We start from the raw sequence: 72,089 nt of genomic DNA, 5'->3' as shown, positions 1-72,089 counted from the left end.
TAAGGTGTTTTATTTGTTTGGTTAGCTTCGGTCGAAATGATACAAGGGTAAAATGGTCAATTAGGGTTTTCAGGTGCAAAATGGTCATTTAGGTCCCGGGTCGAATCAGTAATCCTGGTAGCGCCCTGATAACTGTAAATGCATGTTTAAAACGTATATGATAATTATTAATATGAATTGTTATGAAAATACATTGCATGCTTGGTTTTAAGAAAATCTATATATATGCATGAATTTTATAAGTGGTGAACACGATGACATGTTTTGGAAAGAGATGAGATGGTTGTGACTAACATTAACACGAATATATAAGGTCAAGGCTCAGTGGATGAGCATAACTGTCTCTGATGTCCCAGCCGCCAGCTACCGCGGTTATACGTAGTTGGATCCTTCGACCTAGAGCTGATACGATTATTACAACTAATGATCTGAATTTAATAAAGGAAAATGAACATATAACACCCCGAAAATCTAGTACGTTCCACGCGAAGCACATGCATATGAGTTATTAAATTTCTTGTGTATTTCAATAAATTGTTTTAATTGCATTAATTAATTATGTTGTGCATATTGACATGTTTAAAATATATTTTTCTACATGGTTGCATTAAAATATATTTTTAAAGGTTACTCGAGTTGCGATCGAGGAATGGAGACCGATGGCTGAATAATAGAAAATGTTTTTAATTATTTAAAATATGGTTGATGGCTTTTCTTATTTTTGAAAATAAAGAGTTTTGAGGTAATTTTATACGCTGGGACGTAATTTTTATTGGTGTTGGTTTTTCAACAAAAATACGAACTTGTGGGCAACCCGACTAATAAATTAACAAACTTTTCTACTCAAAATTATTTTTAATATTTTAATTAAGTACTAATGGGCCTAATAACTTACTTAATGGGCCAAAGCCATATTAGTGGCTTAATTAAGTATTTAATATACAAAGTTTATTCATTAACCTACATAACACACGCCCACTTTTCCTTCACGTTCAAACTCTTCTCTCCAACCAAAGTTACATGGCACACACAAGTTAGAATTGAGAGGAAAATTCAAAAAGCTTCAAGGAAATTTCTAGCCAAGGATCTTCGTCGCCGTTCTTCAATCGTCAACAATTTTTCGTGCGTATTCAGCACGCCATATTATTTTCTTCAAATGTCCATCACACCATAGTATTTATTTAATTATGTTTCGAATGAAAAACAAGTTGCACTTTGTTATATTTTTGTTTTTGCATCAAACATGAAATTTAAAGCATGATATGTGAACCAAAAACATGATTTTTATGCACCTAAAGGGGCTGCCATGTTATAGGATTAAGAGGGACATGTTTTACACAAGATATAGGGTCCTAAGACACACGGGAAACACGCTGCACACTAGACAAACAAGCTGGAACCGTGGCTTGCATTTTGGGGGCAAGGTTCGGGTTTAAGGGGATAGGCTTTGTATGGCATGGCTTGGGACATGGATGGGTCATGGTAGGAGTCAGAGAAGAGTCCTAGCCACGCTAGGACTCGAGACCAAGGGTTGGGGAGGAGTCCTATCAAGCTAGGACTCCACCCGAGAGCCAAAGGGGAGTAGCGCGCATGGTGTGCAACAGCACAGGGAGAAGATGGCTCGGCCAGAGGCTTTGGGCTAGGCTAGGGCGAGTCACTATTGTCCTATAGGGTCTAAGGATGATGGGCAAGAGCTGGGCTAGGGGCTGGAGTGGCTGGGCTGGCCGCTAGCTTGAGAGAGCGTGGAGAACAAAGGGTAGCGCGTAACTTGCTGTCTGGGTTCAGGGGGCTCGTGCGCACGGTCAGGGGCTGGGCTAGGCTGCGGTCAGGACTGGACGTGGTCCAAGGAAGGTTAGGGTCATAAGGGGTCAAGTGGTTAAGGGCTTGTAGAGTCCTAGGCAACTAGGAAACCTAATACACCTAGGATACTAACACACGCACACAAGCATGCATTCGGGTCCAGGGTTCAGGGGCTGTAACTTGGTTCTAATGGCTGGTTAATTGGTTGGGCCTGGTCAGTAGGGTCCCTAGGTGGGTTGGCTTGGGTTTGGCTTGAGGTGGCTCGGGCGTGTCTCGAGTATTTTGGGAGATGGCTCGGTGTGTTCGATAAGGTTTCAATTTCGAATTTAATAAGATTAAAATTGAATCCATGAGTCCACGGGTGTGAATCATGACTTGGAAGGGTATAATAAATAATAAAAATGTTATGTTTAAAATTTGGGATCAAAATATGGAGTTTTAGATTTATCCGAGATTTAATCGCCGCACGAAACGTTAATTAAAGAATTAATTATAAAGCCTAGTTTAAGCTTTATATAATTATGGAAAATTATATTTAAGCTCAAATAATTATTAAAAGTCTAAGTTTGTAATTTGAGAATTTTATATTAAGGTTTGGTTTAATTCGGGATTTAAAATGCATTAATACGTTATATTTAAAGATTAATTTAAAAGTCATCGATTTAAGCTAAATAAAAAAATAGGAAAATTCACGTAAGCTTAAATAATTATTTGAGACATGTTAGAGTCAAATAAATTAAGAAAAAGTAAAAAAAGTGAAATTTTACGTCTAGGGGTAAAACAGTCATTTTTCACCTAGAAATTAGTAAACGTCATGGCAGTGCCCTGAATGATGTTTTAGGTGCTAATATGATTATTTTCAATGGTTATGAATGTTTATAGAATTTTATATGTTTAGGGATTTTTATGTCAAAATGTTTATTTTAAATATTTATGATTTAATATGTCAAAATATTATTTTAAATGTTTTGATGTTAAAATGTCATTTTAAATGTTTATGGATTTTTAAAATGTTCAAATATTTTATTTTAAATGATTATTGATTTTTTTTATAAAACGATAACGTTAAAAGATATGTTGCATGCTTGTTTTGAAAAGGAAAATGATATTAAATGCATGATTTTTATAAAGTGATAAAAATGTAAAACGCTGAAGGAAGTGAAGTAATTGTGAATATTGGGGATATGAGTATAAGAATGGGGATATCGTGAGGGAAAAGGCCCCAGAGGGAGCCCATTTATGGGAGAAGTCCCCAGAGAGAGCCGGAGGATCGTATTTCCATTCGATGAAAATAGGCCAAGGCCCAGTTGACCGGTGAGAGTGTTGCTGGTGTCCCGTCGTCCAGTACTGTGGTTTCATGTAGATGGATCCATCGACTTTTGAGGATGAAGAAAGTCACAATTAACGATCTGAATTCAATAAAAAGGAAAAATGTTTATACTCATGATGAAATGATATATGTTATGAAATGAGAAAAAGGAAAAGGTTGAGGTTTAAGTTTGACATGTTCATATGAATACGTTTATGAGGATATGAAAATGTTTATGAAATTTTTTATGGAAAGTTTATGAAAATGTTTTTGTTTAAAGTTTATGCATCATGAAAATGTTTACGAAAATGTTATGCTTAAAGTTTATGCATCTTCATGAAAACGATATTTTAAGTACAAGTATTTTTCACTGTTGTATGTGATCTGTATATGTATTACTTGTTATCAAGATTATGGTGTGTTGAGTCTTTAGACTCACTAGGTGTGATTGATTCATGTGATTATGATAATTATGATAATGGAGGTTTTGATGGTTGACTTTCCTGGACTGAAGGTGCACATAACCCGATGACCGACACTAGTTTTTCGCACTAGTTATGATTTATGATTTTAAATTATGTTAAAGATATTCTATGATTTTTATTTATGTTATGAGAGATTTTTGAGAGGTTATAGTATGATCTATACTTTTCAAATAATGTTTTTAAGTTTGGTAAAACATTTGATGATTTTACGATTTAAACTATTTTCCTTAGATTTTTAAATGGTAGTTGGTTGGTTTATTTTTAAAATGATGTCAAAAATATTTTATACAAATATGTATGGTTCGGCCGATGCTATGTAAGGTTTAAAAAAAATAAAAATTTCTAGCACTTTTTAAGAAACCGAATAGCAGACGTTTCAGAACACATATATGATTACATGATGAGATATGATTTGAATATGTTTATATTACGTTATGTTTAAGTTCACTCTTTTAAGGATCATGAAGTTTATTTTAATTACAATATTTTTTACTGTTGCATGTTATATATGTATTTGTTATAAGGATTCGGGTGTTGAGTCTTTACACTCACTAGGTCTGATTGATGTAGGTGAGAATGATGAGGTAGAGATTGGAGGCGCTGAATACTGAGTAGGCGGAGCTGGAAGTGCACACGATAAGCCGATGTCCTTGCATTCTTCCGTATATTATGTTATGAGTCAGGGGTGAAACAATGTTTAAAATGCTTTTGCATCTTTTTATGCTATGACGAAGTTGAGTTCCTTTTTAAACAGTAGACTAGGAGATTTGGTTTCATTTTAAGATTTGTTAACTGCAGTTATTTTATTGAGTGGAATGGTAATTATTATTACTCGTTTTCGTAATTTTATGGATGCATGTGAATCGGTGGTTTCGATCATAACTTCATTTTAAAAAATATTTCTAGTAGTATTTTGGTAGTAGACGTTTCAATTACCATCATCTATAACTTTTAGTAAAATGGTAAACGCATGGTCCTAAAAGTGGTACCTGAGATGTTTTATCTCTTTCTGAAACATCAACTGCTTATATCCATGGCATCATTTAGTAAGATTCCTATGTTCTAAAAAGAATATTTCAATGACAAAAAATCATAATGATATCTCATCTTGTAGCAAAAGATGATGATATGTGGTTTGTCATCACTAATAGTACCATTAAAATCATGAAAGACAATCCAGCCGTAGCTATAACAGAAGGTGCTCCACACATGCTGGAAAAACACATAAGCAAGTGGACTATCAAGATGATGTGAAGAAAATAACTAGAAAGGAAAATAAAATTTATGTAGTAATGCAGAAGTTGAAGAATGTTGAAATGAAGAGTGTAAAATCTCTAATTGATTTTTATGAAAGATTCAGCAGCATTACCAACGATCTAGTAGCTCTTGGAAAGGAGCATGGAAACAGAGAAATTTCTCTCAAGGTAATGAGAGCATTACCTAGAGAATGTGATATAAAAACTATGGCAATGAGAGAATCAAATGATTTGAGCAAAATGGAACTACATGACTTGTTTGTAGACTTTAAGACCTACCATAGCAGCTCTTACTGTTGTTTTTGTTCCAAATATATCAACTATCGCTACTGATGAGACAATATCTGACATGACTGCTGAAAAAATCAGCAACGATTCCATATCATTATTTGTTAAGAAATTCTCTAGATTTATGAAGAAGAGCCATAAAACCTATCAGGATGCCAATCGAAATTTCTAGAAGGAGTCACGACCTGGTAAAATGGCATGTTTCAACCATGGAATGATTAGTCATTTTATTGCAAATTGTCCTAAAACCAATAAAGATTACTACAAAAATAAATAACATAAACACAATGACAAGATGTCTCAAAAAGATCGCAAATCAATGATCCCCAAGGAAAGCGAAAATAGGTAGGCATATTCTAGTTCTTGTTCTTCTGACTCATTAATTCAATAACGTGACATTGTTGTTGAAGAATTTAGTGTCTCATGGCAGATTCTGATGCAACCTCGATGTTGATGAGATTTTTGATTTTAACTCTGAAGAATTTGCATGTAATTATCTAGTTCAAACACTACATGATATGGTTAAAGAGTACTTGAAGCTATCTCAATTATTCGAGGAAGTCGAAGCTGAAAACCCTCAAATTTTTGTGGGGATATGTTACTACATTTATTCACCACTCGGCATTAGCTACCATCTCTTTTGTTTACTTTTCGCTTAAGAGGCATGTTCCTACAAGGGATTCTTTTGAAATCTTATTTTTTCTTCAAAAATATTTTCTTATATAATTTTATAATTTATACAAAGTTAGTAATAGGACGCTCAATGATGACAGATTTTTATACGAGGGCTATGAAAATAAAACTATATTTGAAAATATTTCTCAACAAATTTTGAAAATATTTTGGTTGGGTTAGCAACACAGAAATATAATTCTTGTAAGTTGAGTATCAATTAACCAACAGTTTGTCATTACGCAGAAATAGGTTATCTGATAATTCTTGAACAAAAAAAATGGCTCAAGGTAAGAACAATTAGGCTATCAAATAATGAACAAGAAAAGGCTAACTAAAATGTAAATAACACGAGTTTATTTTTGTATGTTCGGAGACCTCATTACTCCTACTTCACTCCTTCTTCTTTGCCGAAGGATTTCACTAAAGGATTTTGAAAATTACAACAATTTTCAACTGCCTAATTTAGTAGGACATACACACTGCCTAACTGAAACTCTTAATATTAGGATCGGTTAACACAGATAAAGTGTTTAGAAGGGGGTTAAATAAAAACTTTGGCTTTTTGAATTATTTTACAAATGTGAGTCAGTTATTTGAAGAACTGATCTTGAAATCTTGTATGTCAATATCAATCAGTTAACTAAAATAGTGTGAAAATAAACTGAGAGATAGATTTGAATATTTTGGCTAGGATACTGTAAAAACTGAAGGTAAGGAAAAATAAACATAAAGATTTTTATAGATGTTCGGAGACTTCAAATGATCCTACGTAACCCCTTCTATCTCAAGGATAGGTTTTCACTAAAAGACTTTGATTAATACAACAAAATATAATAACCTACTTCAGTTTGGACTTAAACACTGCCAAATTGAAACACTTAGCTTTTCTTAAGCTTTTCAATTAATAACTAAATTTCTCAAATAGTAGCTTGATTGCTACAAATAAATCAGTGAAGTATGAGCTTAAATTTGCGATTTGCAAACTGGATGTGAGCTTTAAAATGAATTGCAACTGACTTGATAACTGATTGTTATTGAGTAGTTGTATAATTGATATTATGATGAAGTCGTCTCTTATCCACAACTGAATTCCTTAGCTATTATAGTCTTCGATTCCAACAGTAACATTGAATGCATTTAAGAATGGTGTCCGTTGAGTCATCTTTTTGCCCACCTAGTCATTCATCTTACAATAGTAAGAGACATCAGATTGTTTTTCGTCGACTGATTTGCTTAGGTATGGAATGTCAGTTTGTCTGCTTGAATTCAAACTGCAATTGATGACTTGGACAACTGATAAAGAGTCAAACTGGTCTATTGATCAGTTAAGCTAGTCTATATTGGAAATCAGTTCTAACTGATGTCCTTGCAATTTGAAGGCTCTGTTAGCTTCAGTTTGAGTGTAACAATCTGCTATATCAGTTCTGTGAATATCACATTCAATTTTGATCTTTAATTCTAGTTTGGAAATATCTGAATCTTTTCTATTCATTATTTTTGAGAATTTTTTATGGTCTTGAGAACTTTACTTTATTTACTTCAGTTCTACTTAATCTATTTCAGTCCGATAGGTATTCTTCAGTTCTATGATCAGTTTTGTGCGTTCAGTTTAGTCACTGTTCAGTTATGGTCTTTAGTTCAGTCACGGGTTGGTTTATCAAACTCCGAGACTTATAATTTCCCAACACTTAATATTCACATGCTTAAGTTCTTACTTTTAGTTACAATTATTTTTCAAGAAATTCTGTAAGGTTTAGGAAATTCGAACTGCGTAACCTGACTGCATGCAATCTAGGGTCTTACTAAAATATATGTTTAATTATTTTATTGCATGATTATTGCATGAATATGTGGTTTGGTTCATTGTTTATTTAAAATTTCATGCATTAGGGTTTTAAGTTGTATTTCGCGCTCGAACGATGAACGTAGATTATTGGGCTTGATGGGTTTATTTAATTGCTTAATGGGCTCAAAACCCTTTTAACCCATTTATTTTTAATTAAGGGCCCATTAGCACCTTATTTTATGACTTAATCCCTACATTATCAAACCCTAATCTCCCAACCCTAGCTTGGCCGCCCCCCTCCTCACTCTCCAGTAGCTTTTCGAAATATTTCCAGCAGCCACCTTCAAATTTCTCTTAGGTTTTCAAAAAAACTCCTTCCCCGTATTTTCGATGCAAGTTCTACGCATTGCTATCGATGTTTTCGAGCCTATATACTCAAAGGCACGCCCTAAAACGTCTTTTTCTCATCATTCACGCTACTGTATGCTGGTTTGTGTGTTTATGCATGAGAAAATTTTTGATTTATGTTGGGTATCGTTTTTGTATAATTTTGACATAATATATGCATTGTTTGTTATGTAATTAACTCACGTATTTCTTTGTTATTGTGTAAGGAGCTGCCAATTGGTGTTGCTAGGGGGATGATTATGTCAAGGTTTAAGGTGTCAATGTGTAGGAGTCATGAGGTAGTCGTGTTGTGGTGAGGGCCGATCGCTTTTCTTTTGGTGGTTGGATCGGTTATGGCAAGATAGGAAGAAATGAGGGAGCCGGCGGTGCAAAGGCTATTCCAAGCCTTGGATCAGACCTTGGTGGGTCTGAATAATGGCCTAGGATGGCTCGAACACCACTGGTCTTGGTCACAGAGCCGGATCAGAGAGCTAGGTTGAGGGGTGCCTCGGTTGGCCTCGTTTCGATGGCTCTCGAGTGTTCGCGCTTGACAGCGTGCGTGAGGCTGAGGGCTTCGGATAGATCAGTCCAGGAGGGTCCAGTGGTGGGCTAGGTATGGCTGGTGAAGGTCTGGTCCAAGCAGGTTGGGCCTAGGGTCGAGAATTTGAGGCTAGGGTTGTAACGTACCGTACTTTACACTACTTAGAATTTTGCGGAAAAATAAAAATTTTCTTAAATATGAAATAAAATTTTGATTGTGCATTAAAATGTCTCGTTCGTCTAAAAACATTTGCCATAAACCAAACACACTCAAGTTTGCCAACCATCTAAAAGTATTTGCAATAAAAGATCACCATAGAAATTTTGCTAACGAAGATACTTGTTTTAGAACATCGTAAACAAACATGAAATCAGAGTATTTGAAACTTTCATAAATTCTTAAAAACATGGCGGTCCTCGGGTTTAGCCTCCCGCTCAGTCCAAGCCAGCTCACTGGTTCTCACCCTTCGTCAAATGCATTCTCTCCTGCATCGATCAAATCTAGTGAGTCTAAAGACTCAACACGTATAAACTGAAAGTAGCAAGTAATATGTAATAAAATCACATGCAACTTTAAAATAGAACATACATACTTGAACTTTAACATGCGTGTGAAAGCTTGATCTTACATACATTACATAGACGTGCCATAACGTGAAACTTTTCTTAAACATGCTTGCATACTTGTACATACTTGAACATACATAACTTCATCATTTTGTGTAGAGGCATGTTTCAAAGCAAGTGACCCATACATAAATACGCCTGATCAGACTAAACCATAGTACTGGGCTGACAAGGAAGATCCACTGTCACATACATGAGATCCACGTTCATGCTTTAACGGGTGGATTGGTCCTTGATCATGCTTTACCGCTTTTCAATCTTGATATAAACCCGTTCATTCTTTAACGGGGTGGGTTGGTCCCTAGTCATGATTTACCACTTTCCAACCCCATACATAATTTGGTCACAAGACATTTAGCATACCTCAAAAACTTAAAAGTATTTTCTTGCACATCGAACATACTTAGTTGGCGTTGAGGGATTCATTGGATCTCGCTTGGGGCCACTGCTGCACATACTAACATGAGTTCGACCACTTATTTTGCATAACTTAGACGTAGGTAGCTCGCTCTCACCACCGAGTCAAATCAATAGCTTATGACATTCTAAATCACTCGGGACTTGACCTCGTTCAATCATCGTATTAACCCATGGCATAGAACCCAAAACAAATCTCAAAGAGAAGCCTAAACTATTCCCAAATAGGAGGTACACGGACCTAGTGCCCAGGTCCGGCTCCGGGTCCTTGTAGGTACTGTAAAATGCGTGTGGAGGAAAGGGAAGGCACGGAACCCGTGCCTTGGTCCCTGTAAGGGTCCGTGTAGGCTTTGGAAAATGACACCTCGAAGGAAACAAAGGCACGGACCCCGTGCCAGGGTCCATGTACGGGTTCGTGTACCTGCGGGAGGAGTAAACTCACGAAAATTTCTGTGCTTGTGACTTATTCTCCCTAACTCGATCATCCCGACCATGAATCGACACCTCGAGACCCATCCTAGGATACTATAACACTGACTCAAGCCTACAAAATTGTCCCAAAACAACCACGCATGACAAGTACACAACAAACCCGTGAACACGCCTTTTGACAACAAAATAATTTTTACGACTACTCATTCTCCCAAGTGCCTAACGACGCAAAACGAATCAACAATAATCATCCCAACAATAATCATTAACGATATACCTAAATGCAGCAACGATCACTCGTCGATCTTCAACGAAGCCTGCAACGATAAAACTTCAAGGACACATCAGTAGCATGGTTTTCAGAAAATGCAGTTTGAGCAGTCTCACAAAAATCACCATAACTCACTAAATTTTTATCCAAATATATGAATTTTATATCAAATCGAAGGTATCAAAAAAATTCTACATTTCATATGGTGAAAGTTTTCCTAAATTCTCGACCGAAAAATAGCATTTTTCAAAATACAATGAAAAACAAAAATTTAGATCTAAAAATTATTTCAAAACTGATTCAACCAATTTTCTGCTTAAACTATGAACATCATACATGAATTTTACATATTATAACATCAACATAAATACTATGACATGATCGACGCAGGAACAACTGCCTTTAAATCTTTAAAGTTACCGAAACGACGATACCGAAGCGGGAAGGAAGCGAGGGTTGATCCGGGACGCTTGTGGAACGGTTTTCTTACAATAAAATCAACAAAATTTTGCTGGAATATTCAGAGCAAGGGGGCGGCTGTTGAAGGTAGAAAACCCTAGGTTTTCTCTTCTCAAAATAATAAAAGTTTGAATGAAATATGTTTGTGTGAGGGTGAACGGTTTTTAGTGTGTGTGAAAGTATGTGTGTGCGTGAGTGGGGTTTAATTAGGGAATAAAAAATTGCTTAATTATAAATTAACCACTAATTAAATGGTAGTCAAGCACTAACTTTGCTAATATCCCTTAATTAAAATAAAATGTACATGTGCTAGATTTTAAAAGTTTTATATTCTTAAAATTACTAAATAAATCAATTAGACTTTACAAATGCTAAAAACTTATAAATCATAAAAAAAATTCCTCAATCCTAACTTAAAATAAATTACCACGTTTTAAATTTACCAAAAATCGTCCCCGGTCTCTTTTCTTCAATCCCGCATCGAATAATCGCCTGAAACATGAAACTCGAGAAAATATTTTAACGTGCATCACATAAACATACATAATTTAAAGTAATGCATTTAAATAAATCACGCATCACTAAAATTCATTTTAATTTTAAATAAATGATTTAACAATTAAAAAAATGCATGGGTTTTACGTGTACTGATTTTGGGCACTACAGTTCCTCCCCCATTCGTCCTCGAAATTAAATCTTACCAAACAGTTCTGGGTAGCGGTTCCTCATAACTGCTTCGGTCTCGCAAGTGGCCTCCTCCACTGATTGATTTAGCCACCTGACTTTGACCAACTTGGTCACCTTGTTCCGAAGTCTCCGCTTCTGTCTGTCTAGGATTTGGACAGGTCTTTCCCTATATGACAGGTCTGGAGCAAGCTGCAACGGTTCATAGCTCAAAACATGCGAAGGATTCGCTAAGTACTTCCTTAGCATCGAGACGTGGAATACATTGTGTACACCGGCCAGATTCTGCGCGAGGGCAACACGATAAGCTAGTGTCCCAACTCTGTCAAGAATTTCAAATGGTCCAATAAACCTCAGGCTAAGTTGGCATCTCTTCCCAAATCTCATAACACCCTTCATGGGTGCTATCTTTACAAAAACGTGGTCACCTATGGCAAATTCTAAATCCCTCCTCCTTCTGTCAGCATAATTCTTTTGACGACTCTGGGCGGTCTTCATCCTCTCTCGGATCTTGACCACCACGTCTGCAGTCTGCTGAACTCTCTCTGGACCAAGTGCTGCTCTTTCGTCGACTTCATCCCAATGAATCGGCGATCTGCACTTCCTTCCATACAATGCATCGTATGGAGCCATACCAATAGATGATTGGAAACTGTTGTTGTAGGTAAACTCCACTAGAGGTAGCTTCGATTCCCGAGTCCCATGGAAATCGATTATACAGGCTCGCAATAAATCCTCCAAAATCTGAATCAATTGTTCAGACTGGCCATCTGTCTGCGGGTGAAAAGCTGTACTGAGAAGCAACTTCGTCCCCATGGCTGCGTGCAAACTCTTCCAAAAGGACGATGTAAACCTCGGGTCCCTGTCAGACACAATAAAAACTGGAATTCCGTGCAATCCGACTATCTCCCTGATATAAAGCTCCGCATACTGCGTCCTGGAGAAAGTCGTCTTCACTGGCAAGAAATGTGCCGACTTGGTAAGTCGATCCACTATAACCCATATGGCATTGAATCCCCTGACTGACCTCGGCAATCCAACAACGAAGTCCATGGTGATGTTCTCCCATTTCCACTCGGGGATAGGGAGTGGCTTAAGCATCCCTGCTGGCCTCTGGTGCTCTGCCTTCACCTGCTGACAAGTTAGACATTCAGACAAAAACCAACAGATGTCTCTCTTCATACCTGGCCACCAATACAAAATCTACAGATCCTTGTACATGTTGGTACCACCTAGGTGAAAAGAATACGGAGATGCGTGTGCCTCTGTCAGGATATCCTCTCTGATCGAATCAACACTAGGCACCCACATTCTACCTCTGTATCTTACAATACCATCAGCCACTGTGTAGAATACACTGCCCTTGGCCTCATCCTTCAGTCTCCATTTCTGTAACTGTTCGTCCGAAGATTGACCTCTACGGATTCGATCAAACAACGAAGACTGGACTGTCAGATTAGACAGCTTAGGAGCCCTGCCCTTGGGATAAAACTCTAAGCCAAAACTCTGAATCTCTGACTGAATAGATCTCTGCACTGACAATTATGCTACGACTGCAACTTTTCTGCTCAAGGCGTCTGCCACAACGTTAGCCTTCCCTGGATGGTAGCTAATCTCACAATCGTAGTCTTTTACCAACTCCAACCACCGTCTTTATCTCATATTTAGCTCTTACTGCGTGAAGAAATACTTGAGACTCTTGTGATCGGTAAATATCTGGCATTTCTCGCCGTACAAGTAGTGTCTCCAAATCTTTAAGACAAAGACAACGACGGCTAACTCAAGATCATGAGTCGGGTAGTTCTTCTCATGCACCTTCAACTGCCTGGAAGCATAAGCTATAACCTGACCATACTGCATCAACACTGCGCCTAACCCGAGCTTAGATGCATCGGTGTATAACACAAAATCTCTCTGCCCTGCTGGCATGGCTAACACCGGCGCTGAAATAAGTGCTTGCTTCAAAGTATCGAAGCTCCTCTAACACTCGCCACTCCACACGAACTTAGAATTCTTTTTTGTCAATGAGGTGAGTGGCACTGCTATCGAAGAAAACCCTTGAATAAATTTCCTGTAGTAGCCTGCTAGGCCTAGGAAACTGAGAATCTCAGACGCATTCTTCGGCTCAACCCATTCCTGGACTGCTGCTACCTTAGCTGGATCCACGTCAATAACACTGCTAGATATTATATGGCCCAAAAACGCTACCTTCTCCAACCAAAATCACACATACTGAATTTCGCGAATAACTTGCGACTGTGCAAAATCTGCAAAACTTTACTCAAGTGCTGACTGTGCTCCTCATGGCTCTTAGAGTAGATAAGGATGGTGTCAATGAACACTATGACGGATTGATCAAGGGAAGGCTGAAATACTCGGTTCATGAGGTCCATGAATATTGCTGGAGCATTCGTCAGTCCAAACGGCATCACTAAGAACTCGTAATGCCCATACCTGGTTCTGAAGGCTGTCTTATGAACATCTGCCTCCTTCACTTTCATCTGATGATACCCTGATCGAAGATCTATCTTAGAGAATACCGTAGCTCCCTGCAACTGATCGAACAAGTATTCGATCCTTGGAAGTGGGTATTGTTCTTGATCGTTACCTTGTTCAGTTCTTGGTAATCGATACACAACCTTATGCTCCCATCCTTCTTCTTCACAAAGAGCACTGGTGCGCCCCATGGTGAGAAATTAGGGTGAATGAATTCCTTGTCTAGGAGCTCCTGAATCTGCTGTTTGAGCTCTAACATCTCAACTGGAGCTAACCTGTACGGTGCCTTAGAGATGGCACAGTGCCTGACACAAGGTCAATGGAAAACTCAACCTCTCTCTCTGGTGGAAGGCCTGTGACGTCATCTGGAAAGACGTCAGGAAAATCTCTGACCACTGGTACATTAGTTATAGACGGAGTGGGTACGTCAGGTGCAGAAACAATGCTGGCCAAGAAAGCCTGACAACCCTTGTGCATAAGTCTCCGCGCATGCATGCAAGAGATCATGCGAGGGAAACTCCACCATCTAGCTGGCTCGAAGAGAAACTGCTCCATGCCTAAAGGTCTTACTAACACTGACCTTTTCTGAAAATCAATCAGAACTCTGTTCTTCGTCAGCCAGTCCATTCCCAAAATGATGTCAAATTCTGGCATTGGCAACACGATTAGATCGGCATACACGAGGTGGCCTTGCAGCTCGAGATCAATGTCTCTGACCACGCTAGTAGCTGAAAATTCTTCCCCTGATGGGACTGTCACTGAATAGCTCACGTTGAGTCCAACAGACTTGACGTCCAGGTGACTAGCGAATGTCTCCGAAATAAAAGAGTGGGTGGCTCCTGAGTCTATCAGGGCCTTCATGGCAATTCTATTTATGAAAATATTTCTTGTGAGACGTCAGCACAACACAGAAACTTATATCCCAACAATTCTAATCTTAACCTGAAGCACAGTAGAAAACTCTACCCAAGATCCCAAAATACTACTAGCACACTAATAATCCCCATTAACATTTGAAACATGCATGGTAAAACAATACTGCGCTTATTTGAATAAGTTTACCGATCAGTAATGTCATGTCTGGGTTCGCCTCTTGAGCATGCATGGCGAACACTCTTCCCTGGGTCGGCTGCCTCCACTGTGGGCACTCCTTCAGCATGTGGTCACTGGCTCCACATTTAAAGCACTTGCATGACCCATATAAACATTGTCCCGGGTGCTGGAGGTTGCACTTCGGGCACACCGGGTGCTCACCCGGCCTCTGGGGCGCCTTCTGCTGAGGGACAGGATCCTTGCCCTTCGGTGGTCCCTGAAATGACTTCTTCCCTTGCTGTCCTTGGAAGGGCCTCTTAAACTGTGGTCGTTGCTGCTGCGGTGCCTGATAGGGCCTCTTGCCCTGCTTGTCAACCTCAATATCTCACTGATCCTGTTCTGCCGCCAAAGCTCTAGACACGGCAACTGCATAGGTAGTAAGACCAGCAACCCTCACATTACGGCGCAAGATCGGCCGCAAACCATTCATGAAATGCCTCAGCTTCCCATGGGCATCATTAGCTATCAGGGGCACAAAGTGACACCCCCTTTCAAACTTTCTGACAAAGTCTACCACGCTGCTATCTTCCTGTCGCAGCATCATGAACTCCCTAGTCAATGTGGATCGTACTTCTTCAGTGAAGTATTTGGAGTAGAATACCTCTTTAAACCCATTCCACGTCAGTGTTTGCAGGTTAACTGACACTAATTCACTATCCCACCACAGTCTGGCGTCTCCTGCCAGAAGGAATGTGGCACACCTGACTCTATCTGCATCTGTTAGTTCCATAAAGTCAATGATTACCTCGATGGACTTAATCCATCCCTCGGCTATCATCGGGTCAGTGGTCCCCGAAAAATCCTTAGGATTCATCCTCCTAAACCTTTCATACACCACCTCTGGTCTGGGCCTAGCCCCTGCATCCACTGTCGCATGGTTCCCCGCAAACTGTGCGAAGAACTATGTCATTCTTGCAAGCATCTGTGCCTGCATATCTGGCGGTGGAGGAGGAGGAGCGTCTCTCCCCTCCTCTCGGGCCTCTCTCTCCTCATCCCTTGCTTCTCGGTTAATTATGCATCTTGGAGGCATACTGTTCCAACAATTTACCCAACACGTAAACCCAATGCGCATGCATGAACATAATATCAATAGCATAAGATGCACGTAACTCGAACTTAAAACATGTACATGCTGAAATCAGGACTTAATGGTTACTACACGAAATAATTCATAACTTTAAAACTTACAGACCTGAGGTGTGGCTTCGTAAGCTTCTCGCAACTGGCAGTAGGCATAACCCTTTACAAGAACACCGCTCTGATACCAACTGTAATGTACCGTACTTTACACTACTTAGATTTTTGCGGAAAAATAAAAATTTTCTTAAATATGAAATAAACTTTCGAATTTGCATTAAAATATCTCGTTCGTCTAAAAACATTTGCCATAAACCAACCACACTCAAGTTTGCCAACCATCTAAAAGTATTTGCAATAAAATATCACCATAGAAATTTTGCTAACGAAATACCTGTTTTAGAACATCGTAAACAAACATGAAATCAGAGAATTTGAAACTTTCATAAATTCTTAAAAACATGGCGGTCCTCGGGTTTAGCCTCCCGCTCAGTCCAAGCCAGCTCACTGGTCCTCACCCCTCGTCTCCTCAAATGCATCCTCACCTGCATCGATCAAGTCTAGTGAGTCTAAAGACTCAACAAGTATAAACTGGAAGTAGCAAGTAATACGTAATAAAATCACATGAAACTTTAAAATAGAACATACATACTTGAACTTTAACATGCGTGTGAAAGCTTGATTTTACATACATTACATAGATGTGCAATATCGTGAAACTTTTCTTAAACATGCTTGCATACTTATACATACTTGAACATACATAACTTCATCATTTTGCATAGAGACATGTTTCAAATCAAGTGACACATACATAAATACGCCTGATCAGACTAAACCACAGTACTGGGCTGACAAGGAAGATCCACTGCCACATACATGAGATCCACGTTCATGCTTTAACGGGTGGATTGGTCCCTGATCATGCTTTACCGCTTTCCAATCCTGATCTAAACCCGTTCATTCTTTAACGGGGTGGGTTGGTCCCTAGTCATGATTTACCACTTTCCAACCCCATACATAATTTGGTCACAAGACATTTAGCATACCTCAAAAACTTAAAAGTATTTTCTTTGCACGTCGAACATACTTACTTGGCGTTGAGGGATTCATTGGATCTCGCTTGGGGCCACTGCTGCACATACTAACATGAGTTCGACAACTTATTTTGCATAACTTAGACGTAGGTAGCTCGCTCTCACCACCGAGTCAAATCAATAGCTTATGACATTCTAAATCACTCGGGACTTGACCTCGTTTAATCATCGTATTAACCCATAGCATAGAACCCAAAACAAATCTCAAAGAGAAGCCTAAACTATTCCCAAATAGGAGGTACACGGACGCCGTGCCCAGGTCCGGCTCCGGGTCCGTGTAGGTACTGTAAAATGCGTGTGGAGGAAAGGGAAGGCACGGACCCCATGCCTAGGTCCCTGTATGGGTCCGTGTAGGCTCTGGAAAATGACACCTCGAAGGAAACAAAGGCACGGACCCCGTGCCAGGGTCCGTGTACCTGCGGGAGGAGTAAACTCACGAAAATTTTTGTGCTTGTGACTTATTCTCCCTAACTCGATCATCCCAACCATTAATCGACACCTCGAGACCCATCCTAGGATACTATAACACTGACTCAAGCCTACACAATTGTCCCAAAACAACCACGCATGACAAGTACACAACAAACCCGTGAACACGCCTTTTGACAACAAAACGATTTTTACGACTACTCATTCTCCCAAGTGCCTAACGACGCGAAACAAATCAACAATAATCATCCCAATCTCATTAACGATATACCTAAATGCAGCAGCGATCACCCGTCGATTCCCAACCAAGCCTGCAACGATAAAGCTTCAAGGACACATCAATAGCATAATTTTCAGAAAACACAGTTTGAGCAGTCCCACAAAAATCACCATAACTCACTCAATTTTTATCCAAATATTTCGAAGTTTAGATCAAATTGAAGGTATCAAAAAATTCTACATTTCATATGTTGAAAGTTTTCCCAAATTCTCGACCGAGAAATCGCATTTTTCAAAATACATTGAAAACGAAAATTTAGATCTAAAAATTATTTCAAAACTGATCCAACCAATTTTCTGCTCAAGCTATGAACATCATACATGAATTTTACGCATAATAACATCAACATAAATACTATGACAAGATCGACGCAGGAACAACAGAATATACGTGCCTTTAAATCTTTAACGTTACCGAAATGACGATACCGAAGCGGGAAGGAAGCGAGGTTTGATCCGGGATGCTTGTGGAACGGTTTTCTTGCAATAAAATCAACAAAATTTTGCTGGAAGGTTCAGAGGAAGGGGGCGGTTGCTGAAGGTAGAAGAACCCTAGGTTTTCTCTTCTCAAAATACTAAAAGTTTGAATGAAATATGTGTGTGTGAGGGTGAACGGTTTTTAGTGTGTGTGTGCGCGTGAATGGGGTTTAATTAGGGAATAAAAAATTTCTTAATTATTAATTAACCACTAATTAAATGGTAGTCAAGCACTAATTTACTAATATCCCTTAATTAAAATAAAATGTATATGTGCTAGACTTTAAAAGTTTTAAAATCTTAAAATTACTAAATAAATCGATTAGACTTTACAAATGCTAAAAACTTATAAATCATAAAAAAATTCCCAAATCCTAACTTAAAATAAATTACCACGTTTTAAAGTTACAAAAAATCGTCCCCAATCTTTTTTCTTCGATCCCGCATCGAATAATCGTCTGAAACATGAAATTCGAGAAAACATTTTAACGTGCATCACATAAACATACATAATTTAAAGTAATGCATTTAAATAAATCATGCATCACTAAAATTCATTTTAATTTTAGATAAATGATTTAACAATTAAATAAATGCATGTGTTTTACGTGTACTGATTTTGGGCTCTACAAGGGTAATGCTGGGGTTTCAGCTCTCCTTGTGCAGAAATTGTCCTGCAGCCATTCTGTCGTGCTCAAGGGCCTTTGGTGATCTGATTTAGGTTGTTTAGGGGCTGATAGGGTATGTATAAGTGGTGGTTAAAACTTGGGAAAGTTTGGTTAAGTTTCGGAAGGATTCGGGATAAAACCGGGACCTCGATCCATGTTTTAAAACGAATCGTATAAGTTATGTAACGGGCTCGAGTGTACATCTAGGAATCGATGGTAATATGTTTTGAAGTGTTTTTAGGAGTTTGGATAGCTTCGGGTCGAAATTTTGAGGTCCTGGGGTAAAATGGTAAATTAGGTTTCTAGGGGCAAAATTGTGAGTTAGCAGTCCTGGCAGCGCCCTGATCACAAAATCACAAGTTTTTAATGCATATGCTATCATGAACATGTCCTTCTATGGAAATATGAAAATTACGTTGCATGATTGATTTTAAGAAAAAATTACGTTTATGCATGATTTTTATAAGTAATGAATATGATGACATATTATGAAGGAAGGGAGTTGGTTGTGACTAAATACGATGATAATATGATGACATGTAATGCCAAGGCTCAGTGGATGGATAATATTGTCGTTGATGTCCCTGTCACCGTGTACCGCAGTTATACGTAGATGAATCCATCGACTAATACGATGATACGAAAGACACAACTAATGAACGGAACTCAAATAAAGAAAATTGATAACATATATGTTGATATGATGTGATATGAACACGTTTATGTTTATGTTCACGCTTTTAAGATCATGAAGTTTATTTTAAGTATAATACTTTTCACTGTTGCATGTTATGTATATATACTTGTTATAACGATTTTGGTGTGTTTAGTCTTTAGACTCACTAGGTGTGAATGATGCAGGTGAGAATATTGATGAGGAGATTGGAGGCGCTGAAGACTGAGTAGGCGGGGCTGGATGTACGCATGCAAACCCAAGGCTATACTTTTCTGCACATTATGTTTATGGGATATGAGAGATCATGGACATTTTCTTACATTTTATTATTTATATGTTTATGGTTTGACAGGATTTGCATGTGGTTTATTTAAGTTCTTTTAAGTTGAATATTTTTACTCAGTAGTTGAATATCTGTTATTTTTCATTCAAGTGATGGAAGGTAGATATTTCATGCATTCCTATAGAAATATAGTTTTGAGATAAATATGTATTCCGAGGTTTAGCTTTTTTTAAAAAAAAATTCTAGAATTATGTTAAGTAGTTGACGTTTCAAATTCTATGCACAAAATTGATCCTCAATGATGAGAATGAATAATTTAGGGTGTGCTTGCTATGATTAGTTGGGCTCTTGAAAATTGCTTTCGACTTCGAAGTAATTTTCTCAGATCGATAAAAATAATCAAGTATGTAATCAAGAGTCCTTTAGTATACCCTGACTGATCTATTTATAGGCATCGTCTGCAACTGTAGTCTTTTTGAATCTATCAATATGTTACAAATATATATGTCATTGTGTCATGTAATAATCTTTTCTAATAGATAGTACACTTTGGATAGTAAGCATGAATTCTGACATTCAACAGACTAAAAACGCTGTTATATTTGATTTATCCAATCATCAGCTGGGTTTATTCTTCGGGAATGATCAGCAGATGTTCAGAGAATGTTTGATTTAGACTAACTGATCCTCTCTAGCAAACAATTCCATAAATTTTCCTCTGATAAGCTTGGCTTCTTTTTGACGAGCCTTTTGTATAAGCTTGCCTACTATGAGTGACCTTTTTGCCTTCAAATAGCTAAACTAACATTTTTTCTTATGCAGTAGGTATCACTCTGATTAACAGTTTAGCTTAAGAAACATATATGCATGAAAAATCAATTTTCTTATTGAATCCAGTTTCGCTAAACTCTATAATTATCTATTAGATCAACATTCTTGTTAAATCATTAAAACGTGAATTTTCTAACACGATAACATACTTTAATTTTAAAAATTTTGCATATGTTATTTTCAAAATTTACCATATAACATCTTACTTAAAATGTAATTAAAGTGCTGATATATTCAAATATAATATATTCAATTGGGATAACATTCATTTTGGTCTCTATTATTTGCCATATTTCTCAAAATGGTCTCTCTTCTTTTCGGGCCTCAAAATTGGTCGCAAATTTTTGTAATGTTTCCCAAACCCATCCCTCTCGTCATATTGACCAGAAAATCTAAAGGAAAAATCTCATCCCTCTAAAAGTTTCAGATACCCCTCATGTCCTTCTCATTTACCCCAAATCAAAAACCCTAGTTTGAAGAACAACAAGTGGAAGGAAGCATGGAGATCATGAATTACTTTCCATCGACCACCATCATCTGCCACGGATTGTCGAAAACATCGTAGCCACCACACACACTGCTGCCCAGTTCTCATCGATGAACGAACAAGAAGTTATTCACCAAAAAATTAATCCACGGTGAAATTCTATCTGTTTCATTCAAGAAAATTGCAAAAAATTATCTTCAACTTAATTCTCTAATGGTGGCTAAAAGAATAAATCCCATAAAAAAACCCAACGAGATATAACCAAACAAATACCACTGCATTCATTCTCAGATCAAACACCAAGATCATGATCATGATCAGAAACCAGATTCCTGGGCAACAACAAGGAGCTTCTTCACATGAAAGTACTTTCAAGCACAACAAGTAGAAAAAAAAAATAAATCAGAAGTTTAAACTTACCCATGGAGAAGAGAAAGTGATTCGAAGCAAGAAAAAATACATATCAACAAGAGAAGAAAGAGAAATCCCTCGAAGAAACTCACAAAAAACCAAGAAAATGTGATGCTCAGTTTCATTCTGCAGCAACACAAAAGTGACGCAATGGCATGTGAACTGAGAAGAAGAGGAGTAATGCTCTATTAATGGCCTCATCCTGTACCGAGAATGACTTTAATTCTTCAAATAGATCCATGAAAATCTGTAGTTTTTTCTACGGGAGATAGAAAAGCTCAGAATTTGTGAATTAAAAACATGTTATTAATTGTATTGCAAATTACACTGTTGATCTATACATTTATAGTAAAATACAACAAATGAAAGAATGACACATGGATTTGTTGTTGCAACTAACATGCCAGGAAATCATTCTGTTTGTTAGATTCTTGAGTGCGCATTCATCAGCATCTTCTTTGATGCAACTCGGGTGAAACGGACGAGTCGGGTCAGGAACTCTGCCGGGTAAACTATCAGGATATTGAAGGAAATAGGAGTTAGACGCCGGGCTTGGATCGTAACTTCTCGAGCTCCTCGGAGGATCTGTGAATAAGAAAATAACAACGTGAATAGGCGCCGGAGGGGAGTCCGGCGTGGCCACTCCGATGCTTAAGTCAGCAGGGTACTCAAGCAATAAAACTAATGTAGCCAAATGATGGCTGTGATGATTGGTGTGTAGTAAATGAGAGTATTAAATGTGAATCAATATCTCAGAGATAGTAAATGCAAGTAAAGAACCTAATATTTATAATAGAGGATACAATAATGACCTCGTTCTCCGTGTGAGAGCATTAATTATAATAGGGTGGCTGATTATACCCTATTGTTCTGACATGTCAAATCGCACACTTGTCACATCCAGGACACTTGATTTATTGACCACCTGTGATAATGTCAGGGATAGATCGGCTATAAACACTGTTGATCGGCGGCATTAAATACTTCACTCATATCGAAGTGATCAGGGGGAAGTATTCCTCGGGATTTCTTATAAGGACATAAATGTATAACTTATCAGAGAGGTTCTGCTTCGGGTGCTCTCGTGGCCTGGCCTCTGATTGACCGGCCCTTCCGTGGGTTCTTCCAGCCATTTTTTGGGTAATTTCACGACTCGGGTGCCGATCCGTCCGATTACTTTATTGGTATGGTCAGAACCTTTTATTCTCCTGACCCGGGCATTAACCAAGGATATTATCCATGACCCGGGATATCTCGGGGCATCATCACTCCTACCTTAATTAGTCGGGCTAGAGTTCACTCGTTGTCCCGATTAATCTCGTGTGCCCGGTCAGGAAAATTGTTGGCTTATTCGCTTATTATTACTTTATTTCTTTTTTAAGCTGATCGTAGTATATGGACACGTGGATTATAGCTGACATAGGCCGTAGGATTTGTCAGAGACTCTTCTTTTTCCAAGAGAATGAATCACTATGACGCATTGGTTCCTGATCCTGTCTTTTCGAATATCTTCTCGTCTGTATGAATATCTTTGCACTATTTCAGATGGACATCTGAGCCGTTGAGTCCATTATGGATTAATGGTGTGGATTGGCTTCACTCTCCTATATATATAACAACCCTTGCTTTGTTCAATGACACCAACATTTATCTTCTAGAGAATACAATGGCAGGTGCAAGCGGCTCCAAGACTCCTGATATGGCGGAAGAATTCATGAAAACAGCCCGGGAGAAACGAAAACTGGAACTGGATGATGAAGTCTTCCATAAAATTATCCACTACTGGGAAAAACTTCAGAGATTGAAGTTTCTTTTCGAGACTAGGGAAGCTAATACTCCTAGACTGGTGGTAAAGCTGAAGGAGTATCGGGAACGTCTGCACGTTTCTGAGACAGCTGATATTTTCAAGGACGATTATGTCTACGAGCTGATGCTCTACAAGGAAAGGAAAATTCTGACGGACATTGTCGAATCCGACAGCTTCCTCAAATCGTCTACTGGAGAAGTAAAGGGCTGGATGACTCGGTGGATGATGTTTGTAGAGGAAGCGTATTATGGTGTAGTCCGCAAGAATTTCTTTTTCTGAATAAAAGTTATTTTTGTTTTATATCTCCGTTACTTTCCCAGCACCTTTTCCGGAATAAAAATGCCTGTCCATTTCTAATTCTGTCGGGAATTTCAGTTTTTCTAGATATTGTATTTGTGCTAGGAACTGAATAAAATAAATCTCCATAACTGAGATGCCGGGAACTAAAATTCCTCGTGCTATAAAATAAGATGCCGGGACCTCAAACCTCCCGGGCTACGATGCACGCATCAATATTAAATTCCTGTCGAAAAATGTTCCATATTTCAAGATGGATAAGGATGACGCTTTGACAACTGTGAACGTCCTCTCGTCTTATTTGATACCATTTACGAGGTGCATCTATTAAATGTCATGTGCCTATAAATAAGAGAATAGAAATGAAAGGTGAACATCAGTTCAACATGTCTTCAAGTGACTCCACTAATTGCAGTAGCACACACGTCTTAGTAACCAACGCAATGCGTCCTCATCTGGAGGATTTGAAGAAGACGATTGAAGAATTAATCTGGGTGAAGGTTATGTCTACCTGGTACAAGGTTCAAGACCTGAATGATACCTACCAGAACGGTTTGGCTCCTACTCGAGCACAAAGAGCAAGAGCAAGGAAGTACACCCGGGAATTTGAAGTGGGTAGAGTTACAGATCTGACTACTGACCAGCAAGGAAGTACACCCGGGAATTTGAAGTGGGTAGAGTTACAGATCTGACTACTGACCAGGTGCTGTTACACATGATGCTGTGGAAAGAATGGCATCAATTGAAAAAGATCTTAACTGCTGAGTCCTTCATCAATCTTTGGATTCATGAATTGACCGACTGGCTAACTGAATGGCAAATCTCTGTATCTTCAATAATGGATAATGTAACAGTTCGCCGAATCTTTCTTTAATAATAAAAAAAATTATTAATTATCGTGTCTTATGTTTCTTTATCTCCTGTACGCAAATAGGTACAAATAACCAATAAACAATAGTATCCTGGTCTCGAAATCAAATGTCGGGTCTTCGTACCACCCGGGCTTATAAGAATATACTGGGGCCTCACATTATTCGAGCCTGTAGATAATGCTGGGACATTGCGTTTCCCGGGCTAATATGCTTCGTTGGTTAGTGTAACCGGTCAATTCATGCGGATTATTATGATGCATGCTTATTTATGTCGACGACAATCGTTTCATATTCCAAGGTTATGACACCTAGATATTCGTGTACGTCCTTCCGCCTACTCTGCTCTATATTCAAGACTAATCCTGACCGTTTATGTATTCAGTCAATGATGGTGATCAACTTTCCTTTTGGGTAAATAGGAAGGCGCTTAGGGCCTCTTTATCTTCCTCAACATTAAATGTCACCTTCCTATAAATAAGACGATATGGATGAAATGATTATTAGTTTATCATGTCGAGCTCAAGTGATTCCAGTGTCTGCAGCAGTACAGTCTCTTCCATTGGTGCTCATAGCCAAATACCAGCCGAGCTACGTCCTTACGTGGAGAATCTAAAAAGAACTGTCGAAGATTATATCGAAGTAAAGGTTATGTCCGCTTGGTACAAGATTCAAGATATTATCATCTCTTACCAGAATGGCCTGGCTCTTACTCGTGCACAGAGAGTAGTGGCGAGGAAATATAGGCGAGAGCTTGAGATAGCTCGAACTGTAGACCTAGCCACCGACCAAGCTCTGTTGCATGCTATGCTTTGGAAGGAGTGGCATCATTTGAACAAGATTTCAACCGCCGAGTCCTTCACCAATCTCTACTTTCAAGAGTTGACTGATTGGATGAATGAATGGCAGGATTATGTATCTTCTAGAATAGCTGTAATACGACGCCGACCATTTCCTTAACAAAAATTTTAATGTATCTTGCTACTTTATGTCTTTTGTGAACAAACCGGCATGGATTAAGAATTGATAAACAATAAAACCATAAGCTATTAATTGATCGCCGGGTCCTTTGCCACCCGCGCTTAAGATAATACGCCGGGGCTTCGTACCACCCGGGCTTAGGATAATACGCCGGGGCCTAGCCTTCCCTGATTATTTAATGCGATGTCAGAACGACGCATCCTCCTCTGACAAGCTGTCAGGAACTGTCCGTATTCCGAGCAAGTGAATGACTATAATTTCTCGATTTGTGCTCACGTCTTTTCAAATATCCCGCCCAATGATGCCGCCCAATTTTCGAGGCTGATCTGGTCCGTTCGATCTGCTTTAGATCAACGGTATAGATCACCCTCTTTTCCTATATATAGTATATGACTGGTTTTCAAAATTCACTTGCAAATTCCCTTGTAGCGAAGCTCTGCCAAATTCTTTTCTCGAGCTTTTTCGTCGCGTGGGTGTTATTCCGGCGATCTTTCCGTTCGTCGACAACCGGTCACCATCTCCATTTCTTCCTAGTAAGTCTCTTTTCCTCATTTATCCTTTTCATTATGTCAAATTCCACATCTTCAACGTCCGGCAAAAATGTCAGGGGTCGATCGGAGGATAACTCCCCGACCCCTTCTGAGACCTCCGTTCGCCTTCCAGTAGGCATTCCCATTTCCCATTCTCGACCCCTTAAAAAATCCAAAACTTCTTCTTCTCGACCTGCTGGTATCCAGGGTAAGGGAAAAGATAAGGCCACAAGTCTCCCATGGTTTTCCACTGTGACTTCTACCCTTCGCCCGGGTAGTATAGAGGAGTTGAGATCTTTGGGCTCCATCCCTTCTACGTATGACATCAAAATTCCCGGACCAAATGATCACCCAGATACCCCTCCCCCCGGCTATCATGCTTTCTTTCTTGAGCAGTTCAAGAGTGGTCTACGCTTCCCGATACACCACTTCTTTGAAGGAGTTGCCCGATTTTTCAAACTTCCCCTCAATCATCTCCACCCTAACGCTTTTCGTATTATGGCTGCTACTTTTGTACTGTTCCATATGAAACAACTTCTCATCAATTCTCCAATTTTTCATTATTTTTATTCTTGTTGGTTAAATGATGGGGTCTTTTCTTTTATGGCCCAGATGCATTACCGGTTCTTGACTGATATCCCTTCCTCTCTGAAGGGATGGAAGACAAAATTTTTCTTTCTTCAGTTCCCGACTCTTCCTACTACTGCCTTGGGCTTTCTTTCTGCTATGCCTTCCCAACCCGAGCTTCCTCGGGATTACAAACTCCTCCCTCCCTTTATCCAAGCCTGGGGCGCCCTAGAAAAACAATTTTATCTTTCCTCTGTGTTGATCGGGAGGGACAACTTGATTCATTATGGGATTGGTTCCCGGCCTGAAGACCCCGTGGACAAGATAATAGATGAGTTCAATCACCCCGGGTCGCAGGGTGGTAAAGTATTATCTTACCATTATTTCCCTTTATGTATCCTTCACTTGCTTGGTCATCTGACATGCTGTTTTTGTAATGCAGCCGAAGACATGATCAGGGCGAGTTTCCAGGAGGCCGCGGCTAAGAGAAAAGCCGAACAAAAAAGAGCCCGTGCTGAGAAAAAAGCTCGGGAAACTCAAGAGGAGGAAGAACGCCAAGCCCGGGCATTGGCTGAAGCCCGGGAAACTGAAGGACAGGGGGACGAAGTAGAAATGATGGTTCGTGAGGAACCCATTCTTCCCCAGGAAGAATCCGCCATCCCAGCTACCGAAGAGGACCCAGCTCCTCTTAATCAACGAAAGAGGAAAACCATCCAGGAACCGGTGGTGGCAGTAGAGGATGACGCCGAGGAGGTCGTCCGGTCTCCTCCTATGACAGGTTCTTCTACCGGGCCCTCTGGGGAAGGCCTTGGGTTATCCCCAATATCTTCGGGGAAGATATTAATGCGGACCTTCTTAAAATGATCCGGGGCCTTCTTCGTCCTGACGAGGTGGCACACCTTTAGGGACTCCATCCCAGCATGCTTCTCTGCGAAGGAACGTCCCGGGTTTTTTCTGTAAGTTCAGGAAATTGTAACCCCCCCCCCTCTTTCTTCTCTCCCTTTCTTTCTCTTTTCTCGCTTGATCCCCAAGTTTGAACAATATTTTCAGGGCCTGCAGATGCTCGTACATTCTTACGAGCGAGTAGCTAACGTAGCTAAAGGGGCCAATGCTCGGGCTACCTCGGCCCAGGAGACGCATGCTAAACTCCGAGAGAAGGTGGGCCGTTTGAGCGAGCTTCATGAGCATGTGTTGGCTCGGGAGAGGGCTGTCTGGGAGCAACAAATGGATTTGATACGGGCGGAGTTGACAATGGCCCGAGCAGAGACACAAGCGTTAAGGGAGGAAGCCGAGTCCTCCCGTGCTCGAGCTGATGGTCTCCAGGCTGCCGTATCCCTTCTTAAGACTGCTCAGGAGGAGCAAATGACCAACTTTTTAAAATCTCCTGAGTTCAAGTTGATGTTGGCTAAGAAAGCCTTCCCGTACTTTAAGCAGGGCTTCAACAAGTGCCTGGAACAATTCGAGGAGGCGGGTTTGGTCCCAGCTGACCAGGAAGATTTTCCAGATTTAGAGAAAGCAGCCGCCTCTCTCCCAGACGAGGAGGAGGAGCAGAACAAGGAGCAGGATGCCAAATAAAGCTAGTTTTTTTTTTTTTTTTTCACGTGTCCTGGGCACTCTGTAAATATCTTCTTTGTTAATGAAATCTCTTCATCGCATTTGATAACGGCTTCCCCGATATTCCTAGATTTGAAAGTATAACCGGGGTACGGGTCCATCGGGCCAGGGTACGGGTCCCTGGACTTGAAAGTATAACCAGAGTACGGGTCCACCAAGCCAGGGTACGGTTCCCTGGTCTTGAAAGTAGAACCGGGGTATGGGTCCACCGGGCCAGGGTACGGGTCCCTGGACTTGAAATTATAGCCGGGGTACGGGTCCACCGGGCCAGGGTACGGGTCCCTGGACTTGAAATTATTTGAACGCTTTCTCGAACAATCTTTTTATTTGATGTAGAAATCAGTAGATACAAGTATTTTCTACACATAATATCTCTTTAAATGAAAAGCGTTCCATGGCCTCTTGAGAGTTTGTCCTCGAGAATATTCAAGATAATAAGCTGCACCAGAACTAATTCTTTGAATTATTTTGAAGGGTCCTTCCCATTTTGCTTTTAATTTCCCTACATCGCCCACCAGTTTCACCTTTTTCATGACCAAGTCCCCTATCTGAAAGTTCCGCAACCGAACATTCTTATTATAGGATTTCAATACCCGGCTACGATAAGCTTCCATTCGAATGTTAGCTCTGTCTCGCCTTTCTTCAATCAGATCAAGTTCAATGGCCCGGGACTGATCATTGTGATTTGGGTAGGATTCTATCCGAATAGAAGATTGCCCGATTTCCACTGGCAGGACTGCTTCTGACCCATAGACAAGGCTATATGGTGTTTCCCGAGTAGATGATCGAGGAGTAGTTTGATAAGCCCATAAGACACTTGGCAATTCCTCCACCCAATCTTTTCCTTTCCCGTGGAGCCGGGCTTTCAGTGCTTGCACGAGGATCCTGTTAGTTACTTCCGTCTGGCCATTAGCCTGAGGGTAGGCTACTGAGGTGAAGGATTGAATAATCTTCATTTCATGACACCAGGAGTTGATCTTTTTTCCCTGGAATTGTCTTCCATTGTCGGAAATTAGCTTCCTAGGGATGCCGTATCTGCAAACAATGCTTTTCCAAAAAAATTTCATAACTTCGTCTTCAGTAATCCGGGCTAATGGCTCAGCTTCCACCCACTTGGAGAAATAATCAATAGCCACTAGAAGAAATCTTTTTTGTGCCCGGGCCATGGGGAAGGGACCCACTATATCCAGACCCCATTGATCAAAAGGGCATGAGGCAGAGATTGGTTGCATTCTTGCAGTCGGGCAATGGTGAAGATTGGAATGTTGTTTGCAACCCTGGCATTTTCGGACCAGTCTGGCGGGATCTTGATCCATCCGGGGCCACCAAAATCCTGCTAATAGGGCTTTCCGAGACAGGGCCATCCCTCCCAAGTGTTCTCCACAGCATCCTTCATGAATTTCCCGGAGGATGTACTCTACTTCACTCTCTGAGATACATTTCAATAGAGGACCCAGGTATGATCGCCTGTAAAGAGTGTTGTTCAATAGAGTGAACCTGGGTGCTTGCTTCTTTACCTTTAAAGCCTGAACTCGGTCAATCGGAAGCTTGACATGGACTATGTATTCAATCAGGGGAGTCATCCATGAATTTATTTGGGTAGGCGATGCCTCATCAACAGATAGTAGCAATCGGGTAAAACACATGATTTCCCGGGTACTAACTTCGGACATAGAAGCAGCTAACTTGGCCAGACTATCAGCTTCCTCATTCTCTCCCCGGGGTATTTGTTCGATGCTCCAGTCATTAAAAGTGGCAGCTCGGGCCGTTATGAGTTTCAAATATTTGAGCATTTTTTCATCTTTGGCCTCCTAAGCACCCTTATTTTGTTGTGCCACTAATTGAGAATCAGAGTAAATAATTACTCGGGAGGCTCCAACTTCTTGGGCGGCTTGTAATCCTGACAAGACAGCTTCATATTCAGCTTCGTTATTTGTAACCCGGGAATCGATTCTCAGGGCCAATTTTATCTTTTCCCCGAACGGGGCTACTATGACCACTCCAACTCCGCATCCGGATAGATTTGAAGCGCCATCAACGAAGACTCTCCATACCTCCTCCTTTGTCGGTTGGATCATTTCTATCAAGAAGTCTGTCAGAGCCTGAGCTTTTATAGCGGTCCGGGGTTGATACTCGATGTCGTATTCCCCCAGCTCTATTGTCCATTTTACCATTCTTCCTGAGACTTCCGAATGTGTCATTATTCTTCCGAGTGGGGAATTGGTGAGGACCACTATCGGATGAGACAAAAAGTATGGTCTTAATTTTCGGGCAGTCATTACCAAGGCTAGAGCTATTTTTTCCTTTTCACTATATTTCAACTCTGCTCTTCGGAGGGCGTGACTGACATAATACACGGGCTTTTGATCTGTCCCTTCTTTCTTGATGAGAACAGAACTGACAGCATGTTCAGTGGCAGACAGATAAATCCACAGCTTTTCCCCCGGCTCCGGCTTTACCAAAACAGGTAACTCGGATAAGTGTTTTTTCAAGTCTTGGAAAGCTTGCTCGCACCCTTTATTCCAACCAAACTTCTGGGCCTTTCTGAGAACTTGGAAAAAAGGATAACTTCGATGAGCAGATCGAGAGATGAATCGGGACAAAGCAGCAATCCTTCCGGTTAATTTCTGTACATCCCGAGTAGATTGAGGGGAGGGCATGTCAATCACAGCTTTTATCTTTTCCAGGTTGAATTCAATTCCTCTGTCTGTAACCATGAAACCCAGAAACTTTCCACTCTTGACCCCGAACACACATTTGGCCGGGTTGAGCTTAATCTCATACTTTTCCAACGTGGCAAAAGTTTCTGTTAAATCATCAATAAAACAGGACATTTCTCGAGTCTTAATCTAGATATCATCCACATATACCTCAATATTCCTGCCTATCTGCTTTTGGAAGACTTGATTCATGAGGCGTTGGTATATGGCCCCGGCATTTTTTAATCCAAATGGCATGACCCATAGCAAAAGGTACCACCAGAAGTGATGAAGCTGGCCTTATCTTGATCTTCTTGGGCCATGGGGATTTGGTGATAACCCTGATATGCATCCATGAAACTTAGTAACTCAAAGCCGGAAGTTGAATCCACCAACTGATCGATTCGAGGAAGTGGATAACAATCCTTCGGGCAAGATTTTTTCAGATCCCGGAAATCTACACACATCCTCCACTTCCCTGTGGCTTTAGGAACAAGGACCACATTAGAGAGCCATGTGGGAAATTGGACTTCCTTGATGTGGCCGGCTCCTAACATTTCCTTCACCTGCCCTTCTATGATTTTGTCTTTTTCGGGCCCGAAGTGCCTCTTCTTCTGTCTTATAGGTCGAGATCCGGGGATGATGTTTAGTTTGTGTTCGGCTACCTTGGGTGATATTCCCACAAGTTCCTGTTGGGACCATGCAAAAATAGAAATATTAGTTCTTAAACAGGATAAGAGTTTTACCCGGGTGGAGTCTTCCAGGTCTCGGGCCACTCGGATACTTTTTCCTGGTTTTATTTCGACCACCTCTTGCTCGTCCTCTGCCACAAAATTTACTTCATTTTCCTCTACCTCCTTTGCTCCCTGAGCCATTTTCTTTCCCATGTCCTCCCTTCTCGCCATTTTCTGATCTACTCGGATTGTTTCACCATAGCATTTCCGGGATGAGGGTTGGTCTCCTTTAACCTCTCCCACCTGCCCTCGTATCGGGAACTTGATCTTCTGTTGATAAGTGGAGGCTACAGCTCTCATCTCGTTCATAGCTGGCCTTCCAAGGATTACATTATACGAAGATGGGGCATCTACTATGGTGAAAACTGTCATAACTGTCTTCCTAAAATCTCCACTTCCAAGTGTTAGGGGTAAAGTGATTTCCCCTTTAGGGTATACAGCATGACCGGCAAAGCCGAACAGAGCAGTCGCAACTACTTCCAGCGGATATTCATGTAAATCCATCTGGACCAGGGCTTCCTTGAAAATAACATTAACAGAACTCCCATTATCCACAAAAACTCTCAACACGTCATAATTAGCGACCCGGGCCTGAATAACCAGAGCATCATTGTGAGGTAGGCTGACTCCTCTGAGGTCTTCCGGGCCAAAACTAATAACCAGCTCACTTCGATTTCTCCCATCAACTTCTAAGCACACTCTTCTACCCCTTGCTTTCCTGGCTCGGTTGGAATCACCATCAGTAGATCCTCCCGAAATCATTTTGATCACTCCCCGGATAGGGGGAAGGTCTTTTCGTTCCACTTGTCTGCTCTTTTCTTCCCGAGAGTTCCCTTCTGTTCTCCTGCTTCCACTGGGGATAGCCGATCTCCTAGGAACGTTCGGTCCAGGTTGTCGCGATACCCAGGGCGGCGATCTGGGCTCCTCCCGAGTAGGGCGAGATTCCGGCTCAGTATGCTTCTTAAATCCCTTCCTTAGGGATCGGCATTCATTCGTGTTGTGGGAGCATTCTTTATGTAGGGTGCAATATCTGACCTTCTCTGATCGGACCGGCCGGGCTGTGATATTAGGGAGTGGGGACATATACGAACTGCATTCTTGAACTTCCATACCCCGGGCATTTCTCAAGGGAACATGAGAAAGATGCCCGGAACCATTCCTCTTGTTACTTCTTTCCTCAGACCTGACGGCCCGGTCTCCCCTTGCTCTCTTCAATGCTTCTCTCTTCTGGTGCTGGGCTTCTTCCATATTGATGTACTTTTCTGCCCGGGACAAAAGATCTTCGAAATCTCCGGGCAGTTTTTTGGTGAGGGAGCGGAAGAAATCCCCTTCTAGCAATCCTTGCGTGAAAGCAGTAGTTTTCGTCGCGGGAGCGCAAGCAGGCACGTCTAAGGCTACTCGGTTGAATCTTTTGATATAAGCTCTTAGAGTTTCCTCCGGGCGCTGCTTTACCTTGAATAGGCTAAAGGCGGTTCTTTTATATTTCTTGCTACTGCTGAACTGTATAAGAACACCTTCTGAAAATCTTCGAAAGAAAGAATACTCTGAGGAGCGGTCCCCATAACAATGCAACATAGCCATGTTTTCAAAACGAGCGAGATGCTCTTCGGGGTCAGAACTCCCATCGTAGTCCTTGATTTTAGCCGACTTGAAATGCCCGGGTAATGGTTCCCGAACAATGATGTCAGAAAATGGGCAACCTTTTGCAATCGGAGCGCTGCCTTTAGAACCAACATGCCCTTCTAACACTTTCACTTTTTTCCTCAATTCTTCCAATTCTTCCGCAACAGTGGGAGACTTAGAACCCGCGCTCGATTCCCCCTCATCTTCCCTTCTTTCTTCCCTTCGCGGCTGTTCATGTTGTTGTTCGGGATGACTGGCATGGTGAGAAGTTGCCTTCTTTGCCGTGGCCATCTTAACAGCATCAGTTATAATCTTCTGTATCTCTTCGAGGGTTAAATGAATGGTAGGATGAGGGCCATTAGGGGGAGGACCATCAGCACCAGAGATACGAGTGTTGTTTTCTCCTTGAACATGAGTGTTGTTTTGATTTGCTGTTCTTCTGGTAGGAGCCATATCAACGTCTTAGAACTCAGAATTTCCCACAGACGGCACCAATGATGCAACCCGGGTGAAACGGACGAGTCGGGTCAGGAACTCTGCCGGGTAAACTATCAGGATATTGAAGGAAATAGGAGTTAGACGCCGGGCTTGGATCGTAACTTCTCGAGCTCCTCGGAGGATCTGTGAATAAGAAAATAACCACGTGAATGGGCGCTGGAGGGGAGTCCGGCGTGGCCACTCCGATGCTTAAGTCAGCAGGGTACTCAAGCAATAAAACTAATGTAGCCAAATGATGGCTGTGATGATTGGTGTGTAGTAAATGAGAGTATTAAATGTGAATCAATATCTCAGAGATAGTAAATGCAAGTAAAGAACCTGATATTTATAATAGAGGATACAATGATGACCTCGTTCTCCGTGTGAGAGCATTAATTATAATAGGGTGGCTGATTATACCCTATTGTTCTGACATGTCAAATCGCACACTTGTCACATCCAGGACACTTGATTTATTGACCACCTGTGATAATGTCAGGGATAGATCGGCTATAAACACTGTTGATCGGCGGCATTAAATACTTCACTCATATCGAAGTGATCAGGGGGAAGTATTCCTCGGGATTTCTTATAAGGACATAAATGTATAACTTATCAGAGAGGTTCTGCTTCGGGTGCTCTCGTGGCCTGGCCTCTGATTGACCGGCCCTTCAGTGGGTTCTTCCAGCCATTTTCTTGGTAATTTCACGACTCGGGTGCCGATCCGTCCGATTACTTTATTGGTATGGTCAGAACCTTTTATTCTCCTGACCCGGGCATTAACCATGGATATTATGCATGACCCGGGATATCTCGGGGAATCATTCTTGATGGGCCAGGCTTTGAGCATTTGATTATGGACCAGACTTTGATCATTTGATTATGTGCCTTGAATCTTTGTTATCTTAACTTCCTCCCCCAAGCTTAGCAGTGGTTCAAGAAGAACTCTGAGCTTGAAACGTAATCTGAGAAAAAAGGCAGTGGTCAATGGTTTAGTGAGGATGTCTGCTATTTGATCAGAAGTTGTGACATGCCGAACGGAGATAGACTTGGATAATACTTTCTTTTGTACAAATGTAGATCAAGCTCAAGATGTTTTGTGCGAGCAAGAAGTACTCGATTTGCACTTAAGGCAATGGTGCTGAGATTATACCACCATATTATAGGAGGTACGACTGGTCGAACATGAAGTTTAGTTAATAAAGATTGAATCCAAAGAAGGTCCGATGTGGCATTAGCAAGACTTCGATATTCAGCCTCGATACTGGAGCGTGAAACTACGACTTGCTTTTTGGAGTTCCAAGATACAGGGGTGTTCCCAAAGAACCAACAAAACCAAGAATTTGATTTTTGATCATCATTATCATTGCCCCAGTCATCATCGCAGTAGCCAACAAGATTGAGATTAAGACGGAGTTAGATGAAGTCCAAAATAAATAGTTTCTGTGAGATAACGAAGAATACGCTTGACAGTCTTCCAATGTATATAAAGAGGTCTTTGCATAAACTGACATACTTTATTCACATTGAAGGAAATGTCGGGCCTCGTAATTGTGAGGTATTGAAGAGCTCCGACTGTGCTTCGATATAAGGTAGCATCTTTAAATATATTACCATCATGTGCAGATAACTTGTTGTTGGTAATCATAGGTGTAGGCAGAGATTTAGCCTTATCCATTTTTGTTTTGACAAGAAGATCTCGGGGATACTTTGTTTGAGTAAGAACTAAAGATTGATCTGGACACTTAAGCACTTCGACGCCCAAAAAGATGGACAAATCACCAAGATCTTTAAGAGAGAACCGAGTATGTAGCTGTAAGATCAATTCTTGAACATGAGAGTTATTATTTCCTGTAATTAAGATGTCATTCACGTATATAAGAACATAAAGAATAGAACTTGAATCATATTTGACAAAGAGAGTTGCGTCGACCTTAAACACAAAGAACCCCATTGACAAAAAAATAACGTTTGAGTTTGTCAAACCATACACGAGAGGCCTGTTTTAAACCATAAATGGCTTTGTGCAATCTGCAGACAAGTTAAGAATTGTGTGACCCAACCTCAAAACCAGGTGGTTGTCGCATGTAAACAATCTCATCAAGATGTCCATGTAAAAAGGCATTATTAACATCAACTTGCAGCCTTTAGAAATGGCAATGGTGAGCACAAGCCGTATAGTGGTTGGCTTGACAACGGGACTAAAACTTTCAGTGTAATCTAAACCAGGAGTTTGAGAGTACCCTTTGGCCACGAGACGAGCTTTATACCAAGAAACAGGGCCATTGGGATTAGACTTGAGTTTAAAAACCCACTTGCAGAATATGATTGGGGCATGGGTAGGGGCTTCAACAAAGGACCAAGTCTGATTTTGAAACCGTTCTTGATACTCACTCTGCATAGCCTGGCACCATTCCAGAGAGTCTTTTGCATCATGAAAAGTTACTGGCTCACAAGGTATGGAGCAACTTGTTGTGAGAGTAGGTGCCCGTCGAGCCAAGTGTTGGCCAAGGGTTTATGTTGAAACTCTATGTATAAAAAATCTTTATTTTAATAATATTTGAAATTATTTTTTTGGCATATCTTTATCTGTATACCCATGCTAGTTGCATAGATAAAGTCCTTGAATATACAAATAGTAGAAAAAATATGAGATGCTCATATGATGAGTATCATGAAACTCATATTTGGAATACTGTATATTCTAAACAGTTCCTATTTGATTTAGCCGCCGTTAAGAAGGATATAGGCCGCTCGAGTTTGAGACTAGTATATGCGATGTGAGTACCATGTTTCATTGGTAGGGGACATTGTGATGTCCGAGCATGCAGATAGGTGCTCCTTATAGAGTTCACTGAACAAACCCTCCATAAAGGACTTTCCAAGGGGTTCTCACTTATCGAGTGAAAACGTCATAGTTTATGGTTTTACACCATTAGTCCTTATGACCCGGGATAACATTGAGACTATATATGCTAGAATTTCACTTTGACTTGTTTACCGACTCATATGGGGTCATCAGGTGGCAAGGTTAGGTGTTTTGTTGAAACATATAGGAGTCGATGCATTGTAGTCGAGGATTCACCGCTTACCTTCGGGTATGGATATCCTATGTGTACGTAGTTCGAAATCTCTGATCAGAGTGTTGGTGGTAATTACGAAAGGGGTTTCATAGATTACACCATCGATGCAACTACGACATGACACATAGTATCGATTCTTTGGCAACTCTCGATATACCAATAGTTGTCGAATCGGTCGAGATATATGAGTTGAAGGGACCGTAATGTAAGCTAACCATAATTGAATGGTTCTTGCAGGCACTATCTTTTAATACCTTTGGAATCATGTAAGCGATGCTGCTAGGCGTTTAACATGATTGATTGGGTATTATCAGACTTGAGTTCTGACGTTCTTAATATCAAGGAGTTGATAAATAAGAATGGAGCAATTGTAGTATGCTCATATAAGGACATGTTTAGTCCCGAATCACATAGAGATGTGAACCCACTGCTATTTGTATCAATGAACCATTGAGGGTCCCACAAGTGCTAACTTTCTAGATCCCGTTGAGAAGGAAAATAGTTCAATGTGTTGAACGGCTTATAAAGGAGTTTATAAGCGCTAACAGAAATAGAAGTATGACTTCTATAAGAGGATTATGGGGAATGTGACTTTTAATTTGTGGAAGTGTTCTTAAATTAAAAGTTGACGAAATAAATAATGTATTTGAAATTTGTGATTTTCATACATTATTATAGACAAAATTAAATTAATTCAAGTGTTAAATTAATTGAACACGAGTGGACCTAGTAGAGTCCAAATAATTAAATTAATTCTAGTGTTGAATTAATTATATAATATTGGATCTTGTAGAGCCTAATAGGAAATAATTATTCAACTAGTGGGCTTGAGTAAAATCAAGTAAAGTTTAAATGGTCTCAAATGTGTTTGAGATATTTAAATAAAATTCAATGGGCTTTGTAATTGTTACATGCCCAAATAAAATTGCATGCTTGGGAGGTGAAGGGTCGGAGACAACTTTTTCAATAAACAAGGCATGTGTCATGCAATTTAACTTTTTACACTTCTCGAAGAAAAATACTCTAATTTTTCTAGTGAAAACTAGAAAAATTAGAGTGGATCTACCTTGTTAGTGGTGGACCTAATTTGAAGGAAGGAGTTAATTTGAGCAAGGAGTAGTGTTGGAAGCTTGTAGATTGTCTACCTTCAAGAGCTAAGTTGTTTACAACTTAGTTGAAGCCAAAACATCAATCCTTTGATAGATATGTACATTTCTTAAACACTCTATGTATGACATGTTTGTTTTTGTTATTTGCTACACATATTGTGAGGTGCTTGGTTTTGTTTTCTTGTTGAAAAACAATTTTTCAAAACTTCCGTTGCGCAACCTAGCACCGTAATCGATCCTCTTTCAAGTGGTATCATGAGCCATGTTTCAATTGTAGTGTAGCAAGTACATGATATTATATTGATAACTATTTCTAACCGCATGAGATAATTTTTTGCATCAAATGAAGGCCGGTTTTGGGGAGGTTTTTGGGCAGCAAGGGGTTGCCCGAACCCCCCCCTCCCCTCAATTTTTTTTTTAAAAAAAATTTATGAGTTGGCTGGATTCCGGCGACGGAGCTCCGGCAACGACGATGACGACTAAGATTTCCAAAAGTGTTTTGGAATATCAAAGTGTCATGAGCCTTGAGTTGTTGGGCCATTAGATGGCTAACACAATTTGTGAAATTTAAATGGGCCAAAATATTTTTGGTGAAAAATGTCTTATTGGGCCCTTAAATTTAAATCTACAAATGTTGTTTATATTTTCTCATTAAATAAATAATTAAAGTTGGACTTTAATTATTTATAGCAAATGGAGATTCATAAGAAATTCGGTTATAAATAAATTAATTAGAAAACGAAAAAAGGAGTTTATTTACTTTGTTAATTTAATTTATAATCGTGGCGGTTAATGATTGTATCAAGATATATAATATTGAATCAATTGATTATTGTGATAATTAATCGATGGTGTATGATATGTGGTATTATGAATGAAAGATGATCAAAGCCCAAGCCCAATTTGCTAGGTGTATGCTAGGATATTTTGTATTGAATGATTGTAATAATTATCAATTTATAAGTGGGCTTGGTTTATGGCCCGTTCACACCCCATGAGATGTATTCCTATTTGCCATGTATATTTATTTGTAAATAGTAGTATAGTAGAAGATCAAGACTGAAAGATAGAGGCCTTGATGATTATGAAGATCGAAGACATATAAATATTGGAGGCTTATGTAAAAGTTGCATTTGCATCCCATGAATTTCCTAGGATTGGACCTAGGCCCATGCTTAGCTCACACAGGCAATTAGTATTGGGGCAATTGATCATCCTTGTTTTGTTTACTGTTTATAACATATGCATGATATGTTATAAATAATGAGTATGTGCGTTATTATTATGATAATAACAAAGTTACATGAATCCGTCAAACATACGACCAAACATGGCGAGCTTTTAAACAAAATTAATGATGAGACCTTTCAAAATTAAAAACCCTCATTTTGAATAAGATTCAAAATTAATATCAAGCCCGAAAAAGAGAATTATAAAGATGTTTATAATTTCCATGTATTTCATCGACAATGGGTGCATGATGAACGCTACGCTACATGTGCTCGGGGCTCATCTCATATTATTGGGGAGTCCTGGACAGCGGAAAGCTGTGAAATCCATTGACATGGTGATGTGAACTACGTGGAACTCCCATGATTTCGGCTCATATTATTGAGGGAACTCATGGCGACCATCCATTAAGGTTCAACATCGATGGGTAAGGCTTGACACGTAAAGATAAACGACGTCATATTATTGGGTCCTAATCAAACGTGAGACAAAAGTTTACGTTGAGGGTTGCATGAAGATGCAATTGGAAACTATCTTTTAGGAATTATGATTGATTGATATTATTCGGGATCATAATTTTCTAATTGGACCTTACGTACCTACTGAGGAAAGGAGTTTCCCATTTTCACTAGAGGGTAGTGAAAGATGTCAAAACAGTGAGAGCAAAAATTTATTAAGTAAAAGTCCATATTTTATATCTTACTAAATATTTTAAAATAGTCATTAACATTTATCTGTTTTACTTTTCAATACAATTTTTGACAATGTCTTCGATTCTCAATCCGCTATCTGCAATACTCGACAAACACGTATTAACTGGACCTAATTATCTCAATTGGCTAAGTAACTTGAAAATCGTCCTGAATTCGGAAAGGATAACTTATACACTTACTGAGTTGCCCCCTGTTGAGGCTCCGACAAGCTGCACTCCTGAGGAATTGAAGACTTACAAGGATTGGTGTGACCATGACTTGCGAGCTAAGTGTTATATGCAGGCTTCTATGAATGATGAGCTGCAGAGGCGTTTTGAGGATGCAAAGAGTGCTGCTGACATTCATTTGCATCTCAAGGAGCTCTTTGGTGAGCAGACTCGACCTCTTAGGCATGCTACTATCAAGGAGATGATCACTTTACACATGCGAGATGGGGCCTCGGTCCATGAGCATGGCCTAAAGATGATTGGGCTTGTGGATAAGCTTGTTGGCATGGATCTCATGTTGCCATTTTCAGTTGACCACTGATGACGTGTTGCCCTTGTAACTGCCGAGCTCATTTGATCTTTTTGTGGTGAATTTCAACATGAACAAGCTAGAGCCTACCCTAGAGGAGTTGGTGAATATGCTTTTTACGTTTGAAGCCACCATCAAGAAAGAGAAATCGGTTCGTTATTTGAGTTCTTCATCTGGTACGAAGATTGGTCCACATGGGAAGGGAAAGAAGCGTTCTTTCCAATGTTCCAAGAAGAACGTGCCCTTGAAGAGGCAATCTCCGAGTCCCGCTGTGGCAGCCATACAAGTGAAGGATGACAAGACTGCTGATGTATGTCATCACTGCAAGGAGCCTGGATATTGGAGGCGTAACTACAGAGAATATCTTACCTAGAAGGGTTCTGGAAATGGTATGTTCTATATTGAAGTAAACATTTCTATTAACTTTATTTCTTGGGTATTGGATACCGGCTGTGGCTCACATCTCTGTAATGATTTGCAGGTGATGGGAAGAAGTGGGAGACTAAGGCAAGGTGAGACCTTCTTGTGGATTGACAAAGGGGCAAGAGTTGCAGCCAAGGCCATTGGAGATGTTTACTTGCTTTTGAAAAATGATTTTAAGTTAATCTTAAGAGATGTTTTATTTGTACCTGATTTGATTAAAAACATGGTTTCCATTTCTATGCTTGATAAAGATGGATATTCTTGTTTATTTAGCAAAGGTGTTTGCAACATTTACAAGAATGAATGTTTAATTGGTACTGGAGAACTTGAAAACGATCTGTAAAACTTAAAATTGAAAAATATTCCACTAAACAATGTCCAAGCAATAACAACAACAAACAAGCGAAAACATGATACTCTAAATTCGGCACAATTATGGCATGCTCGATTAGGACATATTTCCCTAAGAAGAATGAACAAGCTAGTGGGAGTAGGCATGTTTGATATGTCTGATATTAATTATCTCACGACTTGTGAATCCTGTCTGAAAGGAAAGATGACCAAAATTCCCTTTAAGGGCCATGTGGAGCGAGCCAAAGGGTTATTGCATTTCATCCATACCGATGTGTGCGGTCCACTTAGCATCACCACTAAGCATGTACATGCCTACTTAATCACCTTTACCGATGACTTTTCGAGGTATGGGTATGTGTATTTGATGAAATACAAATCTGAAGCCTTTGAAAGGTTCAAAGAATTTAGAAGTGAAGTAGAGAAACAGTTGGGATGAAGCATCAAGTCACTTCGATCAGATCGAGGTGATGAGTACTTGAGTGCCGAGTTCCAAGAGTATCTTAGGGAGAATTGGATTCTCTCGCGGTGGACTCCGTCTACTACACCACAGTTGAATCGTGTTTCGGAAAATCGTAGTTGATAAGACACAATATAAGATATGGATGGGTAAGCCTCCCAAATATTCTTATCTTAGATTATAGGGATGCCCTGCTTATGTGAAACAGACAGTGGGAGATAAATTAGATAGTCGTTCCATTTTTTGTTACTTTGTGGGATATCCAAGGAATTCAGTTGGATATTATTTCTATCATTCCCAAGAAACAAAGGTGTTTGTTTCTAGGAATGCAACCTTTTTGGAAAAAGAATTTCTATTGGATAGAAAAGGGGAGATGATATAACTCGAAGAGGTTCGAGAGACACCCACAATTGAAGAACCCACATCCGAAGAGCCAAGAGAGGAGATACAAGCTCTTAGAAGAAACGAGAGATTCTCGAGACCACCAATGAGGTATGGTCTGCTTCTTGAAGAGGGCCATGATGAGCCTAACCATGAATGTGATTCATTGACCTTCAAGGAAGCGTTATCTGATGTCGATTCATCCAAGTGGCTTGAAGCAATGGAAACTGAGATGAATTCCATGCATTCGAACCAAGTGTGGAATCTTGTGGATCCACTTGAGAGAACTATTCCCATAGGGTGTAAATGGATTTACAAGAGGAAACATGGGACGGATGGGAAGGTATTGACCTCCAAGGTGCAATTTGTAGCAAAAGGATATACTCAAAGACAAGGAGTTGACTTTGAGGAAACCCTTTCTCCAGTTGCAATGTTCAAGTCTATAAGAATATTGCTGGCCATAGCTGCATGGTATGACTATGAGATATGGCAGATGGATGTCAAGACAGCCTTTCTTAATGGGGATACTAAGGAAGAGATTTAAATATCTCAACCTGAAGGGTTTACATCTGTCGGAAGTGAGCATATGGTATGCAAATTTCATAGATCTATTTATGGTCTAAAGCAGGCATCTAGGAGTTGGGACCCCATATTCCATAATACAATCAAAGAGTTTGGTTTTACTAAGAATCCTGAGGAACCCTGTGTGTATAAGAAGGTCAATGGGAGTGCTGTGACATTCCTGGTTCTTTATGTTGATGACATTCTAATCATTGGGAATGATGCAGGGATGTTGCAATCAACTAAAATATGATTAGTGAGTAAATTCTCGATGCAGGACTTGGGTAAAGCATATTTTGTATTGGGAATACAGATCTGTAGAGATAGATCGAGAAGATTGCTTGGTCTCACCCAGTCCACATACATTGATACCATCGTTAAGCGGTTCTCGATGGATGAGTCCAAGAGAGGACATCTACCAATGTGTCATGGCGTGTCCCTATCCAATTCTATGTCTTCCAAGACTGATGCAGAGATAGTGACGATGACATGCATTCTGTATGCATCTGCAATTGATAATTTCATGTATGGGATGATATCTAAATGTCCTGACATGGCTTATGCACTAAGTGTAGTGAGTAGATATCAATCGAACCCTGGTCTTCCACACTGGAAAGCTGTGAAACACATCCTCAAGTATTTCAAAAGGACCGATAAGTTGTTCTTGGTCTATAGGGGTGGAGAACTGAAATTGGAAGGCTATACCAACTCTAACTTCTAAAGCGATATCGATGACTCAAAGTCAACCTCTAGGTTTTTATTCATGCTCAATGGTGCTGCTGTCTGTTGGAAGAGTTCCAAGCAAGACAGTACTGCGAATTCTACCACTGAGGTCGAATACATTGTTGTATCAGCTGCAGCAAAGGAAGCTGTTTGGATAAGGAATTTCGTCCAAGATTTGGGCGTTATTCCTAATTGAGTTTCTCTTGTCCGGTGTTTTGTGAAAACACGGGAGCTATTGCTCAGGCGAAGGAGCCAAGGTCTCATAAAAAATCCAAACATGTATTGAGAAAGTACCACATCCTCCGAGAGATTGTGGAAAGAGGAGAAGTGTCGATTGACAAAGTCGGCTCCGCAGATAATGTTGTCGATCCCCTAACTAGGCCTTTACCTGGACCATTATTTGAGAAGCATTGCGAATTGATGGGTTTAAAGCATATGGGTAGTTGGCTCTAGTGCAAGTGGGAGATTGTTAGAGTAGGTGTCCGTCGAGCCAAGTCTCGGCCGAGGGTTCATGTTGAAACTCTATGTATAAAAAATCTTTATTTTAATAATATTTGAAATTATTGTTTTTGCAAATCTTTATCTGTATACTCATGCTAGTTGCATAGATAAAGTCTTTGAATATACAAATAGTAGAGAAAGATTTCTCGACAGAGCAATGATGGAAAGAAAGATTTCTTGAAAGCCCGGGGAAAACAGTTTAAGAAGTCAAGGAGCAGTTCATCTAGCTCCGGTGGTTCTCGACAGAGCCAGAGTTATACTGGGGTTTATTGCAGGACTTGTGGAGGGAGACATTCCACAGAGCAATGCCAAGGAGTATTTGGTAGTTGCCACATCTGCAGACAACATGGACATTTTGCGAGAGTATGTCCACAAAGAAGTTCTCAAAGATCCCAGGGAACAGAGTCATCCGGATCAGTGGCTCAGACAGATAGACGAGCATCTACTGTTCACTCCTTCCAGTCACCACCGACGACTCCTCAGTCACAGCCGAGGCCAGGAGGAAGCCAGAATGTTATCCAGCCTCCTAGACAGCAGGCCAGAGTATTTGTTTTGACAGAGGAACAGGCTCAGGAAGCACCAGATGATGTTGTTGTAGGTAACTGTTTTTTATGTGGTTATCCTGCTTATGTATTGATAGATACAGGTGCTTCTCATACCTTTATTTCGGAGAAAATTGCATTGAGTCATGCATTGCATGTTGAGTCTTTATCTGCGGTAGTGTCTGTCTCTTCTCCTTTGGGGACAGGTTTGATATCAGTGAATTCTGTTAAACATTGTATGCTACAGTATGACGGGCATGAGATTGAGTTAGATTTCATTGTACTTGGATTGTCTGATTTTGACTGTATTATCGGTATTGATATGCTGACCAAGTACAGAGCTACCGTTGATTGTTTCCATAAGATTGTGAGATTCAGATCTGACATGGCTGAAGAATGGAAATTTTACGGTAAGGGTTCTAGAGCGAGAATTCCTTTTATATCTGCGTTATCTATGACACGATTATTACAGAAAGGAGCGGAGAGATTCCTTGTGTATTCAGTTGATTTACTGAAATCGAGCCCATCATTGGCTGATTTGCCAGGGGTCTGTGAGTTTGCTGATGTTTTCCCATATGAGATTCCAGGTTTGCCTCCGATTCGAGAGATAGACTTCAGCATTGAGTTGATGCCAGGTACAGTTCCGATTTCTAGAACTCCGTACAGAATGGCACCGATTGAATTGAAATAATTGAAAGATCAGTTGGAAGATTTACTGTCCAAGGGATACATCAGACCGACTGTTTTTTCCTTGGGGTGCTCCAGTATTGTTTGTGAGAAAGAAAGACGGTTCTATGAGACTTTGTATATACCGGCAACTTAACAAGGCTACAATAAAGAATAAATATCCTTTGCCTCGTATTGATGATTTATTTGATCAGTTGCAGGGTTCTTCTGTATACTCCAAGATTGATCTGAGATCTGGATATCATCAGCTGAGAGTCAGAGATTCTGATATCTCGAAGACAGCGTTCAGAACCAGGTATGGACATTATGAGTTTATTGTCATGCCGTTCGGTTTGACGAATGCTCCAGCTGTGTTTATGGGTCTGATGAACCGTGTATTTCAGAAGTATCTCGATGATTTCGTGATTATTTTTATTGATGATATTCTGATTTATTCGAAGAATATGATTGATCATGCCGAACATCTGAGAATTGTGTTGAGAATTCTGAGGGCTGAGAAATTATATGCTAAACTGTCGAAATGTGAATTCTGGTTGAGACAGGTATCTCTGGGTCATATTATATCCAGAGACGGTATTTCTGTTGATCCTAGCAAGGTTGAGGCTGTGATCAGTTGGCCGAGACCGACATCTGTGCCAGAGATACGTAGTTTTATGGGTTTGGCAGGCTACTACCGTCGATTTATTAAAGATTTTTCGAGTATTGCCAAGCCTATTACTCAGTTGACTCAGAAGAATGCATCATTTGTGTGGTCAGAAGACTGTGAGTCCAGTTTTCTTGAGTTGAAGAAGAGACTGACCAGTGCTCCGATCTTGACTATTCCATCAGGTACTGGTGACTTTGTTGTTTATTGTGACGCTTCTCACAGAGGCTTGGGTTGTGTTCTGATGCAGCGAGGACATGTTATCACTTATGCCTCGAGACAACTGAAGCCACATGAGACTCGCTACCCAATTCATGATCTTGAATTGGCGGCCATCGTCTTTCCATTGAATATATGGCGACACTATCTTTACGGTGCGAAGTTTGAAATCTATTCTGATCATAAAAGCTTGAAATATCTGTTTTCATAGTCAGAACTGAATATGAGGCAGCGAAGATGGCTTGATTTGCTTAAAGACTTTGATTGTGAAATCAAGTACTATCCATGGAAGTCTAATGCAGCAGCTGATGCACTGAGTCGAAAGGTATGTTCTTTATCCTTATCGACGATTGGTGATTCGAGTTTGATTGAAGACTGCTGTTTGTCTGGATTAGCATTTGAAACAGATTGTAAACCCTTGAGACTTAATACCGTTCAAGTCGAACCAAAGCTGATTTTGAGAATTAAAGCGGCTCAGAAAGTTGATCAGAATGTTAAGAATTCGATATCGATTGTCAGAGCAGGACATCGATCAGAGTATCAGGTACGCGATAGTGTACTATATGTGAATAATCGTATTATTGTGCCAGATGTTTCAGAGTTGAAACGACAGATATTGTCAAAGCACATAGCAGTCGATTCAGTATTCATCCTGGTGGCAGAAAAATGTATAACGATTTGAAAAGACAGTTTTGGTGGAAACAGATGAAAGCGGATATTGCTGAATTTGTATCAAAATGTCTGAATTGCCAGCAGGTGAAGGCCGAAAGAAAGAAACCAGGAGGTCTATTGCATAGCTTGTCCATTCCTTAATGAAAATGGGATTACATTTCCATGGATTTTGTAACGAAGCTACCGAGATCCTCCCGAGGTTATGATGCGATTTGGGTCGAGATTGACAGATTGACCAAATCAGCATGCTTTATTCCGTACAAGATGACGTACAGACATGACCAGATGGCAGAGATTTATGTCAGAGAAGTGGTCAGATTGCATGGAGTGCCAAAGTGAATTGTTTCAGACCTTGATCCTCGGTTTACTTCGCACTTCTAGCGAAGTTTACAGCAGGCTCTAGGTACGAAGTTACATCTGAGTACTGCATATCATCCACAGATTGACGGACAGTCAGAGCGGACTATCCTGACGCTGGAGGATATGCTTAGAGCTGTAGTGCTTGATTTTAGCACTAGTTGGCAGGATTCATTGCCACTTTGTGAGTTTTCGTACAACAACAGCTATCAGACGAGTATTGAGATGACACCATTTGAAGCGTTGTACGGTAAGAAATGCAGATCCCCTCTATATTGGGACAATATCTCTGAGGTACCTGAGATTGGACCTGATATGATCAGAGATATGACAGAAAAAGTGAAGCTGATTCAGAAGAGGATGAAGGCAGCTCAAGACAGACATGCCAAATATGCCAATGTTTGACGTAGACCGTTGGTATTTGAGGCAGGAGACAGAGTATTTCTGAAGATTTCACCTTTCAGAGGAGATGTCAGATTTGGAAAGAAAGGGAAGTTGTCTCCACGTTATATTGGGCCGTATGAGATTCTCGAGAAGATAAGAGATCGTGCCTATCGACTCGCATTACCGCCTTCTTTATCTGGGATACATGATGTCTTTCATGTATCTTTATTGAGAAAATATCTTCCTGATGCTTCACATGTCATTCAGCCAGACGAGGCCGAACTTGATGAGACACTGAGTTACTTCGAGAAGCCGATCCAGATCCTCGATTGTAAAGAAAAAAACTCAGAACGAAGACTATTCCGCTTGTGAAAGTTCAATGGAGTCGTCATGGCATTGAAGAAGCTACTTGGGAAACTGAGTCAGACATAAGACAGAGGTCTCTAGAATTATTTCATTTATGTGAGTCTTTTTATCTAGCTTCTATTCTTCATTCCTTATTGTATCTGATTTATTATCTAAGTTGATTGCCTGTGATTTCGGGGACGAAATCAGATCTGAGGGGAGGAGAAATGTAATGCCCGAGAATTTTGTTATTATAATCGGAAATGATTTGTTGATAATTGAGGTGATTATAGATTGAACAGATCGGACCGGGAAAGCCGAAAAGAAGAATTGATATATGTGCGAGGATGAGCCCTCGCGAATATGCGCGACCCCGCCGGGCGCATATGCGCGAGGTAGGCAGAAGACCTCGCGCATATGCGTGACATGGATCGGCGCATATGCGCGAGGGTGGCAGAGAGTTGTGAAGAACCTCGCGCATATGCGCCGAGTGAGGGCGCGCATATGCGAGAATTACCGTGATGACACGCGCCGAGACTTAGTGTCTCGCGCATATGCGCCGAGGATGGTCACACATATGCTCGAGACGTGTTGCTTAAAAGAGTAAGCCACTTGCCCTTACATGCATGATATATATATATCTATATATATATATATATATATATATATAAGTTACTTCATTCTTATAATCCGGCAAGAAAACGAAAAGAATAGCTGAGGAATGCTTAAGTGTCTTTAAAACAAAGATTTGTGATTTTCGAGAAATCTATCCGTCCGATTTTTAATCCGACTTCAGTACTGAGTTTCTATCAACGAGAGTTTCAACGGGACGTAAGTTTCTTATGTTTTTGATATGATTTGAAATTATGATATTGCCAGAATCAGATATGATTGATATATGATGTTCTTGACATAGTAGACATCGTATAATCGAAACCGAATTGAAGAACGGATACCGTACAGAATTATTATGAATTATCAGAATTGATTTGATTGAGATTTGATATCAGATTTGTATTGCTATCGATTATGAGATGTTGGGATTGATATCTGATTGATATTGTATCGCTGGGTATATTGATATTATGCAGTTATGCCGTTGAAACAGAATTTGATTGAGTTCTGATTATATTCAGTATTGATTTGACTGGTGTATTGATATTATACTACTCGATATTGTTATTAACAGATTGAGTATGGACAAATTTGAATTCGAGATTTCGACTTCGTCAGACCGAGAAGAGAAAGATATAAATTAATGTTGATCTGGGATTGCACAACTCGAGTTTGATTTAACTGGAGTTTCCCAAAATCACATACTGAATTGTCATTGCCTCGATATGTTGCAATGTTTAAGATGGATATACTTATTCTATTGATTTATAGTTAAGCATATGTTATGTGAGGAGTCATGGGCGGATATGCCTAGTCCTTGGGCTGATGTGCCTGATATTTGGCGGATATGCCTAGTCCTTGGGCTGATAGTGCCTGATATTTGGCGGAAATGCCAATTTGGCAGGATATGCCAAGTCTGTGGCGGATATGCCAAGACACCGGACGTTTGGTCATATCGATGTCGTCTAGGAGTAGAGCAACTCCTATTGTCGAGATTCGATATGGACAGGACAAAAGTCCGTAAATAAGAACGTACCGCCACCGTGATCGGGAGAGTAGGTGGGAGATTGTTGTGTTCTTATTTAGATCGGGATCCCTAGACTAGGAATGAGTCGAGTCAGAGAGTATGAGTCAGAGTTTGATTTACAGACTAGAGATGAGTCGAGTCTGAGATGACGAGTCCAGAGTTTATTTACAGCTTTATATCGATTAATGTCTTTCAGATTTGATACATGTTATTGATATTGGTTTCATGCTTTTATATCTGTTTATATGATTGCATGTATACATGATTTATTCTGGGAATGTATTTCTCACCGGAGTTATCCTGCTGTTGTTGTGTCTGTATGTGTGCATGACAACAGGTGGGACAGGATCAGGATCAGGAAGAGGATGAGAGATTACGGTTAGCGTGGAGATCCGGGCTCAGAGGTAGAATATGATTCAGCACTTGATGTATAGTTGTTGAACCATAGATTGGGATAAAGAGATGTTATACAAGACTTGTACTTTTATGTTGACATGTATATCAGATTAAATATATTACGTTTCCGCACTTGCATTTTAGAAAGAAAAAAAAATTTTACGTCCCACACTACTTAATTGTTATATTGAATCTTAATAATGATTAAGAAAATGAATTAGCATCCGGGTCCCCACAGAGATGCAATTGGAAACTACTTTTTAGGAATTATGATTGACTGATATTATTCGATATCATAATTTGCTAATTTGACGTTACGTACCTACTGAGGAAAGGAGTCTCCCGTTTTCAATAGAGGGTGGTGAAAGATGTCAAAACAGTAGAAGCGAAAATTTATGAAGTAAAATTCCATACTTTATATCTTACTAAATATTTTAAAATAGTCATTAACATTTATTTATTTTACTTTTCAATAGAAATTTTGACAATGTTTTCGATTCGCAATCCGCTATCTGCAATACTCGACAAATACGTTTTAACTGGACCTAATTATCTCAATTGGCTAAGAAATCTGAAAATCGTCTTGAATTCGGAAAGGATAGCATATACACTTACTGTGTCGTCCCCTGTTGATGCTCCGACTAGCTGCACTCCTGAGAAATTGCAGACTTACAAGGATTGGAGTGACCATGACTTGCGAGCTAAGTGTTATATGCAGGCTTCTATGAATGATGAGCTGCAGAGGCGTTTTGAGGATGCAAAGAGTTCTGCTGACATTCATTTGCATCTCCAGGAGCTCTTTGGTGAGCAGACTCGACCTCTTAGGCATGCTACTGTCAAGGAGCTGATCACTTTACGCATGCGAGATGGGGCCTCGGTCCATGAGCATGGCCTAAAGATGATTGGGCTTGTGGATAAGCTAGTTGGAATGTATCTCATGTTGCCATTGGAGTTGACCACTGACGTGTTGCTCTTGTCACTGCCAAGCTCATTTGATCCTTTTGTGGTGAATTTCAACATGAACAAGCTAGAGTCTACCCTAGAGGAGTTGGTGAATATGCTTTTTAGGTTTAAGCCACCATCAAGAAAGAGAAGTCGGTTCTTTATGTGGGTTCTTCATCTGGTACGAAGATTGGTCCACATGGGAAGGGAAAGAAGCGTTCTTTCGAATGTCTCAAGAAGAACGTGCCCTTGAAGAGGCAATCTCCAAGTCCCGCTGTGGCAGCCATACAAGTGAAGGATGACAAGACTGCTGATGTATGTCATCACTGCAAGAAGCCTGGATATCGGAGGCGTAACTACAGAGAATATCTTACCTAGAAGGGTTCTGGAAATGGTATGTTCTATATTGAAGTAAACATTTCAATTAACTTTATTTCTTGGGTATTGGATACCGGCTGTGGCTCACATCTCTGTAATGATTTGCAGGTGATGGGAAGAAGTGGGAGACTAAGGCAAGGTGAGACCTTCTTGTGGATGGACAATGGGGCAAGAGTTGCAGCCAAGGCCATTGGAGATGTTTACTAGCTTTTGAAAAATGATTTTAAGTTAATTTTAAGAGATGTTTTGTTTGTACTTGATTTGATTAAAAACATTGTTTCCGTTTCTATGCTTGATAAATATGGATATTCTTGTTTATTTAGCAAAGATGTTTGCAACATTTACAAGAATGAATGTTTAATTGGTACTGGAGAACTTGAAAACGATCTGTAAAACTTAAAATTGAAAAATATTCCACTACACAATGTCCAAGCAATAACAACAACAAACAAGCGAAAACATGATACTCTAAATTCGGCACAATTATGGCATGCTCGATTAGGACATATTTCCCTAAGAAGAATGAACAAGCTAGTGGGAGTAGGCATGTTTGATATGTCTGATATTAATTATCTCACGACTTGTGAATCCTGTCTGAAAGGAAAGATGACCAAAATTCCCTTTAAAGGTCATGTGGAGCGAGCCAAAGGGTTATTGCATTTCATCCATACCGATGTGTGCAGTCCACTTAGCATCACCACTAAGCATGGACATGCATACTTAATCATCTTTACCGATAACTTTTCGAGGTATGGGTATGTGTATTTGATGAAACACAAATCTGAAGCCTTTGAAAGGTTCAAAGAATTCAGAAGTGAAGTAGAGAAACAGTTGGGACGAAGCATCAAGTCACTTCGATCGGATCGAGGTGGTGAGTACTTGAGTGCTGAATTCCAAGAGTATCTTAAGGAGAATGAGATTCTTTGGTAGTGAACTCCGCCTGCTACACCACAGTTGAATCGTGTTTCGGAACGTCGTAACGGGACTTTGATGGGCATGGTTCGGTCTATGATGGGGTTCACGGAGTTGCCGCCATCCTTTTGGGGATATGCGCTTGAGACAGCGGCACTGTTGTTGAACAATGTCCATTCAAAGGTAGTTGATAAGACACAATATAAGATATGGATGGGTAAGCCTCCCGAATATTCTTATCTTAGAATATAGGGATGCCCTGCTTATGTGAAACAGACAATGGGAGATAAATTGGATAGTCGTTCCATTTTATGTTACTTTGTGGGATATCCAAGAAATTCAGTTGGATATTATTTCTAACATCCCCAAGAAACAAAGGTGTATGTTTCTAGGAATGCAACTTTTTTGGAAAAAAAAATTTCTATTGGATAGAAAAGGGGAGACGATATAACTCGAAGAGGTTTGAGAGACACCCACAATTGAAGAACCCACACCCGAAGAGCCAAGACAGAAGATACAAGCTCTTAGAATATACGAGAGAGTCTCGAGACCACCTATGAGGTATGGTCTTCTTCTTGAAGGGGGCCATGATGAGCCTAACCATGGATGTGATCCATTGACCTTCAAGGAAGCGTTATCTGATGTCGATTCATCCAAGTGGCTTGAAGCAATGGAATCTGAGATGAATTCCATGCATTCGAACCAAGTGTGGAATCTTGTTGATCCACCTGAGAGAACTGTTCCCATAGGGTGTAAATGGATTTACAAGAGGAAACATGGGGCGGCTGGGAAGGTATTGACCTTCAAGGCAAGATTGGTAGCAAAAGGATGTACTTAAAGACAAGGAGTTGACTTTGAGGAAACCCTTTCTCCAGTTGAAATGTTCAAGTCTATAAGGATATTGATAGCCATAGCTGCATGGTATGACTATGAGATATGGAAGATGGATGTCAAGACAGCCTTTCTTAATGGGGATATTAAGGAAGAGATTTAAATGTCTCAACCTGAAGGGTTTACATCTGTTGGAAGTGAGCATATAGTATGCAAACTTCATAGATCTATTTATGGTCTAAAGCAAGCATCTAGGAGTTGGAACCTCAGATTCCATAGTACAATCAAAGAGTTTGGTTTTATTAAGAATCCTGAGGAACCCTGTGTGTATAAGAAGGTTAGTGGGAGTGCTGTGACATTCCTGGTGCTTTATGTTGATGACATTATAATCATTGGGAATGATGCAGGGATGTTGCAACCAACTAAAATATGGTTAACGAATAAGTTCTCGATGCAGGACTTGGGTGAATCATCTTTTGTATCGGGAATACAGATCTATAGAGATAGATCGAGAAGATTGCTTGGTCTCACCCAATCCACATACATTGATACCATCGTTAAGCGGTTCTCGATGGATGAGTCCAAGAGAGGACATCTACCAATATGTCATGGCGTGTCCCTATCCAAGTCTATGTCTTCTAAGACTGATGCAGAGATAGCGGCGATGACACGCATTTTGTATGCATATGCAATTGATAATATCATGTATGGGATGATATTTACACGTCCTGAAATGGCTTAGGCACTAAGTGTAGTGAGTAGATATCAATCGAACCCTGGTCTTCCACACTGGAAAGCTGTGAAATACATCCTCAAGTATTTGAGAAGGACCAATAAGTTTTTCTTGGTCTGTGTGGGTGGAGAACTGAAATTGAAAGGCTATACAGACACTAGCTTCCAAAGCGATATTGATGACTTAAAGTCAACCTCTGGGTTTGTATTCATGCTCAATGGTGTTGTTGTCTGTTGGAAGAGTTCCGAGCAAGAAAGTACTGTGGATTCTACCACTGAGGTCGAATACATTGTTGTATCAGCTGCAGCAAAGGAGGCTGTTTGGATATGGAATTTCGTCCAAGATTTGGGCGTCATTCCTAATTGAGTAGCTCCTGTCCCGGTGTTTTGTGAAAACACGGGATCCATTGCTCAGGCGAAGGAGCCAAGATCTCATAAAAAATCCAAACATGTATTGAGAAAGTACCACATCCTCCGAGAGATTGTGGAAAGAGAAGAAGTGTCGATTGACAAATTCGGCTCCGCAGATAATGTTGTCTATCCACTAAATAGGCCTTTACCTGGACCATTATTCGAGAAGAATTGCGAATCGATGGGTTTGAAGCATATGGGTAGTTGGATCTAATGCAAGTGGGAGATTGTTGGAGTAGGTGCTCGTTGAGCCAAGTGTTGGCCGAGGGTTCATGTTGAAACTCTATGTATAAACAATCTTTATTTTAATAATATTTGAAATTATTGTTTTGACACATCTTTATCTGTATACCCATTCTAGTTGCATAGATAAAGTCCTTGATTATACAAATAGTAGAAAGAATATGAGATGCTCATATGATGAGTATCATGAAACTCATATTTGGAATACTATATATTTTAAACAGTTCCTAGTCGATTCAGCCGCTGCTAAGAAGGATATAGGCTGTAACGCCTCAAAAATTTAAAGGTCCACGCAAACCACATGCATGGAATTATTAAATTCCCCTTTATTTTTAAATAAATATTTTAATTGTAATAATTAATTATGTTGTGCATATTTGTATGTTTAAATTATATTTTTATACATAGTTGCATTAAAATATATTTTTAAAGGTTATTCGAGTTGCGATCGAGGAACGGAGACCGATGGCTGAAAATAGAAAAATGCTTTTATTAAATAATTATTTTTTAATTATTTAAATTGAGTGGATGCTTTTTCTTTTTTTAAAAAATATGGGGTTTTGAGGTGATTTTATACGCCGGGACGTAATTTTTATCGGTGTTGGATTTTCAACAAAAATACGAATTTATGGGCAACCCGGCTAATAAACTCACAAAATTATTTAAAAAAAACTATTTTTAAAATTCTAATTAACCACTAATGGGCCTAAATTACCTACTTAATGGGCCTAAGCCTAATTAGTGATTAATTAACTATAAAATATGTTAAACCCTCCCCATTATCACCATAATCCCCACGCCTACAATCTGAATTCTCACCAAAAATCTCTCATACTCTACACGACACACACCTCAAGGTTGATAGAAAAATTCAAAAGTTTTAAGGAAGTTCAAGCCAAGGTCGTTCGTCGTCGTTCTTCGCAATCGTCAACGGATAATCGTGCGTTTAAAACGCAAAGGCACGTCATATTCTTCTTTTACTCATCTTTCACACCATATTATGTGTTTGATACATGATTGCATGAAAACATGATACAACTTTTATATTTTCGTTTTTATGGTTATACATGCACAAAACAAGAGTTTTTCTTTTTTAAAACTCTTCATAATGATGCACAAAGGGGCTACCATGGTAGAGGTACTTGAAGTGATGTTTTTCCACATGTTTAAGGGTCCCTAGGTGTATGTTTAAAGGCTGAAAAAAATAGAGAAAGAATAAAAACGAAAATAGACTCCTTAAGGGAAAGGACCTTCTACTAGAAGTGTTTGAGGGTCACGGCCGCTAGATGCGGTTAGGAGGGTCCACTAGACTTAATTGGGCTGCATAGAAGGGATGGGTAGAGGCTGGACATGGTGGTTAAGGGCTAGAGGCGAAGCTAGCCTAGGTTCGAATCATATTAGGACTAGGACTCTTGTGCAGAAAAATTCAGTAGCTTTCTAGGCATATTCAAGGGACTTAATGGGCTGGAATTTGGTCGGATATGGGTTAGTTAGGTTTTATTAAGCTTTGGTTCAAGTTTGGTAAAGTTTGGTTAAATTTCGAGTCCATACGAGTCAAAACTAGGAAGTATGTCTAAGTTTAAAAACGAACAGGAAAACACCTAGATTTAAGCTTAATACAATTAAGAAAAATTATATTTAAGTTTAATAATTATTAGAAGTCTAAGTTTTTAATTTTGGAATTTTATATTAAGGTTTGGTTTAATTCGGGATTAAAACGCATTAATACGTCACATTTAAAGATTAAATTAAAAGTCATCGATTTATGCCAAATAAAAATATGAGAAAATTAATTTAGGCTTAAATAATTATTTGGGACATGTTAGAGTCAATGAATTCAAGAAAATATCAAAAACTAGAAATTATACGTTCAGGGGTAAAACGGTCTTTTTACACCTAGAAATTAGTAAACGTCATGGCAGTGTCCTGAATGCTGTTTTATGTGATAATATGATTATTTTCAATGGTTATGTATGTTTATGAATTTTTATATGTGTAAATATGATTTTGAAATGTTCATGAATTATTAAAGATTAAATTGGACATGTAAAAGATATGTTGCATGCTTGATTTCAAAATAAAATGATATTATATGCATGTTTTAATTAAGTGATGATAACATGTTGAAGGACGTGAAGGGATTGTGACTACTACATGTTGGAAATATCGTGAGGGTTATGGTCCTAGTGGGAGCCCGACGATCGTGTTTCTTTGGATATTGATACGAATACGAATACGTGATACGAATATGAATATGTTAATACGTTGGCCAAGGCCCAGTTGACCGGTGAGAGTGTTGCTGGTGTCCCCGTCGCCCAGTACTGTGGTTTTTTTAGATGGATCCATCGCCCAATACGTTTAAGAATACGAGTCACAATCACGATCTGAATTCAACAAACACGAACATGAACATGAATACGAATATGAATATGAATACGAATATGAATATGAATACGAGTATGTTTATGTTTTTATGAAAATATTTTTATGCATCATGAAAATGTTTACGAAAATGTTTATGTTTAAGTTTATGCGTATTCATGAAAATGATATTTTAAGTACAAGTATTTTTCACTGTTATATGTTAACTGTATTACGTATTACTTGTTATCAAGGATATGACGTGTTGAGTCTTTAGACTCACTAGGTGTGATTGATGCTGGTGATTATGATAATGTTAATGGAGGTGTTGATGGTTGATCTGACTGGACTGCAGCTGCACATAACCCGAGGACCGGCGCTAGTTTTTCGCACTAGTTATGATTTATGATTTTAAGTTATGTTAAAGATATTTTTACGACGTTTTATTTATGAGTGGTTTTTGAGAGGTTATAGTATGAGCTATACTTTTCAAATGTTAGTTGGTTGATTTATTTTAAAATGATGTCAAAAATATTTTATGCTTGTGTATGCAATTTGGCCGATGCTATGTGAGGTTTAAAAAAAAAAATCTAGTACTTTTTAAGAAAACGAATAAGCAGACGTTTCAGTTGGTATCAGAGCAAAGGTCCTGTAAAGGGTTGTGCCACCATCAGCGCCAGAAAGATCAGTCGTCAAGCCTCAGTCTGTAAGTTTACATGCTTTATATGATTTTTTGATGTTACCTCCATAATTATATGAATTAAATGTTTATGTCACATGTTTAATTGTTTCATGATAATATATGTTTTATATGCTTTAGAATTTTTATACGTGTTACGATATGAAATAAGAAATTATTTGATTTTAACGCATGTTGGCTTCGTGGTGGAATTAGACTATGTTGATTTTTGGGTTTTAGTATTGACATTCTACTTTTGGACCATAAGTTGATCATGAATATTATGAATGCTTTGGGACACGTAGATTTTCTAAGAAAATATTTATGATTCATGGTTACTAGTCCAATTAATTTTTGGGAATTAGACGTAAGGAATGATGATTTAAGGATTTGCAACGAATTTGGGAGTAAGAAAATGTATAAATTGGGATTTTAAGTTTTGATGAAAGGTAAGATTGATTTTTGGGTAAATAAGTTTAAAATTTTTGAAATTTTGTCATGAAAAACATGTAGAAGAAAATTAAGAATGCCAAGAATTTATGGGTTAATCGTGGGATTTTTTCGAAATTAAGGAGCAATTAGGATGATTTTTGAGGAAATTAAGAATTTATCTTGCGAATATTAAGGAATTTGGGGACTAGTTTAGCAATAAGTGCGAATTGAATGGGTTTTACGTTAAGAATTTTGATGATTTAGACTTTTAAGAATATTCAGAACCTTGGGATATCTTGGTTTTAGTATTATAAGAAATTTTAATCAAGGGTTTTAAGGATGAATCAATATTAGGCTTGAAAAATCTAAGTGTTAGCGGATGCGTTTGGGAATTTAAGGCTGAAATTTGATAAGTTGATAAATATTTTGGGTTTAAAATAAGGAAAACAAAATACGATAAGTATGGTCATCCATCTTTTAATATTGGGAATTGTAAGAAAAATTGAAATTCGAGGTTATAATAGTAACAACACTAAGTCATTTAGGTCCTTTTAAGTTGCGATTTGAAAATAAAGATTTAGAAGGAAAATTTAATTGTGATCAAGGAGACGTAAGGACCTTATAGAATTTAAGTTTTATTAGAGTAGCGCAGCGGAACCGTGGATTTTTGGGATACTAGAACTAAGTCTAAATTTGGGTTATTAAGGATGCGCGAATTTCGAGGACGAAATTCAATTTAAGGGGGGAAGATTGTAACGCCCCGGAAATTTAAAGGTCCACGCGAACCACATGCATGGAATTATTAAATTCCCCTGTATTTTTAAATAAATGTTTTAATTGCATTAATTAATTATGTTGTGCATATTTGTATGTTTAAATTATATTTTTATACATAGTTGCATTAAAATATATTTTTAAAGGTTATTCGAGTTGCGATCGAGGAATGGAGACCGATGGCTGAAAATAGAAAAATGCTTTTATTAAATAATTATTTTTAATAATTTAAATTGAGGGGATGCTTTTTCTTATTTTTAAAAATATGGGGTTTTGAGGTGATTTTATACGCCGGGACATAATTTTTATCGGTGTTGGATTTTCAACAAAAATACGAATTTATGGGCAACCTGGCTAATAAACTCACAAAATTATTTAAACAAAACTATTTATAAAATTCTAATTAACCACTAATGGGCCTAAATTGCCTACTTAATGGGCCTAAGCCTAATTAGTGATTAATTAACTATAAAATATGTTAAACCCTCCCCATTATCACCATAATCCCCACGCCTACAATCTGAATTCTCACAAAAATCTCTCATACTCTACACGACACACACCTCAAGGTTGATAGAAAAATTCAAAAGCTTTAAGGGAGTTCAAGCCAAGGTCGTTCGTCGTCGTTCTTCGCAATCGTCAACGGATAATCGTGCGTTTAAAACGCAAAGGCACGCCATATTCTCTTTTTACTCATCTTTCACACCATATTATGTGTTTGATACATGATTGCATGAAAAACATGATACAACTTTTATATTTTCGTTTTTATGGTTATACATGCACAAAACAAGAGTTTTTCTTTTTTAAAACTCTTCATAATGATGCACAAAAGGGCTGCTGTGGTAAGGGTACTTGAAGGGATGTTTTTTCACATGTTTAAGGGTCCCTAGGTGTATGTTTAAAGGCTGAAAAAAATAGAGAAAGAATAAAAACGATAATAGACTCCTTAAGGGAAAGGACTCTTCTACTAGAAGTGTTTGAGGGTCACGGCCGCTAGATGCGGTTAGGGAGGGTCCACTAGACTTAATTGGGTGGCATAGGAGGGATGGGTAGAGGCTGGACATGGTGGTTAAGGGCTAGAGGCGAAGCTAGCCTAGGTTCGAATCATATTAGGACTAGGACTCTTGTGCAGAAAAATTCAGTAGCTTTCTAGGCATATTCAAGGGACTTAATGGGATGGAATTTGGTCGGATATGGGTTAGTTAGGTTTTATTAAGCTTTGGTTCAAGTTTGGTAAAGTTTGGTTAAATTTCGAGTCCATACGAGTCAAAACTAGGAAGTATGTCTAAGTTTAAAAACGAACAGGAAAACACCTAGATTTAAGCTTAATACAATTAAGAAAAATTATATTTAAGTTTAATAATTATTAGAAGTCTAAGTTTTTAATTTTGGAATTTTATATTAAGGTTTGGTTTAATTCGGGATTAAAACGCATTAATACGTCACATTTAAAGATTAAATTAAAAGTCATCGATTTATGCCAAATAAAAATATGAGAAAATTAATTTAGGCTTAAATAATTATTTGGGACATGTTAGAGTCAATGAATTCAAGAAAATATCAAAAACTAGAAATTATACGTTCAGGGGTAAAACGGTCTTTTTACACCTAGAAATTAGTAAACGTCATGGCAGTGTCCTGAATGCTGTTTTATGTGATAATATGATTATTTTCAATGGTTATGTATGTTTATGAATTTTTATATGTGTAAATATGATTTTGAAATGTTCATGAATTATTAAAGATTAAATTGGACATGTAAAAGATATGTTGCATGCTTGATTTCAAAATAAAATGATATTATATGCATGTTTTAATTAAGTGATGATAACATGTTGAAGGACGTGAAGGGATTGTGACTACTACATGTTGGAAATATCGTGAGGGTTATGGTCCTAGTGGGAGCCCGACGATCGTGTTTCTTTGGATATTGATACGAATACGAATACGTGATACGAATATGAATATGTTAATACGTTGGCCAAGGCCCAGTTGACCGGTGAGAGTGTTGCTGGTGTCCCCGCCGCCCAGTACTGTGGTTTTTTTAGATGGATCCATCGCCCAATACGTTTAAGAATACGAGTCACAATCACGATCTGAATTCAACAAACACGAACATGAACATGAATACGAATATGAATATGAATACGAATATGAATATGAATACGAGTATGTTTATGTTTTTATGAAAATATTTTTATGCATCATGAAAATGTTTACGAAAATGTTTATGTTTAAGTTTATGCGTATTCATGAAAATGATATTTTAAGTACAAGTATTTTTCACTGTTATATGTTAACTGTATTACGTATTACTTGTTATCAAGGATATGACGTGTTGAGTCTTTAGACTCACTAGGTGTGATTGATGCTGGTGATTATGATAATGTTAATGGAGGTGTTGATGGTTGATCTGACTGGACTGCAGCTGCACATAACCCGAGGACCGGCGCTAGTTTTTCGCACTAGTTATGATTTATGATTTTAAGTTATGTTAAAGATATTTTTACGACGTTTTATTTATGAGTGGTTTTTGAGAGGTTATAGTATGAGCTATACTTTTCAAATGTTAGTTGGTTGATTTATTTTAAAATGATGTCAAAAATATTTTATGCTTGTGTATGCAATTTGGCCGATGCTATGTGAGGTTTAAAAAAAAAAATCTAGTACTTTTTAAGAAAACGAATAAGCAGACGTTTCAGTTGGTATCAGAGCAAAGGTCCTGTAAAGGGTTGTGCCACCATCAGCGCCAGAAAGATCAGTCGTCAAGCCTCAGTCTGTAAGTTTACATGCTTTATATGATTTTTTGATGTTACCTCCATAATTATATGAATTAAATGTTTATGTCACATGTTTAATTGTTTCATGATAATATATGTTTTATATGCTTTAGAATTTTTATACGTGTTACGATATGAAATAAGAAATTATTTGATTTTAACGCATGTTGGCTTCGTGGTGGAATTAGACTATGTTGATTTTTGGGTTTTAGTATTGACATTCTACTTTTGGACCATAAGTTGATCATGAATATTATGAATGCTTTGGGACACGTAGATTTTCTAAGAAAATATTTATGATTCATGGTTACTAGTCCAATTAATTTTTGGGAATTAGACGTAAGGAATGATGATTTAAGGATTTGCAACGAATTTGGGAGTAAGAAAATGTATAAATTGGGATTTTAAGTTTTGATGAAAGGTAAGATTGATTTTTGGGTAAATAAGTTTAAAATTTTTGAAATTTTGTCATGAAAAACATGTAGAAGAAAATTAAGAATGCCAAGAATTTATGGGTTAATCGTGGGATTTTTTCGAAATTAAGGAGCAATTAGGATGATTTTTGAGGAAATTAAGAATTTATCTTGCGAATATTAAGGAATTTGGGGACTAGTTTAGCAATAAGTGCGAATTGAATGGGTTTTACGTTAAGAATTTTGATGATTTAGACTTTTAAGAATATTCAGAACCTTGGGATATCTTGGTTTTAGTATTATAAGAAATTTTAATCAAGGGTTTTAAGGATGAATCAATATTAGGCTTGAAAAATCTAAGTGTTAGCGGATGCGTTTGGGAATTTAAGGCTGAAATTTGATAAGTTGATAAATATTTTGGGTTTAAAATAAGGAAAACAAAATACGATAAGTATGGTCATCCATCTTTTAATATTGGGAATTGTAAGAAAAATTGAAATTCGAGGTTATAATAGTAACAACACTAAGTCATTTAGGTCCTTTTAAGTTGCGATTTGAAAATAAAGATTTAGAAGGAAAATTTAATTGTGATCAAGGAGACGTAAGGACCTTATAGAATTTAAGTTTTATTAGAGTAGCGAAGCGGAACCGTGGATTTTTGGGATACTAGAACTAAGTCTAAATTTGGGTTATTAAGGATGCGCGAATTTCGAGGACGAAATTCAATTTAAGGGGGGAAGATTGTAACGCCCCGGAAATTTAAAGGTCCACGCGAACCACATGCATGGAATTATTAAATTCCCCTGTATTTTTAAATAAATGTTTTAATTGCATTAATTAATTATGTTGTGCATATTTGTATGTTTAAATTATATTTTTATACATAGTTGCATTAAAATATATTTTTAAAAGTTATTCGAGTTGCGATCGAGGAATGGAGACCGATGGCTGAAAATAGAAAAATGCTTTTATTAAATAATTATTTTTAATAATTTAAATTGAGGGGATGCTTTTTCTTATTTTTAAAAATATGGGGTTTTGAGGTGATTTTATACGCCGGGACATAATTTTTATCGGTGTTGGATTTTCAACAAAAATACGAATTTATGGGCAACCTGGCTAATAAACTCACAAAATTATTTAAACAAAACTATTTTTAAAATTCTAATTAACCACTAATGGGCCTAAATTGCCTACTTAATGGGCCTAAGCCTAATTAGTGATTAATTAACTATAAAATATGTTAAACCCTCCCCATTATCACCATAATCCCCACGCCTACAATCTGAATTCTCACCAAAAATCTCTCATACTCTACACGACACACACCTCAAGGTTGATAGAAAAATTCAAAAGCTTTAAGGGAGTTCAAGCCAAGGTCGTTCGTCGTCGTTCTTCGCAATCGTCAACGGATAATCGTGCGTTTAAAACGCAAAGGCACGCCATATTCTCCTTTTACTCATCTTTCACACCATATTATGTGTTTGATACATGATTGCATGAAAAACATGATACAACTTTTATATTTTCGTTTTTATGGTTATACATGCACAAAACAAGAGTTTTTCTTTTTTAAAACTCTTCATAATGATGCACAAAAGGGCTGCTGTGGTAGGGGTACTTGAAGGGATGTTTTTCCACATGTTTAAGGGTCCCTAGGTGTATGTTTAAAGGCTGAAAAAAATAGAGAAAGAATAAAAACGAAAATAGACTCCTTAAGGGAAAGGACTCTTCTACTAGAAGTGTTTGAGGGTCACGGCCGCTAGATGCGGTTAGGGAGGGTCCACTAGACTTAATTGGGTGGCATAGGAGGGATGGGTAGAGGCTGGACATGGTGGTTAAGGGCTAGAGGCGAAGCTAGCCTAGGTTCGAATCATATTAGGACTAGGACTCTTGTGCAGAAAAATTCAGTAGCTTTCTAGGCATATTCAAGGGACTTAATGGGCTGGAATTTTGTTGAATATGGGTTAGTTAGGTGTTATTAAGCTTTGGTTCAAGTTTGGTAAATTTTGGTTAAATTTCGAGTCCATACGAGTCAAAACTAGGAAATACGTCTAAGTTTAAAAACGAATAGGAAAACACCTAGATTTAAGCTTAATAAAATTATAAAAAATTATATTTAAGTTTAATAATTATTAGAAGTCTAAGTTTTTAATTTGGGAATTTTATATTAAGGTTTGGTTTAATTCGGGATTAAAACGCATTAATACGTCACATTTAAAGATTAAATTAAAAGTCATCGATTTATGCCAAATAAAAATATGAGAAAATTAATTCAGGCTTAAATAATTATTTGGGACATGTTAGAGTCAATGAATTCAAAAAAATATCAAAAACTAGAAATTATACGTTCAGGGGTAAAACGGTCTTTTTACACCTAGAAATTAGTAAACGTCATGGCAGTGTCATGAATGCTGTTTTATGTGATAATATGATTATTTTCAATGGTTATGTATGTTTATGAATTTTTCTATGTGTAAATATGATTTTGAAATGTTCATGAATTATTAAAGATAAAATTGGACATGTAAAAGATATGTTGCATGCTTTGTTTCAAAATAAAATGATATTATATGCATGTTTTTATTAAGTGATGATAACATGTTGAAGGACGTGAAGGGATTGTGACTACTACATGTTGGAAATATCGTGAGGGTTATGGTCCCAGTGGGAGCCCGACGATCGTGTTTCTTTGGATACGGATACGAATACGAATACGTGATACGAATATGAATATGTTAATACGTTGGCCAAGGCCCAGTTGACAGGTGAGAGTGTTGCTGGTGTCCCCGCCGCCCAGTACTGTGGTTTTTTTAGATGGATCCATCGCCCAATACGTTTAAGAATACGAGTCACAATCACGATCTGAATTCAACAAACATGATCATGAACATGAATACGAATACGAATATGGATACGAATATGGATATGCATATGAATATGAATACGAATATGAATATGAATACGAGTATGTTTATGTTTTTATGAAAATGTTTTTATGCATCATGAAAATGTTTACGAAAATGTTTATGTTTAAGTTTATGCATCTTCATGAAAATGATATTTTAAGTACAAGTATTTTTCACTGTTATATGTTAACTGTATTACGTATTACTTGTTATCAAGGATATGACGTGTTGAGTCTTTAGACTCACTAGATGTGATTGATGCAGGTGATTATGATAATGTTAATGGAGGTGTTGATAGTTGATCTTACTGGACTGGAGGTGCACATAACCCGAGGACCGACGCTAGTTTTTCGCACTAGTTATGATTTATGATTTTAAGTTATGTTAAAGATATTTTTACGATGTTTTATTTATGAGTGGTTTTTGAGATGTTATAGTATGGGCTATACTTTTCAAATGTTAGTTGGTTGATTTATTTTAAAATGATGTCAAAAATATTTTATGCTTGTGTATGCAATTTGGCCGATGCTATGTGAGGTTTAAAAAAAAATTCTAGTACTTTTTAAGAAAACGAATAAGAGACGTTTCATAGGCAGCTCGAGTTTTAGACTAGTATCTGCGATGTGAGTACCATGTTTCATTAGTAGGGGACATTGTGATGTCCGAGCATGCAGATAGGTGCTCCTTATAGAGTGCACTGAACAAACCCTCCATAAAGGACTTTCCAAGTGGTTCTCACTTATCGAGTGGAAACGTCCTAGTTAATGGTTGTACACCATTAGTCTTTATGACCGGGACAACATTGAGACTCTATATGCTAGCATTTCACTTTGACTTGTTTACCGACTCATATGGGGTCATCAGGTGGCAAGGTTGGGTGTTTTGTCGAAACATATAGAAGTCGATGCATTGTGGTCGGGGATTCACCGCTTACCTTCGGGTATGGATATCTTATGTGTATGTAGTTTGAAATCTCTGATCAAAGTGTTGGTGGTAATTATGAAAGGGTTTCATAGATTACACCATCGATGCAACTACGACATGACACATAGTATCGATTCTTTGGCAACTCTCGATATACCAATAATTGTCGAATAGGTCAGGATATATGAGTTGAAGGGACCGTACTATACGCTAACCATAATTGAATGGTTCTTGCAGGCACTATCATTTGATACAAAGGGAATCATGTAAGCGATGCTGCTAGGCGTTTAACATGATTGGTTGGGTACTATCAGACTTGAGTTCTGACGTTCTTATTATGAAGGAGTTGATAAATAAGAATGGAGCAACTGGAGTATACTCATATAAGGACATGTTTAGTCCCGAATCACATAGACATGTGAACCCACTGCTAGTTGTATCAATGAACCATTGAGGTTCACACAAATGCTAACTTTCTAGATCCCGTTGAGAAGGAAAATAGAACAATGTGTTGAACGGCTTATAAAGGAGTTTATAAGCGCTAACACAAATAGAAATATGACTTCTATAAGAGGATTATGGGGAATGTGAATTTTTAATTTGTGAAAGTGTTCCTAAATTAAAAGTTGGCAAAATAAATAATGTATTTGAAAATTGTGATTTTCATAAACATTATTATGGACTAAATTATATTAATTCAACTGTTGAATTAATTAAACACTATGGACCTATTAGAGTCCAAACAATTAAATTAATTCAAGTGTTGAATTACTTAAATAATATTAGGTCTTGTAGAGCCTAATAAGAAATAATTATTCAACTATTGGGCTTGAGTAAAATCAAGTAAAGTTTAAATGGTCTCAAATATATTTGAGATATTTAAATAAAAGTCCATGGGCTTTGTAATTGTTACATGCCCAAATAAAATTGCATGCTTGGGAGGTGAATGGTTGGAGACAACTTTTTCAATAAACAAGGCACGTGTCTCACATGCACTTTAACTTTTTATACTTCTCAAAGAAAAATGCTATAATTTTTCTAGTGCAAAATTAGAGTGAATCTGCCTTGTTAGTGGTGGACCTAATTTTGAAAGAAGGAGTTAATTTGAGCAAGAAGTGGTGTTGGAAGCTTGTAGATTGTCTACCTTCAAGAGCTAAGTTTTTTACAACTTAGTTGGAGCCAAAACATCAATCCTTGTGATTGATATGTACATTTCTTAAACACTCTATGTATGACATGTTTGTTTTTGTTATTTGATACACATATTGTGAGTTGCTCGGTTTTGTTTTCTTGTTGAAATTTTTTTTCAAAACTTCCGTTTCGCAACTGGGCAGCGTAACCGATACCCTTTCACTTGTGACCAAAACTTTGGGCTTATAAACTCCAGCCTTGGATCGAGTGATCATCCGATGGCGATTCTTGGGAGAGGAGGCAGAGTTTGAGGACTTTGATGTAGAGGATGGAGACATGGAAATGGTGGGAGAATAACTAAGTGGAGATGAATGAGAATTAAAATGAGGATTTTGAGAGGAGTATAAGTTTGGAGGTATATCAGAGGGAATGCGTTGTGGTAGGTAAAGTAAAGAAGTGTCCGAGGGATCTTCAGAAGAGGATTGAAACATATTGTTGTAAGGAATGACCAGTTCATTGAATTTAACATCCCTAGAGATATAAACTCGGCCATCCTTACTATAACAAATGTAGCCTTTATGGGCATCACTATATCCTAAGAAAATACATGGTTTAGAGCGGAATTGAAGCTTATAGTTATATTATGGTCTAAGGAATGTAAATCATAGACACCCAAACACATCGAGAGAAGTAAAATCTAGAGTTTTATGATAAAGAAGCGTGAGTGGCGTATGGCCAAGAGTACCAGAAGTTGGAAGCCTGTTAATAAGATGAACAGCAATGAGGAAAGCATCTTCCCGAAAAATTAAGGGCATAGAAGCATGGGCAAGCATGGAAAGATCAATCTCAACAATATGGCAGCGTTTTCTTTCAATGACACCGTTTTTCTGGGAGGTGTAAGGGCAGGAGAACCGATGGATTATGCCATGATTGTGAAGAAAGTTAGAAAGAGATCTAAACTCTCCTCCGGAATCAGTTTGTATGATCTTAATATGTTTTTGGAATTGGGTTTGAACATACTTCTTAAAGTGAAGGAACACTGAATACACTTCAGATTTAAGCTTGAGAAAATAAGTCCAAGTGAACCTATTGTAGGCATCAACAAAGCTCACATAATATTTGAATCTATTTCTAGATATGGTATGAGCTGGACCCCAAACATCTGCATATATGTGGGGACCCGGACGCTAATCATCTTCTTAATCATCTCTGGTATTTAATTATCAATTAAGATAAACAGGGTCTAAAAATTTTTCTTTAAAATGCGGAAGGTAATTGAATCAATCTATTATACAAACCAGTATAATAATACAAATCTTGTACAACATGCTTCTAGTTCAAACTAATCTAAGGTTGAACTACTAGAATTTCAAGTATTAAACCAAGTCTACATCCAAGTCCGGAATCACCACTCTAATCTCGATCTCTCATCATCTTCTTGACCCCGATCTTGTCCCACCTGTTGTCATGCACACATACAAACAAGACAACAGCCGGATAACTCCGGTGAGAATAAATCTCAGTATAAAACATGTATACATGCATATACACAATAAAAATCATAAAGCAAATTATCATGCTTAAAATTCATAACAATAGGTTTCATAGTCTAGGAAACCAAATCAACATAAGCATGCAGTAACAATGGATTTCATAATCTCTGAAATCAAAATAAAATAAGCATGCAACTCAATTCAATTCATAACTTGACTCGACTCGACTTTAACTCTAGGGATCTCGGTGTGAATAAGACGTCACTGTCTGTCACCTACCCTCCCAATCGGGGTAACTGTACGTCTTATTCCTAGACTTCGGTCCTGTCTGTATCGAATGTCTACAATCGGATTGAATCTGATCCGAAGCGTCGATACCACCGAACGTCTAGTTTAACAATTCTGCCAATGACTCTCCTATTTCAATGCTTGAATATAAATCTATAAACAAGACATAATCATAATCAAATATAAATAATAAATCTAGTATGTGATTTAGGGAAACTCCAACCAAGTTTGATTCGAGTCGTATCTCCCGAATTCACATGAATTATACCTTTGTCTTCCCGGTTTGACGAAGACGAAGTCTTGTATTCCAATCTGTCCATAACCAGTCTGGCAATGACAATTGCATAAATACAATATCAGTATATAATTCGATTCAAAACCTGTTTTGATCAAAACTCAATTCAGTATATAATCTGATCCATATCTGAACAAGTACAATCTAACTCAATAAACGATATGCCGATACACTCGAGATCATTACTGAATCTGATCAATCTAAATCAACTGATGTTTCAACGGCATAACAATGAAATCTCGATAATCCCGTCAATCCCAACATCACAAATATAGTACCAGAATTCATAATCAATACCAGTACAACTCATAATTTCAATATCGGTATATTCAAAATCAGTAACAACACTACTCTGATTTCAAATCTCAATCAATATCTTTCAAAAATCATAACAATTGCATAACCAATCTATTCTTTAATCTGACTTCAATTATACAATGTCTACTGTAGCATAAACATCATATCTGATTCGAATTCAATTCTGACAATATCATAAATTCAAATCATGTCTAAACGTAACGAAACTTACGTCCACTTGTAGCCTGCATCGATAGAAACACCGTACTGAAATCGGATTACAATTCTAACGGGCTGATCTTTCACAATCACAAATCTACAAAGGCGTAAGGATTTTTCTCTCAAAGCTTCGACCCTTTTCTGAATTTTTGAAGGAAAGGTGTGCAATTCTTATATATATACTGCATGCAACACGAGGAAACGTGGCTTATTTTTCATGTTGCACGTCACACCGCAGGTGCGCTCCATGTATTGATATGCATCAACTTTCCCCGAAGCTTGGGCTGCGGGTGCGCTCTGTCTTTTAACGCGGGTGCGCTGACCCTACTGGTACAACACCGCGGGTGCGGTCTGTCTAGCACCGTGGGTGCGCTCAATCTCCAGTAGCAACTTTCATACCCGACTGGCCATGCACCGCGGGTGCGGTGTCACTTCCGTAATTAATCTCCAACTCTCTGTCCATCAACCGCGGGTGCGGTCTTGTTCGTAGCGCGGGTGCGCTCATGCTACTGTAATCTTCCACAATTCATGAGCTCAACCGCGGGTGTGGTCCTTTCCTTACCGCGGGTGCGGTCTATATTTCATGCACCACTTCATAATCTCATTTAGTGCTTCTCATTACATGTCATGCATACTCATATCTTCCGAATATCACATCAATGAAGACTAATAAATCTCGAGCCTTACATTTCTCCCCCTCTTAGATCTGAGTTCGTCCTCGAACTCGCAAGAAATCAATTCAGACATATCAGAAGGAATGTATACAGATTTTAAATCAAAACTCATCTCAATGAATCCATTCTGAAATCTTAATCTCATATCAGATTCTGTCTTTTAAGGAATATTTCTAATGCTATGTCGACTTTACTGTATATGCAACAGTAGAATATTCTTCGTTCTAAATTTTCTTCCTTTCACGGATCTCTGATTCCAGACTGGAGTAATCATTCAAGAAGCATAAAATCATAATACCACTCGAAATCATTTTAATCGGATCAATCGCAAAATACTGGCTATACAACATCCGTATATACCAATCAACGACTCATACAAAATCAATATCATTAGCTGATATCAGATCTGTTTATCCCAGTCGAGGATATATTAAATCTTCGGCCCCAAATACCAATCGTCATCATCCGACGTTGGCGTATTAAGTCTGTCTGGTCTGAGCTATCTTCATTCTCTTCTGAATTAGCTACATATCCTTTGTCATATCTCTGACCGTATCAAATCTTATTTCAGGTATCTCCGAGATATTATTCTTATACCAACGAAATCTGCAGTACTTACTGTACAATATCTTATCTGCAACTATCTCATTACTCTTCTGATGGCTATTATCATACTATAATTCATAGGATGACAATATGTCATATTAACTGGTGCTAGCATCCAGCACTGCCACTCCCTGGATATCTCTCAATATCCGGGATAGTACAGTCTGGCTATCTGTCAGTCGGTGGATAATATATGAATGAGTTCATGGTACATTCTGCCACAATTACAAACTCAATCAAAATCACAATCTGATATAGTCTAGTTCTACATTCTGATCAATCTGACTATTTCTTTGACATCAATCTTTGTCATCTAGTCATGTTTGTACGTCATCTTGTACAAACTAATAGACATAGATTGAACAATCTGTCAATCACAATCATATCATATCACAATCTGGAAGGTATTATAGTGGTCTTATTACGAAATTCATCGAATTATACCCCCCCATGTCTAGTCAGAAATATACCAATTCTGTAATAACTCTTCTGATTTCTATCTTTCTATCTTCATTTATTGGAGATTCAGACATTTCAGTACAAATTCGGCCAACATTTCAGTACAAATTCTGTCACAGCTGGTTTAATCTGTCCAGGTCAGAACTATATGTTCGAATATCATACATTCTCAGTCACTAAAATGAAAATTGAATCCACTACGGTGCATTTTGGACACTATCGGTCATTTCAGATTCGAACTATTTGGTATAAACAATCAGTTAATAATATAAATTAAAGAAAAATACCTACCTGGTATTCGGTTCTGACTATCGATATCAAATTATGTTGTACAATTATGAAACATTTGGCATCACAAGACAATCATTCTCATATATTAAAATCACATATATGTCACTCTGATCGATGTTCTGCTCTGATTATCGAAATTAAGTTCTGAACATTCTGATTAAATTTCTGAACTGCCGTAATTCTCGAATTCAGCTCTGATTCGGTTTGAATAATCTGTATCAAACACTGACTCAGAATAACAGTACTATCAAATCAGATTCATAATATCAATAATCTATACTGATCTAGTGAGTTAGTAAACTCATAAAACTGCAATTTCTGGCAATATTGTCAATTCTGACTAATCAATCACTTCTTCATATCATTCTGGTCACTGCTATATATCATCTGCAAATATAATATAATATGCCCCCAAACAATATAAGCTGTCTCAAATACTGTTTTAGAACAATAACAATACTCAAGCATATACAAAACAACAATTGTAGAAGATAATCTGCCAACTCAGACCAAAAATAAATTTCTGACATTTCTGAAATTTCTGATATTTCTGATCTTCCTGATGTCGATATCATTCTCAGTCACTGATCATGATCTCAACTGTGTCAAAATCAATCGGTATATTAACTTCAGTTATCGCTTATTCTGAATACAATCTGTTTCAAGCAGGATTCTTATCTGAATAGTTTCTGTATACAATAATCACAGTTCTCATAATATTCAATAAAATCTTCAGATATTCGATTCAATCAATCAG

General features: G+C 38.5%; 1 protein-coding gene across 1 annotated transcript; it reads right to left on the bottom strand.

Moving 5' to 3' along the window:
* Positions 1 to 31,325: 31,325 nt before the first annotated feature.
* Positions 31,326 to 33,893, bottom strand: LOC142556963 (uncharacterized). The gene has a single exon (XM_075668446.1). The coding sequence runs from the start codon at positions 33,891 to 33,893 to the stop codon at positions 31,326 to 31,328; it is 2,568 nt and encodes an 855-aa protein (XP_075524561.1).
* Positions 33,894 to 72,089: the final 38,196 nt, after the last annotated feature.

Source organism: Primulina tabacum, chromosome 9 (genome assembly GCF_025594145.1).
Source record: "Primulina tabacum isolate GXHZ01 chromosome 9, ASM2559414v2, whole genome shotgun sequence".
NCBI lineage: Eukaryota > Viridiplantae > Streptophyta > Magnoliopsida > Lamiales > Gesneriaceae > Primulina > Primulina tabacum.
Note: the sequence above shows the minus strand (reverse complement) of the source record. Positions and strands in the feature narration are given on the sequence as shown.

Excerpts from the sequence above, each read along its gene's own strand:
- LOC142556963 (XM_075668446.1), bottom strand. The coding sequence starts at position 33,893 with ATGGCTCCTACCAGAAGAACAGCAAATCAAAACAACACTCATGTTCAA.